Source organism: Aegilops tauschii, chromosome 2 (genome assembly GCF_002575655.3).
Source record: "Aegilops tauschii subsp. strangulata cultivar AL8/78 chromosome 2, Aet v6.0, whole genome shotgun sequence".
Lineage (NCBI taxonomy): Eukaryota > Viridiplantae > Streptophyta > Magnoliopsida > Poales > Poaceae > Aegilops > Aegilops tauschii.
The window spans coordinates 85,343,076-85,415,164 of NC_053036.3; the positions used below are offsets into that span (position 1 = coordinate 85,343,076).

Genomic DNA, 72,089 nt, shown 5'->3' on the forward strand with positions numbered 1-72,089 from the left:
AGTCTTTTTCCCGATCCTTTGATCCGGGTCTCTCTCTCTCTCTCGTCGGTCGTTTTGATCGGCGTTTACTTTTTGGTTTTCCGCTTTAAGATCGGTTTGCATTGCCTGCCACCGTCGTCGACATCCGTGCGCCTCTACTTCGACACCGGTGCGACCACTCGGCCTCCTCATCAACCTGGCGGCCCGTCCCGGCCGTTGTTCACGTGTCTGCCCTCCCGTCGCTCTGCGCAGACCATCATCATCGTCATCTTATCAGGATTCTGCATCACCTCACCTCCACCTCTCTCAGCTACATCTGTCCGTCGGCCCTAGCGACGTGCCGCACATGATGCGTGGACCGCCTGCGTTGTGATGTGCAGCTTGCGCCCCTCTCAGGCGTGGGCCACGTGCACGCGCCGACTATTCGCGCGTCCCTTGCGCGTGGCCTCGGCGGCTCGGGCACCTCATCACCGATAGGCGACCCAACCTTGCGAGCGGCCAGATTGATCACATGGTCGCCTCTCCGCTCCATCAGCGTGGCACAACCGACCTAGCTAGTCTCTTGTGCACGCTTCCGCTGGTCCTGTGAAGATCATCCACGAGTTCAGCGCGCCCCCTCCACCGATCGAGCAACGGGTTGCCGCTGCGTCGCCCCGTCGGGATGTAGTGCCACCGCCCCGTGGTTTTCTCCGCGGCTGCACCGACTCACGCATCGCCGCAACATCGTCCCTTCTGGTCGTAGTGTCGCGACACGCAGTCCATGCCGCCGCCCCGAGGCCGTCCCTGTGGTTGCACCAACCCACGTTCCACCGCTACGCTGCCCCTTTGGGTCGTAGCGCCGCGTGCCGCCGTCCCCGCCGTCGCCCCGACCCGCCTGTTGCCGCCGCGTCGCCCCTTCGGGTCATAGCATCGCAGCCCGCGGTCCACTCTGTCGTCCCCGCGCGTCGACTTCCCGTGTTATGCGTCACGCCACCTTCCTTGGCACGGGAACGCCACCGTCCGGGTCGGTCTTTGTCACGTTGTTGGGTTCCTCGCTTACTTTAAGCACCACCGCCACGCTCCTAACCTAGCCGCCGCTGCCATCAGGCTTCCGCGGCCGCTCTTCTTTGGCCACTGCCGCTGCTACCCTCGTAGCCACCGCCTGATACGTCTCCAACATATCTATAATTTTTTATTGTTCCATCCTATTATATTATCTATTTTGGATGTTTTATATGAATTTACATGCTATTTTATATTATTTTTGGGACTAACCTATTAACCTAGAGCCCAATGTCAGTTTCTGTTTTTTTTCCTTGTTTTTGAGTTTCGCAGAAAAGGAATATCAAACGGAGTCCAAATGAGCTGAAAATTTACGGAGATTTTTTATGGACCAGAAGAAGCCCACGAAGCATCGGAGTTGGACCAGAAGGTTCACGAGGAAGCGGCAAGGGTGGAGGGTGCGCCCACCCCCCTAGGGCGCGCCCCCTGCCTTGCAGCTGCCTCGTGGACCCCCCTGACGTGAAACTGACGCCAAAAATTCCTATAAATCCAAAAACCCCCAGAAAAAAACCTAGATCGGGAGTTCCGCCGCCGCAAGCCTCTGTAGCCACGAAAAACCAATTGTGAGCCCGTTCCGGCACCCTGACACAGGGGGAAACCATCACCGGTGGACATCTTCATCATCCCGACGGTCTCCATGACGAGGAGGGAGTAGTTTACCCTCGGGGCTGAGGGTATGTACCAATAGCTATGTGTTTGATCTCTCTCTCTCTCGTGTTCTTGATTTGGTACGATCTTGATGTACCATGAGCTTTGTTATTATAGTTGGTGAAGGAAATATGCCCTAGAGGCAATAATAAAGTTATTATTTATATTTCCTTATATCATGATAAATGGTTATTATTCATGCTAGAATTGTATTAACCGAAAACTTAGTACATGTGTGAATACATAGACAAACAAAGTGTCCCTAGTATGCCTCTACTTGACTAGCTCGTTAATCAAAGATGGTTAAGTTTTCTAACCATAGACATGTTTTGTCATTTGATGAATGGTGATGGACAAGACCCATCCGTTAGCTTAGCATAATGATCGTTTAGTTTTATTGCTATTGCTTTCTTCATGACTTATACATGTTCCTCTGACTATGAGATTATGCAACTCCCAAATACCGGAGGAACACCTTGTGTGCTATCAAACATCACAATGTAACTGGGTGATTATAAAGATGCTCTACAGGTGTCTCCGAAGGTGTTTGTTGAGTTGGCATAGATCGAGATTAGGATTTGTCACTCCGAGTATCGGAGAGGTATCTCTGGGCCCTCTCGATAATGCACAACAATATAAGCCTTGCAAGCAATGTGAATAATGAGTTAGTTGCGGGATGGTGCATTACGAAACGAGTAAAGAGACTTTCCGGTAACGAGATTGAACTAGGTATGATGATACCGACGATTGAATCTCGGGCAAGTAACATACCGATGACAAAGGGAACAACGTATGTTGTTTCGCGGTTTGACCGATAAAAATCTTCGTAGAATATGTAGGAGCCAATATGAGCATCCAGGTTCCGCTATTGGTTATTGACCGGAGATGTGTCTCGGTCATGTCTACATAGTTCTCGAACCCGTAGGGTCCGCATGCTTAACGTTCGATGATGATTTGTATTATGAGTTATGTGATTTGATGACCGAAGATTGTTCGGAGTCCCGGATGAGATCACAGACATGAGGAGGAGTCTCGAAATGGTTGAGAGGTAAAGATTCATATATTGGAAGGTTATATTCGGACACCGTAATGGTTTCGGGAAGTATCGGATAAATTTCGGAGTACCGGGAGGTTACCGGAACCCCCCGGGGAAGTATTGGGCCTTAATGGGCTTTAGTGGAAAGGAGAGAAGGCCACAAGGGGAGGTAGCACCCCCCATGGCAAGTCCGAATTGGACTAAGGAGGGGGCGGCGCCCCCCTCTTTCCTTCTCCCTCTCTTCCTCCTTCCCTCTCTCCCTCTCTTTGAAAGGAAGGGGACTCCAACTAGGATTGGGAATCCTAGTTGGACTCCCCTATGGTGCGCGCCCCCTTGGTCCGGCCACCTCTCCTCCCCCTTTGCTACCTCTTGAGCACTGCGTTGGTTTTCCCTTGAAGAGGAAAGGGTGATGCAGCAAAGTAGCGTAAGTATTTCCCACAGTTTTTGAGAACCAAGGTATCAATCCAATAGGAGGCTACGCGCGAGTCCCTCGCACCTGTACAATACAAATAAATCCTCGCAACCAATGCGATAAGGGGTTGTCAATCCCTTCACGGTCACTTACAAGAGTTAGATCTGATAGATATGATAGGATAATATTTTTGGTATTTTTGTGATAAAGATGCAAAGTAAAATAAAAGCAAAGGCAATAAAAAAGTGTTGGAAGATTAATATGGTGAAGATAGACCCGGGGGCCATAGGTTTCACTAGTGGCTTCTCTCAAGAGCATAAGTATTTTACGGTGGGTGAACGAATTACTGTTGAGCAATTGACAGAATTGAGCATAGTTATGAGAATATCTAGGTATGATCATGTATATAGGCATGACGTCCGAGACAAGTAGACCGACTCCTGCCTGCATCTACTATTATTACTCCACTCATCGACCGCTATCCAGCATGCATCTAGAGTACTAAGTTCATGAAAACAGAGTAACGCCTTAAGCAAGATGACATGATGTAGAGGGATAAATTCATGCAATATGATAAAAACCCCATCTTGTTATCCTCGATGGCAACAATACAATACGTGCCTTGCTGCCCCTACTATCCCTGGGAAAGGACACCGCAAGATTGAACCCAAAGCTAAGCACTTCTCCCATTGCAAGAAAGATCGATCTAGTAGGCCAAACCAAAGTGATAATTCGAAGAGACTTGCAAAGATAACCAATCATACATAAAAGAATTCAGAGAAGATTCAAATATTGTTCATAGATAATCTTGATCATAAACCCACAATTCACCGGTCTCAACAAACACACCGCAAAAAGAAGTTTACATCGAATAGATCTCCACGAGAGAGGGGGAGAACATTGTATTGAGATCCAAAAAGAGAGAAGAAGCCATCTAGCTAATAACTATGGACTCGAAGGTCTGAGGTAAACTACTCACACTTCATCGGAGAGGCTATGGTGTTGATGTAGAAGCCCTCCATGATGGATGCCCCCTCCGGCGGAGCTCCGGAACAGGCCCCAAGATGGGATCTCGTGGGTACAGAAGGTTGTGGTGGTGGAATTAGGTTTTTGGCTCCGTATCTGATCGTTTGGGGGTATGTAGGTATATATAGGAGGAAGAAGTACGTCGATGGAGCAACGTGGGGCCCACGAGGGTGGAGGGCGCGCCCTGGGGGGGTGGGCGCGCCCCCCTACCTCGTGGCCTCCTGGAAGCTTCTCTTACGTAGGGTCCAAGTCTCCTGGATCATGTTCGTTCCAAAAATCACGCTCCCGAAGGTTTCATTCCGTTTGGACTCCATTTGATATTATTTTTCTGCGAACGAAATAGGCAAAAACCAGCAATTCTGGGCTGGGCCTCCGGTTAATAGGTTAGTCCCAAAAATAATATAGAAGTGGATAATAAAGCCCAATATTGTCCAAAACAGTAGATAATATAGCATGGAGCAATCAAAAATTATAGATACGTTGGAGACGTATCACCCTTTATATACGTGGGAGGGGCACCCCAAAGACACACCAAGTCTTCTCTTAGTTGTGTGTCGTGCCCCCCTCCACAGTTACACACCTCGGTCATATCATTGTAGTGTTTAGGCGAAGCCCTGCGTCGGTAACTTCATCATCACCGTCGCCACGCCGTCGTGCTGACGGAACTCTCCCTCGTCCTCAACTGGATCAAGAGTTCGAGGGACGTCATCGAGCTGAACGTGTGCTGAACACAGAAGTGTCGTACGTTCGGTACTTGGATCGGTTGGATCGTGAAGATGTTCGACTACATCAACCGCGTTACTAAACGCTTCCGCTTTCGGTCTACGAGGGTACGTGGACACACTCTCCCCGCTCGTTGATATGCTTCTCCTAGATAGATCTTGCGTGATCGTAGGATTTTTTTTTTGAAATACTACATTCCCCAACAGTGGCATCCGAGCCAGGTCTATGCGTAGATGTTATATGCACGAGTAGAACACAAAGAGTTGTGGGCGATAATAGTCATACTGCTTACCACCAACGTCTTCCTTTGTTTCGGCGGTATTGTTGGATGAAGCGGCCCGGACCGACATTACATGACCGCGTTCATGAGACTGGTTCTACCGACGTGCTTCGCACACAGGTGGCTAGCGGGTGTCAGTTTCTCCAACTTTAGTTGAATCAAGTTTGACTACGGCCTGTCCTTGTTGAAGGTTAAAACATCACACTTGACGAAAAATCGTTGTGGTTTTGATGCGTAGGTAAGAACGGTTCTTGCTAGAAGCCCGTAGCAGCCACGTAAAACTTGCAACAACAAAGTAGAGAACGTCTAACTTGTTTTTGCAGGGCATGTTGTGATGTGATATGGTCAAGATGTGATGAGATATAAATTGTTGTATGAGATGATCATGTTTTGTAACTGTTATCGGCAACTGGCAGGAGCCTTATGGTTGTCACTTTATTGTATGAAATGCAATCACCATGTAATTGCTTTACTTTATCACTAAGCGGTAGCGATAGTCGTAGAAGCAATAGTTGGCGAGACGACAACGATGCTACGATGGAGATCAAGGTGTCAAGCCGGTGACGATGGAGATCATGACGGTGCTTTGGAGATGGAGATCAAAGGCACAAGATGATGATGGCCATATCATGTCACATATTTTGATTGCATGTGATGTTTATCCTTTATGCATCTTATTTTGCTTAGTTCGGTGGTAGCATTATAAGATGATCCCACACTAAATTTCCAGGTATAAGTGTTCTCCCCGAGTATGCACCGTTGCTAGAATTCGTCGTGCCGAGACACCATGTGATGATCGGGTGTGATAAGCTCTACGTTCACATACAACGGGTGAAAGCCGGTTTTGCACACGCAAAATACTCGGGTTAAACTTGATGAGCCTAGCATATGCAGATATGGCCTCGGAACACTGAGATCGAAAGATCGAATGTGAATCATATAGTAGATATGATCAACATAGTGATGTTCACCATTGAAAACTACCCCATCTCACGTGATGATCGGACATGGTTTAGTTGATACGGATCACGTGATCATTTAGATGACAAGAGGGATGTCTATCTAAGTGGGAGTTCTTAAGTAATATGATTAATTGAACTTTAATTTATCATGAACTTAGTACCTGAAAGTTTTTGCATGTCTATGTTGTTGTAGATCAATGGCCCATGCTACCGTTCCTTTGAATTTTAATGTGTTCCTAGAGAAAGCTAAGTTGAAAGATGATGGTAGCAACTACACGAACTGGGTCCATAACTTGAGGATTATCCTCATTGCTGCACAGAAGAATTACGTCCTGGAAGCACCGCTAGGTGCAAGACCCGCTGCAGGAGCAACACCGGACGTTATGAACGTCTGGCAGAGCAAAGCTGCTGACTACTCGATAGTTCAGTGTGCCATGCTTTACGGCTTAGAATCGGGACATCAACGACATTTTGAACGTCATGGAGCATATGAGATGTTCCAGGAGTTGAATTTAATATTTCAAGCAAATGCCCGAACTGAGAGATATGAAGTCTCCAATAAGTTCTACGCTGCAAGATCGAGGAGAATAGTTCTGTCAGTGAACATATACTCAGAATGTCTGGGTACCACAACCACTTGACTCAACTGGGAGTTAATCTTCCTGATGATAGTGTCATTGACAGAGTTCTTCAATCACTGCCACCAAGCTACAAAAACTTCGTGATGAACTATAATATGCAAGGGATGGATAAGACATTCCCGAGCTCTTCGTGATGCTAAAGGCTGCGGAGGTAGAAATCAAGAAGAAGCATCAAGTGTTGATGGTTAACAAGACCACTAGTTTCAAGAAAAAGGGCAAAGGGAAGAAGGGGAACTTCAAGAATAATGGCAAGCAAGTTGCTGCTCAAGTGAAGAAGCCCAAGTCTGGACCTAAGCCTGAGACTGAGTGCTTCTACTGCAAAGGGACTTGTCACTGGAAGCGGAACTGTCCCAAGTATTTGGCGGATAAGAAGGATGGCAAAGTGAAAGGTATATTTGATATACATGTTATTGATGTGTACCTTACTAATGCTCGTAGTAGCGCCTGGGTATTTGATACTGGTTTTGTTGCTCATATTTGCAACTCAAAATAGGGGCTACGGATTAAATGAAGATTGGCTAAGGACGAGGTGACGATGCGCGTGGGAAATGGTTCCAAAGTCGATGTGATCGCCGTCAGCACGCTACCTCTACATCTACCTTCGGGATTAGTTTTAAACTTGAATAATTGTTATTTGGTGCCAGCGTTAAGCATGAACATTATATCTGGATCTTGTTTGATGTGAGACGGCTATTCATTTAAATCAGATAATAATGGTTGTCCTATTTATATGAGTAATATCTTTTATGGTCATGCACCCTTGATGAGTGGTCTATTTTTGTTGAATATCGATTGTAGTGATACACATATTCATAATATTGAAGCCAAAAGATGCAAGGTTAATAATGATAGTGCAACTTATTTGTGGCACTGCCGTTTAGGTCATATTGGTGTAAAGCGCATGAAGAAACTCCATGCCGATGGACTTTTGGAATCACTTGATTATGAATCACTTGATGCTTGCAAACCATGCCTCATGGGCAAGATGACTAAGACTCCATTCTCTGGAGCAATGGAGCGAGCAACAGACTTGTTGGAAATAATACATACTGATGTATGCGGTCCAATGAGTGTTGAAGCTCGCGGCAGGTATCGTTATTTTCTGACCTTCACAAATGATTTGAGCAGATATGGGTATATCTACTTGATGAAACATAAGTCTGAAACATTTGAAAATTTCAAAGAATTTTAGAGTGAAGTGGAAAATCATCGTAACAAGAAAATAAAGTTTCTATGATCTGATCGTGGAGGTGAATATTTGAGTTATGAGTTTGGTCTTCATTTGAAACAATGTGGAATAGTTTCGCAACTCACGCCACCTTGAACACCACAGCGTAATGGTGTGTCCGAAAGTCACAACCGTACTTTATTAGATATGGTGCCATCTGTGATGTCTCTTACCGATTTACCACTATCGTTTTGGGGTTATGCTTTGGAGACGGCTGCATTCACGTTAAATAGGGCACCATCTAAATCCATTGAGACGACACCATATGAACTGTGGTTTGGTAAGAAACCTAAGCTGTCGTTTCTTAAAGTTTGGGGCTGCGATGCTTATGTGAAAAAGCTTCAACCTGATAAGCTCGAACCCAAACCGGAGAAATATGTCTTCATAGGATACCCAAAGGAGACTGTTGGGTACACCTTCTCTCACAGATCCGAAGGCAAGATATTCGTTGCTAAGAATGGATCCTTTCTAGAGAAGGAGTTTCTCTCGAAAGAAGTGAGTGGGAGGAAAGTAGAACTTGATGAGGTAATTGTACCTTCTCCCGAATTGAAAAGTAGTACATCGCAGAAATCAGTTCCAGTGATTCCTACACCAATCAGTGAGGAAGCTAATGATGATGATCATGAAACTTCAGATCACGTTACTACCGAACCTCGTAGGTCAACCAGAGTAAGGTCCGCACCAGAGTGGTACAGTAATCCTGTTCTGGAGGTCAAGTTACTTGACCATGACGAACCTATGAACTACGAGGAAGCGATGATGTCCCCAGATTCCGCAAAATGGCTTGAGGCCATGAAATCTGAGATGTGATCCTTGTATGAGAACAAAGTGTGGACTTTGGTTGACTTGCTCGATGATCGGCAAGCAATAGAGAATAAATGGATCTTCAAGAAGAAGACTGACGCCGACGGTAATGTTACTGTCTACAAAGCTTGACTTTTTGCGAAAGGTTTTCGACAAGTTCAAGGAGTTGACTATGATGAGACCTTCTCACCCGTTGCAATGCTTAAGTTTGTCCGAATCATGTTAGCAATTGCCGCATTTTGTGCTTATGAAATTTGGCAAATGGATGTCAAAACTGCATTCCTTAATGGATATCTTAAAGAAGAGTTGCATATGATGCAACCAGAAGGTTTTGTCGATCCAAAAGGTGCTAACAAAGTGTGCAAGCTCCAGCGATCCATTTATGGACTGGTGCAAGCCTCTCGGAGTTGGAATATATGCTTTGATAGTGTGATCAAAGCGTATGGTTTTATACAGACTTTTGGAGAAGCCTGTATTTACAAGAAAGTGAGTGGGAGCTCTCTAGCATTTCTGATATTATATGTGGATGACATATTGTTGATCGAAAATGATACGGAATTTCTGAATAGCATAAAAGGATACTTGAATAAGAATTTTTCAATGAAAGACCTCGATGAAGCTGCTTATATGTTGGGCATCAAGATCTATAGAGATAGATCAAGACGCTTAATTGGACTTTCACAAAGCACATACCTTGATAAAGTTTTGAAGAAGCTCAAAATGGATCAGTCAAAGAAAGGGTTCTTGCCTGTGTTACAAGGTGTGAAGTTGAGTCAGACTCAATGCCCGACCACTGCAGAAGATAGAGAGAAAATGAAAGTCATTCCCTATGCCTCAACCATAGGTTCTATCATGTATGCAATGTTGTGTACCAGACCTGATGTGTGCCTTGCTATTAGTTTAGCAGGGAGGTACCAAAGTAATCCAGGAGTGGATCATTGGACAGCGGTCAAGAACATCCTGAAATACCTGAAAAGGACTAAGGACATGTTTCTTGTTTATGGAGGTGACAAAGAGCTCGTCGTAAATGGTTACGTCGATGCAAGCTTTGACACTAATCCGAATGACTCTAAGTCAAAACCGGATACATATTTATATTGAATGGTGGAGCTGTCAGTTGGTGCAGTTCCAAGCAAAGCGTCGTGGCGGGATCTACGTGTGAAGCGGAGTACATAGCTGCTTCGGAAGCAGAAAATGAAGGAGTCTGGATGAAGGAGTTCATATCCGATCTAGGTGTCATACCTAGTGTATCGGGTCCAATGAAAATCTTTTGTGACAATAATGGAGCAATAGCCTTGCCGAAGGAATCCAGATTTCACAAGAGAACCAAACACATCAAGAGACACTTCAATTCCATTCGCGATCAAGTCAAGGAGGGAGACATAGAGATTTGCAAAATACATACGGATCTGAATGTTGCAGACCCGTTGACTAAGCCTCTCTCATGAGCAAAACATGATTAGCACCAAGACTCCATGTGTGTTAGAATCATTACTATGTATTCTAGATTATTGACTCTAGTGCAAGCTGGAGACTGAAGGAATATGCCCTAGAGGCAATAATAAAGTTGTTATTTATATTTACTTATATCATGATAAATGTTTATTATTCATGCTAGAATTGTATTAACCGGAAACTTAGTACATGTGTGAATACATAGACAAACAAAGTGTCCCTGGTATGCCTCTACTTGACTAGCTCGTTAATCAAAGATGGTTAAGTTTCCTAACCATAGACATGTGTTGTCATTTGATGAACGGGATCACATCATTAGAGAATGATGTGATGGACAAGACCCATCCGTTAGCTTAGAATAATGATCGTTTAGTTTTATTGCTATTGCTTTCTTCATGACTTATACATATTCCTCTGACTATGAGATTATGCAACTCCCGAATATCGGAGGAACACCTTGTGTGCTATCAAACGTCACAACGTAACTGGGTGATTATAAAGATGCTCTACAGGTGTCTCCGAAGGTGTTTGTTGAGTTTGCATAGATCGAGATTAGGATTTGTCACTCCGAGTATCGGAGAGGTATCTCTGGGCCCTCTCGGTAATGCACATCACTATAAGCCTTGCAAGCAATGTGACTAATGAGTTAGTTGCAGGATGGTGCATTACGAACGAGTAAAGAGACTTGCCAGTAACGAGATTGAACTAGGTATGATGATACCGATGATCGAATCTCGTGCAAGTAACATACCGATGACAAAGGGAACAACGTATGTTGTTATGCGGTTTGACCGATAAAGATATTCGTAGAATATGTAGGAGCCAATATGAGTATCCAGGTTCCGCTATTGGTTATTGACCGGAGATGTGTCTTGGTCATGTCTACATAGTTCTCAAACCCGTAGGGTCCGCATGCTTAATGTTCGATGACGATTTGTATTATGAGTTATGTGATTTGATGACCGGAGATTGTTCGGAGTCCCGGATGAGATCATGGACATGACGAGGAGTCTCGAAATGGTCGAGAGGTAAAGATTCATATATTGGAAGGTTATATTCGGACACCGGAATGGTTTCGGGAAGTATCGAATAAATTTCGGAGTACCGGGAGGTTACCGGAACCCCCCGGGGAAGTATTGGGCCTTAATGGGCTTTAGTGGAAAGGAGAGAAGGGCCACAAGGGGAGGCAGCGCCCCCCCCCCATGGCAAGTCCGAATTGGACTAGGGAGGGGGCGGCGCCCCCCTCTTTCCTTCTCCCTCTCTTCCTCCTTCCCTCTCTCCCTCTCTTGGAAAGGAAGGGGACTCCAACTAGGATTGGGAATCCTAGTTGGACTCCCCTATGGCGCGCGCCCCCCTTGGGCCGGCCACCTCTCCTCCCCCCCCCCTTATATACGTGGGAGGGGAGCACCCCAAAGACACACCAAGTCTTCTCTTAGCCGTGTGCGGTGCCCCCCTCCACAGTTACACACCTCAGTCATATCGTCGTAGTGCTTAGGCGAAGCCCTGCGCCGGTAACTTCATCATCACCATCGCCACACCTTCGTGCTGACGGAACTCTCCCTCGTCCTCAACTGGATCAAGAGTTCGAGGGACGTCATCGAGCTGAATGTGTGCTGAACACGGAGGTGTCGTACGTTCGGTACTTGGATCGGTTGGATCGTGAAGACGTTCGACTACATCAACCGCGTTACTAAATGCTTCCGCTTTCGGTCTAGGATGGTACGTGGACACACTCTCCCCGCTAGTTGCTATGCTTCTCCTAGATAGATCTTGCGTGATCATAGGATTTTTTTTTTTTTTGAAATACTACGTTCCCCAACAGTTGGATCATATGGTGTTTCTCCCCCTCTACCTTCTTGTGATGAATTGAGTCTTGCTCTTTGAGGTTTCGTTATGTTGGATTGAGTATTGGATCTGAGAACACTTGATGTATGTCTTGCGATGGGATATCCGTGCTGACAATGGGTTGTTCTATTGATTCACTTGATGTATGTTTTGGCACTCAACTCGCGGATTCCTGAGGTGGCATTGGGATAATCTATGCATAGGTGTTGATGCACGTTTTCATCCCACGTTCTCTGATAGAAACTTTGGAGTGATTCTTTGTTGCACATTGAGGGATTGTTATATGATCTAATTATGTTATCATTGTTGAGACTTTGCACTAGTGAAAGTATGAACCCTAGGCCTTGTTTCCAAGCATTGCAATACTGTTTTTGCTCACTTTTGCTATTAGTTACCTTGCTGTTTTTATATTTTCAGATTACAAAAACCTATTTCTACCATCCATATTACACTTGTATCACCATCTCTTCGCCGAACTAGTGCACCTATACAATTTACCATTGTATTGGGTGTGTTGGGGACACAAAAGACTCTTTTTTATTTTGGTTGCAGGGTTGTTTGAGAGAGACCGTCTTCATCTTACGCCTCCCACGGATTGATAAACCTTAGGTCATCCACTTGAGGGAACGCTACTATCCTATAAAACTCTGCACTTGGAGACCCAACAACGTCTACAAGAAGAAAGGTTGCGTAGTAGAAATCAAGCTCTTTTATGGCGCCGTTGCCAGAGAGGTGAGTGCTTGAAGGTATATCTTTAGATCTTGCAATCAAATCTTTTAGTTTCTTGTTTATCACAAGTTTAGTCTATAAAATAAAACTACAAACAAAAATGGAATTGAGGTTGCCTCATATGCTTCATCTTTTTAATATCTTTCATGAAAATGATGGAAAGGAAAATTGTGCTCAAGTGTTAGAGGAAGAAGTCAATAAAATGTTTGGCACTAAATCTTTGAATGATGAGCATGATTGCAATGTTGTTAGTGAATATCCATGATGCTAATGATATGCGAAACCACAAGTTTGGGGATGCTATGTTTGATGAAGATGATATTTTTAATCCCCCAAGTTTTGATGAGAATACTTATTATGATGATGGTATGCCTCCTATTTATGATGATTATGTTGATGAAAGTGGGTTTGAAAGAGTGTCAACTCTAGGTAATGATCCCACTATTTTGGAGGGTGTTGAATCTTTTCACAATATTGATACAAGTGGATTTGGAGAGATCATGACTTTATTTAATGATTATTCCACTATTTCGGAAGAGGTTTGAATTGATTATGAGAACAAAGTTGCTACCTATGATGATTATTGTGATGACATGTATGCTATGAAGAGTAATGATTACAGGGATAACCTCCTCTTAGGACCAAGAATGTCCTTTTCCTGTAAATGTGGACATCTCCTATCACGCGCCTTCAGCGTCGACAAGGTAGGATGGCGCTCACCCGCGCCCCAGGCAGGCTGCAGCCCAACAAAGACAGCTCGCCCGACAGCTCCCCCCCCCCCCCCCGCGCGCACCCCACTCACTCGCCTGTTTGATCGGTTGATCGGTTTTCGAAAAAAATGGTTTAACTGCTGGACCGTTGACTTTCGCCCAATTTTTTTCCCAAAAGAGTTCACAAAAAATAAAAATAAAAGATAATTTGAAAATACTTCATGAAATTCAGAATTTATTAAAAAGGTTTGCGAAATAATAATTGTGGATTTGAACAAAATAGTAAAGTTGGGAAAAATCAAAAATTATCATTGACCATTGACTTATTGTTGACCTGTTTTAAAAAGTTCATGAGTTTGAAAAAGGTCACAAATTTGGTAAAAAAAATCGTACATTTGAGAAAAAGTTCCGAATTTGAAGAAAAGTTCACAATTTTGAGGGGAAAAGTTCACTTGGAAAAAAATCACGAATTTGAAAATTTTCATGTATTTGATGGAGAAGAAGTTCACAAATTTAAGGAAATTTTTTCCCAAAACACAATAAAAATTCATGAATTTGAGGAAAAAGTTCGTGAAAATATTGTAAAATTTGAAGAAAGATTTGAATTTGAACTTTTTCCACACATTTAAAACAAGAAAAAAGAAAAGAAAACAGAGAAGAAAAAAGCTGAATAAAAAATGTCCGGAAAACCAAAAAAGAAAAAGCTGTTGGATAGGATGGTGGACGGGCCCATTCAAAATGTATTAAGGGAGTGTGTGTGTGTGCGCGCGCGCCTCTTTTACTGAAAGTACTGTAACCGGTACAGCGGGCGCCAAATAGGAGTTAGGGTAAATGTGAGTCTAATGGCCAGGAAGTGCTTTTCCTGGATGGGTTATTTTTTCCATTGAAAATTTAAAAGTATACACATAACATATGTGTAGATTATATGCACGAAATTTCAGTAACATATATGATTATATGTGGTGTACAGAAATAAGAAAAATATGTATATTATGTTTTTCTTTAGTTATATTTGGGCAGATTTTTGTCTTTTTGTGTAGTATGCAAATTATCGTATTATTTAATGAAAAAATGCAGATACTTAGAGAACATGCATATGTATTTCTAGAATCGTCTGATATTTTTAAAATTTTAAATAGTATTTCCTTTATCTTAAATGACATGCTCCCTGTATTTATCTCTGGAAACAAGAATTTTATTGATATCCAAGACTTTGCATGAGATAATGCATTAATGCAAAAAGCTCAACATAGTCCAATTATTGCAGCAAAGAAGAAAAATATGGAGGAGAAACAAACAGGCAAATCATGTCACAGAAAGACTACCATCATGTAATCGCCTAATTGACACATCAAAAGAAGATTCCCTATCCCTATCATATCATGTTTGCCTATTTGTTGAATCTTGTAGTCATGGGTTTATGCTATGTTGCACTACTTATTACTATTCCTATGGACACCGCCCGTCGCTTGCCCGAGGAGGTAGGCAAATGGGATGATTTCATGGTTTGTTATTTTTTTCTGATGGATTTTAGTTGAAAGTCACGGTGTAGTTAGGTTGGAAGAAAGTACCAACAGTTTGGTCGAGAGCTTATGGATTTGTAGTTAATGCTTTCACCAAGACTTTCTTGAAGTTTCATCCTCTTATTTTCGAAAGTTCACATGATTTTTTTTTTAACTCCTCTCTAGTTTGTGGAGGTCTCTTTCTCTCTCTAAAGTCCGACATATCTTCCTCTGATTTTAAAACACACAAAAAAGGTTAAATGCTTTTTTAAGTCCATTTTGCACGTTCTTTTCCCGCTATGCAACGTGAGTCTAATATGTAGAGCTAACATTGAGCTAATGGTACCTTTAGAAGAAGATTGACGCAACATGCCCAATCCTGTCACAGTCTAACTATCATTTCCTAGACCTAGAGTAGAGTAGTCCATAGCTCATTCGGCACACCTTATAGCCACAGGCCCTATGCTCACTGTGCTGTCTGTCACGGCCGAACGTGCAATAATCGCCTTTTGGGCTAGCCCGGTCAGCGGATGCACACCATTAACCCTCGGGGCCAATTGGTGCGCGGTGACGTGCGACCGGCGCCGCCTCCGTGTCCACGCAGCAATCATATACGGCGTGTTGACGCCGACGGCGACGATGACCGGATCGGGACGTCGCGTCAGGGTCGAGGCCGCACCGCCCGGCACTGGTGACGACGACGGACGACCCCGGGACCGCCCGGCACTAGCAACGACGACGGGCGGACGACCCCGGGTCACCGGTCACGCCGAGCACTTGCTCGCGCGTCTGAACTGGGCGGCAGTAGGCCGGCTAGCTCCCCTTCAGTGCGAACCCTGTGTATGATCACATGGGAGATGGGATGACGCCGCTGCACCGTTGCCCGACCGAGCGCTCTGTGCACCACGTACGGGATGACGGCGGAATCAGCGTCATGGCGAGGCGGTCTCGGGGTCGGGCCACAGGGGTGGGCGCGAGCAAGCGCGACCCGGAGTGGTTCCTTCTCGCAGGCGACAGCCGTGCCGACGAGCAGGGTGCACGCACCGTGCGTCTCGCACCGGTGCTACATAACAGGGTTTGAATGGCCGTTCCGTAACAAATTCGACGTTTAGTTTTGGTTTCCGCGGTATAATGCTCATGCTAAAGCAACTGTGGCAGAATCACCGTATCAGTCGCCATATAACATGCTTCATACTCCCTCCGTTTCTTAATATAAGTTTTCTTAGACATTTTAATAAGGACTACATATGGATGTCGTGGACGTATTTTGAAGTATAGATTCATTAATTTTGCTTCATATGTGGCATATGTAGTTCATTAGATTTACAAACGGAGGTATTATCTGCTATGCTACGGGTTGTGCACAAATACAGAGTTACCATATGTGCCCTTCATATTATTATTTTTCTTTTTCCATTTTGCAACAACTCAAACATCTACATACTCAATTTGAGGGATAAAACACTAATTTGGGATAAACATTCCATTGCAAAGTGGTTACATAGGGAAAGGAAAGTCGATTAGCGACATTTTTTTAGTAAACTGACGACTTTTTATGCTTTGGGAGAAGCACTAGTTGCCCCCCACCATCTGTGGTGACTGCAGTGCATGGGGCACATGACTATGTCTTCGTCCCAATACTGCTCGTCGTCACCGAGGTCGCACATGACTATGTCTTCGTCCCAATACTGCTCGTCGTCACCGAGGTCGGGGACGGCATTTTCAAGGGGCAAGGCCCAACATGATGCGATTCGTCTCGATGAATGTCACCATTTCCATGGTGAATGTCACCATCTCCAGGTGTTGTCTCTTCACCGCCAAATCCGCTAGTTTCTCCTTGTAACAGAACCACACTACACAGACCCTCTCGGACTTTACCCCCTGCCTGGCAGTGGTGTGCTTGAAGATTTCACCGGGGTGGATGGCTGAGGTGTAGACGGGGTACTGCTCCTCCCATGCATCCTTAACATTGAGGTGTCACATCCCAAAAATTTGCCAATTCTGGAATGTAAATAATTAAATTAGGGTTAATTAAAAATTGCTTGCAGTTGCTTGATCATAGCTAAATTTGACTTCGAGTTCACTGATTTGATTCCGAATTATGACTCAAAACATTTTATAATTATTGAGAATCCTAAAATAATTTTCAAGGAATATCTATATGCCAAAATTGAGCTTAAAAATATGTGCGACATTTATATAATATTACGAGTTGCAAAATAATTTCCCTTAATCCCAAATATGATTTGAAACCCTAAGTTTAATATTAGAATTTATTCGAACAATAAATAATTCTGGAGAATTAATCTAGATCCCAAAATAGGGTGGCAAAATTTGTATTTGGTCTGAAATATAAAATTCCTAGCCCTCAAATATTTATTGACCCTCTTTAGAATTTTTCCCGAAAGATTTGGATCGATTTTGATCATCGGGTCAAATTCAAATTCAAAAGGATAAACGTAGAAAGTTAAAAAGAAAAATAAAGAAAAAGAGAAACCTAATCTAGCCGAAAACCTAAAACTACGCTCGCTGATCAAACAATGGCTCTGAGGGGACCTGCACCTTAGATTGATAAGGGTGGCAATGGAAAAAAATAGAACGTAATTTGGATTGATGATTTCTCTCGTTTCACTAGGGTCTACTTACCTATGATAATAAATCCAAAGAAAATGTCGACAAATTGACAACACCGTCCAATTTAAAGAAAATCAAATGCAAATCTTCACATCACGTCATTATCTTCAACCTCCATTTGGGAATCTCGCACCCACGATCTCGTGCATGACCACACCCATGTCGCACGATCCCCACGCCCCAAGTGCACGCCCGAGCTCCCCCACGTTGCCCTATAAATAGCTCCTGGCCGCCCCCGTCATTTTGCTCATGCTCACGCTCGCTATCACCATCATGACGTTGCTAATTTAACCCATCGCCACCGCTAGTGCCGTCATCAACGGCGATGAATTCAGGTGAGCACAAACCTCCCTCGCCTCGCCGACAACACCACTGTCACCACTGAGCTACAAATGCATCACCCGGATATTGTCCACGACCCCTAGATCGCCCTCAGAGTTAAAAAAAACCGCTAGATCAACTTGCATCCAATAGGAGCGGGACGCAGAGCGGAAGCCCCGACTGGGTTGGCCCATTTTTTGCACGCACTCTAGCATCACACCGTTACTGTAGCGCAAGATCTATATCACATGGTTAAAAACATGATTGTATTTTTGAAAAAAGTGAACATTTTTAAAACGTGATTTTTTGAAGAAAAAAAATAGTGCACATATTCTTATGAGAACAAATTTCCGAATTTTTGAGTATATTTTTTTTTAAAATGATCTTTATATGCTAAACAATTTTTTGAAAACTAGAAATGTTTTCTAAATTTCTAAAAAATTTAGAAACATTAAAAAAATTAAATTGGGAAATTTCCTAGACCGCAAACTAGTTTTGAAAATACTGGACAATATTTAAAAAAATGCGAACACATTTTGAACAATTCCTGTACACATTTTGAATTTTTAACGCATTTTTAAAATGGAATATTTTTTGAAATTCCAAACTATATTTGAAAACATGAATATTTTACAAAAAAATCCAAACATTATTTTGAATTCGCGAACAAAATTTGAAAATTTTGAACGTTCTTTAAAATTTCCAATAATATTTGAAAATGCTGAAAACAAATTAAAATTTCTTAACTAAAGAAAGCAAAAAAGAATAAGAAACAAAAAAGAAACCGAAAAGATCACAAACAACCGGTTCAGGAACCTTCTAGAAGGTTCCCAAAACTAGTAAAAACCCGGGTTGGAACCTTCTCAAAACTGAAGCTAGAATCGCTTTGCATACAGCTAAAATCGGTCGGCACACTTACTTGTTGATCGATCATGCATGTGCATTTTGGTGACTGTTTGTCGCAGTATGCGAGAAATAGGAAAACCTGGGTGTTCGCGCGGCAATATGAAGGCTATTGGGCTTGGGCCTATTTGCTACTTCTCTTCATTGTTGCCTTTCTAAAAAAACTACTTGCTCGAACTTTGTTTGACCGGTTGCATTGGAATTTGTTGACTTCTGTTGACAGCCTAGGACTTGCTGACTGGCTTAGACTTCTGTTGACCAGCCATATAAGACCTCTTCCAATGCAAAGGTGCTTAGATGAGGTGCTAAGTGCATTAAATACCTTAGCAACTCATCTCCCCAATGCATAGGTGCTTACCTTGTTAGTGCTAAGCACACTTTATTTAATGAGTTAGCACCTAAAATCTTTCATGCATTGGTCAAGTTGTTTCATTTAAGTGGTTTGTCTAGGTTCTCGCGCTTGGCATTGGTTTTTTCTGTAGTCACCAAAGTGCTCTCTCCCCTCATTAAATGTTGTGCCATGTCATTTTTTGCTTATGTGGCATGCTTAGCACCTGTCCACCGTTGAGCATTGGGAAGGGCCTAAGAATAATGGGACCCCTAAGCGGGATTATTTACTTTACTTCAACAAAAATAATTTATATTTTTTGCGTGTAACACAAATTATATTATTGAATTTATATTTGAAAGAGCTTTTAATAGTATAATATTTTATGTATAGATAATGTTATTAGTTAAATTTATTGTCAAAGTTTGAGAAAAAAATATGAGGAAAAGTGTAAACGCAAAGGGAAGAAGCAAAGAAGAGTGTCCAAACCCAGTCAGGGCATGGTGCCATTATGAACTCTAGGAGCCAGTTGTTATGAGTATCAACGGTTCGCACCTAATCCCCTGCGTCGCCTGCATCGGGTGACTCGGGGATATGGTGTTGCCGCCTCCTACCCTATCATCCTTGCTTCAGTCTCACTGCCACAAGAGGTGAACCACTGGTGAAGCTTGCGCGGGCGCCTAGGAATGTGGCAGTGGGACACTCCGCTCCCCTGACAACGGCGATTGCTTCACGCCCGACACCCCCTCTCTCTATCGTGTAACACATTATATTGGTCGGCGGCTTTCCCGATGACATCTCCGGCTGGGAGTATCCTCTCTCTGACAACCTTGGCATCAGTGGCGGAGCTAGACAGAATCGGATTGGGGGGGGGGGGGGGGGTGAAAGGTCAAATATGTGTCTTTGGGGGGGGGGGGGGGGCAAAAGCTAAGACGGCTCATACTGGCGATGTTGCGAGATGCAACCGAAAGCTCCATGGCGGATTTTGGCGGGTCTCACTCCGACCAGCTTGCCTTCGGTGATGAGATGGAATCTACAGCAACATCTTGACGCAAAGGGTATGGTTGTGCAGCGATGGCGGTCGGACTTCTAGCCAAACGCATGCAATTGCAGGAATTGTGAAAAAGTTGCGGCGACAACATATCATTGCCCTTGATTTTGGTGTGCTTTTCGAGTACCCGGTCTCAAGCTCTAGGGTGGAAATTGAGGGCTAACCCAAGTTGATTATACCTGGCAATGGTGATGTTTTTGTGCTGTTACCTTGTTGAAGGCATTGCTCCGATATGCTCGAACTTGTTCTTCAGTGTAAAAATCTTGATTCTGGTCTTTGGTGATTGGATTCGGTGACAGTGGCACTTAAGCGCTAGTCCCATGTTGGAGGCATTGTTGTTGAAGAATCTCGTTGTCCTTGTGATGTCAATGGATGATTGGTGTGGATATGATCATTGTAGTAGTTTGTCAATCGCTTTATTTATTTTCTCGCTTAGACATAGCTTTGATCTTATATAGTATGTTTGTTTGTTTTATGTGTGCTGGTGTAGGTTATGTGCATTCTAACTATGAAAAGGACAGATGTGTGTTTATCGTGTTTGTAACCGTTTGATGCTTCATTTCAAGTAATAAAATTTATCCTTCGACAAAGGAGAAAAAAAAAGAAGCCATTTGCCGCGCGGTGACGTGCGACCGGCGCCGCCTCCATATCCACGCAGCAATCATACACAGGTGCGCTGAGACCGACGGCGACGGCGACCGGATTTGGACGCCAGCCGTCAGGGTTGAGGCCACACTGTCGACCGGCACTAGTGATCAGCGACGACCTGTCAGTTTAGCAGTCCGCCTGGCCAAATGCTGACCAAGCTTGTGTCCAAATCATCCATCGTGGTGGCAATCGATCGCCTAATTGCGAGCTTGCTCAACCAAAACCAATGATATTAGCTGGAGCAGCCGCAGCCGCAGCCACCGCAGATTCGCAGTACGTGAGCGGAAAGCTATTCCCACCCACACTACTATACATCGCAAGGGCCAAAATGCACGAGGTGCACATACGCAGCTACGTACATGCGTTGCAGCTAGAGACACCGGTCACACCACCGTCCGGTAATTGGTCCCCTTGTCATTATTATTTTTAGGGCTAATGGCAGGTGCTCTGCCTTTTCATTATAGTTCAGGAATTTACAAAGGAAAAGTCTGAAGCCCTAAGGCAGACAAAAGGATAGAAATACAGCAGATTTACAAAGCTAAGGCCTCACATTGGCCATGTCCAAGTATGCTAAGTCAGACCTGACTAAGCAAGCCACCATATCAGCAGTTGAAGACAGGTTTTGGTATATTCTTCGGTTTCGCTCATTCCAAATATTCCAGGCAAAGTATAGCGCAGCTGCTGCCTTTTTCTGCTGCCCATAGGCAAAACTTCTCCACCAGGTTGCGATGGAGGTGAACGGCAAGGTTGCTTGAAGTTGAATGTTAGGCAGCATGGTGTTGATCTTCTGCCACACTTCCTTTGCAAAAGGGCAGCCACAGATCAGATGAGCGGCAGTCTCAATCGTTTGGTCGCAGAGGGAGCAGGTGTCGTTGTGTTCACATCCTCTCGCGCGAAGACGATCAGCAGTTGGCAGTCTATTTTGAGACAGAAGCCAACCAAAGAATTTGATCTTTCCCTCCACCTTTGCTTTCCAAAGGGCATTCAGCTCAGGCTTCGCAATGGTTCCGATGAATTGGGCATCATAAGCAGTGGCAGCAGTGTATGATTTGCTGTCGTTCCATTTCCACTCAATGTCATCTGGTTGATCCGAGAGGTTAACCCCTTGTATCCGGTGCCAAAGGTCAATGAAACTGATCAGATCCTCAGTGGTGCTAAGTTGCTCGATTCCTTTCATCCAGCGGCCTCGATGGAGAGCAGCCGCCACCGAGGCATTTTCCCGCCTTGCAAGCTTATGTAGGTTTGGGGCGATGTCCTTAGGTGCAGAACCATTTAGCCATGAGCTACTCCAGAATTTAGCACTTTGACCGTCACCAAGCTTGACAGTTGTGGAGGCGTTGAACAGTTGCATGTCAGTGCTAGTGCATGGAATTTGCAATCCAACCCAAGGCCTGTTGGGGTATTTCCAGGAGTACCAAGCCCACCTTAATCTCAAAGATCTGTTGTAGAACGCTAGGTTTTTTATTCCAAGGCCCCCAAGCTTTTTGGGGGAGCATACTTGTTGCCAATTGACTGCATAGTGGCCTCCTTTGGCCTCTTCTTCTCCTTTCCAAAGAAAACTTCTTCGGAGCTTGTCAATCCTCTTTACAACCCACTTGGTTGGAGCAAAAATTGTCAGATAGTACGTGGTCAAGGAGGTTAACACCGAGTTGATGAGAGCCAGCCGTCCCATCCTGTTAAGTAATTTTCCCTTCCAGCCCGCAAGCTTTGCTGCGATTTTATCAATGAGCACTTGAAAATCCACCCTCCGAAGCTTGCGAATGCTCAGAGGCATCCCAAGGTACTTGCACGGGAGGGAGCTTATTTCGCCCTCAAACTCAGCTAGAACCTCCTCAATCACATGGTCCTCACATGCAATTGGGTATGCTGCTGATTTGCTGAAATTTGTGCAGAGGCCGGAGATCTTGCCAAAGGCTGCAAGGATGGATTGAAGAGCAGCCACTTCAGCTCGGACAGGATTCATGAATAGGGCAGCATCGTCTGCGTAAAGACTGACTCTGACTGAGGCACTGTGATGATTGATTGGACTAAGAATATGTTTCCCCTTGTCATTATTATTTGGCTGAATGGGTGAACACCTCTGGTCTTCTAGATGGTTATGACTGATCACGACGCCGCTGAGGCTGACCGATTAAGACTCATCCATATCATCCGTGTGTGATTATATCAAGACAAGACACGGCAGGCTCGTTCTTTCATTAAGCAGAGGCAACCGTGCGTGAGAAGATCTTTCTTCTGGCGATGAGATGGGTCTTCTCAACTTTCAATAGTGGATCGGTCAAATCGACGTCGTCTGCGCACAATCCACGATTTGTACCGACAAGACCACCTAAGATTCCTTCCTAACCCAACGAACGAGTGCTTATTAGTTTCTTGACAGCGGCGTCTGCGATGAAATTAAGTGCACGATTGGTTTAACTAAATCGATGGGTTCCGATGAAGAAACCATCAACCTCAACCTTTATCTCATCGACGACATGCAAAGTGGTCTTTGACAAAACACTATAATTGGCCGTGCGCTGCGACAAGGCACACATGTTTTTTGATCGATTTATCAAAGAAAAGATGGTTCTTAAGGAAAACCGGTGGGGGGGGGGGGGGGGGGGGGGGGGGGGGGGGGGGGGACGATAAAATCGAAAACGTAGGTGGTGTGGAAGGAAAAAGAACCGCATAACCTTGCGTGTGTTTTCAAGTACGAGAGACTTGCAAGTTGCAACTTCACTGTTCCCTTCTCTCTCGAGGACCAGACTAACAGCAAGTGGCCGGGGATCAACGGAGGAAATTCATTAGCATGAAAGCATGTGCCTAGTGGACGCATGGACGGATCCAATGGATGATCTATCTTGTATCGGATGAGAACCGTGTGCCACCGGCGGGCTCCTACCTGTCACCATTTATCCCACGTCCAAATTCAATTGGTAGCCTCCGGGTTCCCGCCCTATAAATACCAGGCCAGATCGACGCAGACGTCCGCCGTCCTCAGTGCAGTCCAGCGTGCTCTAGCTCGCTCCGACGACCGTCCGATCGTACAGTGCTGGCGCGCGCCATGAAGAGCACAGTGGTGGCACTCTTGCTGCTGGTGGCGGTGCAATGCCTCGCGCTGGGCCCCGGCACGACGGCGGCGGCGAAGCCGCGGCGCACGCGGCAGGGCGACTACCTGAACCGGCTGCGCGGGTCGCCGTCTTCCCGCGTGTCCTGGGAGTCGCTGGCGGCCGTGGAGGAGGAGGAGACGACGACGAAAGCGACGGGTAGACCCGCGCCGGCGGCGGCTGCGGCGGAGGCCGGGCGCAAGGAGGCCGACCGCGTGGAGGCGCTGCCCGGGCAGCCGAGCGGCGTGGACTTCTCACAGTACGCCGGGTACGTGACGGTGGACCCGGCGGCCGGGCGCGCGCTGTTCTACTACCTCGCCGAGGCCGTCGGCGGCAACGGTGACGGGTCGTCGTCCAAGGGCAAGCCGCTCCTGCTCTGGCTCAACGGCGGCCCGGGGTGCTCGTCGCTGGGGTACGGCGCCATGGAGGAGCTCGGCCCGTTTCGCGTCATGAGCGACGGCAAGACGCTCTACCGCAACCCCTACTCCTGGAACCACGGTACGCAGTCACCACGCTCTCGAGTTCTCCGGCCTGAAAGCCATTGAGGAGCTGACAAGTGATCGACCGGGCAATTAATATATGGTGCAGCGGCGAACGTGCTGTTCCTGGAGAGCCCGGCGGGGGTGGGGTACTCGTACTCGAACACGACGGCGGACTACGGCCGGAGCGGGGACAACCGGACGGCGGAGGACGCGTACCTGTTCCTGGCTAACTGGATGGAGCGGTTCCCGGAGTACAAGGGCCGCGAGTTCTACATCACCGGCGAGAGCTACGCCGGCCACTACGTGCCGCAGCTGGCCCACGCCATCCTCCGCCACGCCTCCCCGGCCATCAACCTCAAAGGCATCATGGTAAGAGAGTAGTTAATTAATGGCATAATCCGGCCGGCCACACACCTCAGTCCTGTCACTCCTGACGACGGCCGGTTTGGGTGGGACGTGTGGTGTGAAACAGATTGGGAACGCGGTGATCAACGACTGGACGGACAGCAAGGGCATGTACGACTTTTTCTGGACGCACGCGCTCATCTCCGACGAGACGGCCGCCGGCATCAACAAGAACTGCAACTTCACGGCCGCCGGCGCCGGCGCGGCGCCCAGCGCGCTCTGCTACGACGCGTCGGACGAGGCCAGCGAGAGCCTCCGGGACATCGACATCTACAACATCTACGCGCCCAACTGCCAGTCGGAGAAGCTCGTCACACCGCCCATCGCCCCCTCGGTACGTACGTACGTGACACCACAGCCGGTACAGTGGCAGCACCGTACTGCCAGTGCTAAGTGCTGAATGATCGATGAGGCTAGTTCGTTAGATCATCATAGGGATGTTGATTGGTTTTAGTAATGAAGTTTGCTTGGGTTCTACGTGTGGCCAGATCGACAACTTTGACCCGTGCACGGACTACTACGTGGAAGCGTACCTCAACCGCCCGGACGTGCAGAAGGCGATGCACGCCAACGTCACCCGCCTCGACCACCCCTGGTCAGCCTGCAGGTATGTATGCCACCTACATACACTACACCCATCCTACTCGCCCCACCATGCATCTCACACAGTACAATTCAGAGACCTGGAGACTCCTCTCTGATTTATTTACGTAAACTCGGGGGCGATCCGATCTTTCGCCGCCCGCCTCCGCTCACCCCCCTTCCGTCCCTCGCCGCCGCCGGAGACGGCCGCCGGCAAAGCCCGCGCGGACGCCGGGGAAGGTGGCGGCGGGGATCTCGGCGCCCGGATCGATCCCGTCGGCCTGCGGGCCGGAGTATCGCATCGGCGGCCTGCGGATCCTTGGGTGGCGACCCTATCAGCGAGGCGGCGTCGTCCATCGGCTGGAGACGTCTGCAGGCGACGCTGGCCAGCGTACTCGGCCGTGCGGGTGGCGGGTCGTTGGTGGAGTCCGGCCATGGCGCGGTTCTCCGTTGCGTCAGATCTGGAGGTTCCCCTTTCTCCTGCTGCCTCTATCGTCGTCCCGGTGGTTTGCGGCTGCAGGCTCCGGTGGTGGTGAGCCTTGGTGGTGTACTTTGGGTCCAGGGGAAACCTTGGCCAGTCTAGCTGGCCCGGCGGCGGCGACGCCCATGGGCGCCGCTTTCCTTCATGAAGGCGCAGCTGAGGGCCCAATCTACCTACCCCGATCCCCGGCCGGGTGAAAACCTTCAATCCTTTTCGGATCTGGCGGCAGCGGCGCTTTTTGCGTCGTGACCTTCCTGGAGGTGTCGTCAGGGGCACTGAGGCTCGGTTGGGAGTGCAGAGGATCTACAGGTGGAGGGGATAGGACCAGTGGTAGCAGGTGGTGTTCGCGAAGGAGGAGCGGCGTTGCATCTGACACGTCGACAATGGGGGGTCTCAGCGGCATGGAGCAGCGGGGTCTTGCTGCTGGGCATGTGTTGATGGACGAGCGCAGGATGGTGGCGTTGTCTGGCGTCGTGGTGGCGTGGACGACAGCTAGACCGGGCAAGGTAGATGCAGCAGTACAACTCTGAAGATGGATTGATGGCAGGTGGCTGCGGCGGCCTCATACCCGGCAGGCGTCCTGGTTGAGGAGTGCGCCGGCGGCCGTCGCTTGCATCATCCCTTAGGCAACGGCGGCACAAGTGTGTGTTAGTGATGATCTGAGAGCACAGTGCGGCGCACAATCAAGCTGAGACCGGCCGATGGAGGAAACCCAATCAGGGGTCGACATGGCACTCCATTATTGGGGTTTCTTTTGTGCGACATGCCTCAACTACTAAGTACTAACCGGGTCGTTTGCTTTAGCGTGCTGCACAACCTGGAGGAGGAGGCAATCATATATCGATTGATTCCAATGAACCCTTGCTCACGCTAGACACACACCACACTAATCAATACCCTCGCACGAAAAGCGTTCATCTGCCAGACCAGTTTAGAGTTTAGACCAACACTTTGTCCTACCAATATCCTACGCTACGCTACAAAATCTAGATGATCCAGTAACTATATATTGTGTGTATGCCCCCCCGGCGTGCATGGACGGTGTAGTAGGTAGGTAGGTGCATCACAAGAAAGTAGATGCAAACTTGTAAGCAATGTGGTAATTTAATACCAGCATGCAGCAAAGGCTGGTTGGTTGCTCAAACTTGCCGCACATGATCTAGATGTAGATCAGCGAGTTTGCGTCCAAATTCCTGGAGATTAGTGCTTTCGCCGTGAGGCAATTCTCTTCGAGTTGTAATAATAAACAAGTGAGAAGATAGGGCATGCGTGGTACGAGCTCCATCTGAGTATTCTAGTTAATATTGCGTGTTCTCGAGGAAAGATACGCTCATACCAACATCTGACGGTGTTATCACCTGCATCGTCTGATCATTTAGTTTTCTTCCTATATTCATGGCGTGATCCCAGTGCACATGGCGAACTGCAACTACCACCATATGTTCTTGCTTTCTTTAAGTCTGTGCACATGCTTTTGCGCAACATGCGGTTGAATTATTAGGGATTCTGTTTTCATCTTGCTAGTTGCCCATGCGGATGACTGGGTGTCCCATGTGCAATCACATCCTTTCAATCTATATCACATTTTTTTTTTCTTCTTCTTCGGACCATGGCGTAATTCGCAAAATACTCCATCCTATTTTGTTTTCAGTGACGTCTTGACACGCTGGGTCGACAGCGCCAAAACAGTCCTGCCTATTATCCGGGAGCTGATGAAGAACAACATCAGAGTCTGGGTTTACAGGTGTGCATCACGAGCATTTTCAGATTACTAGTTATCTAAATGATCTTATATTTCTTTACAGAGGGAGTACTACTTAATTAGAGTCTGTGATGCGACATTCCAGAATAGAAGTGAAATGCTGAAAATAATGGCCACTGACCTTTTGTTTGCAGTGGAGACACTGACGGGAGAGTGCCCGTCACTTCCAGTAGACTCTCTGTCAACCAGCTCCAGCTCCCAGTGGCGGCAAAATGGAGGCCATGGTTCAGCAGCACCAAGGTGCTCACTTGCACTCTCCTCTTCCCTTCCCAAGTCTGTTCACTGCAACAAGCTAACAAACAAGTTGCGGTGAACTTTCATAACTCAGTTGCTAAAGAAGTGCACGGAAATGGTTCGAAACCGATGATAAACTCGGGAGAATCTTAAAACTTGAAGCTGTCACATCATGATTATTACCTGCTTTTGCTCGGACTCGGTAAATATAATGATCTGTTCGATCTTATGAATGCAGGGTGCCGGAGAGGTGGGTGGATACATTGTGCAGTACAAGGGTGATCTCAGCTTGGTAACTGTCAGAGGAGCAGGCCATGAGGTCCCCAGCTACCAGCCGCGGCAAGCCCTTGTGCTTGTCCAGAATTTCCTCACAGGCAAAGCTCTCCCTGACTGCAAAGAATGCGAACAAGATTAGCAAAAGAAAAGAAGTTTTTACACTAAAAATAGCACACCAGCAGCTTCGCAGGTTGTATCATTTGATTCAGTACAAGAAACAAACAAAATCAAGTAAAGTTAGACACAGAAAGCCATCAACCCTTGCGCTCCGCAGACCCTGTAACTGAAGGTCAGCAAATGCTTCCATATAGATAGGAAACTGTATGGTGTAATCCGTTAAGTCTGAAGATCTATGCCAAAATGGCATGTTGCAATACTGGTGCCACCAAAGGATGCTGCACCTCCTTGTGTTACAGTGACTTACCAGGAGAATGAAATTTATATGTTGGTCCCAAACCAGGGGATACTGTAAACTCTGTAATCACAAGCTGCATGGTTTCAGTTGCTGTATCAATTTCATTCAGTACAAGAAATAAGAAAAATCAAGTGAAGTAAGATATAGAAAGCCATCAAAGTATCAAACCACATGTTTCGCAGATCATGCAACTGCAGGCCTGCAAAATGGTTTCACATAGATATAAAGTATGTATGATGTAATTTATCGCCTGAACAGTGATTGCCAAACTCGCATGCCGAAAAGCTGGGGCCTCCATGTGTTACAATGACTAACCAGGAGAATGAAACTTACATCTTGGTAACAAAGAATCGACACTACAAAGTCTGAATATTTGCCTTACATGTGCTAAGAAGCATAACAAAAGCACAGCAACTTGCAATCTGACTACGCCTCACATATCTCAAGGCATGAGCAACAAGATTTTTTTGCAGAAACAGTAGATACCTAGAAACCCAGAACATACCACATGAATATACTCCTTCAACAAACTGATAGTGTTTTTACTTCCACGCAAACAAAAATACAATCAACAAATAATGGCAATTTCTTTCCTATTCCACAGAGAATGAAACTGGGACAAATTCTGTTCCTCAAATGTGCCAAACAATCATATCCTCCTTCCAGCACCGCATTACAACCAGTGGTAACACAATATAATAACTTGATGATTCTTACAAGATCACTGAAAAAAATTATACTCGTGCAAAGGCACACTTTCTATTTTTGGATGGCCATAATGGTGGCAGCATCACGCTGTTTGATCTTGTAAGGATCACAACAATGCACAAATATTGTGAGATGAATTATCCTACAGCTCACTCGGAATCTTGCAACTTCAAGTGGCTTAACGTTGGAGAATCTATCCCTGTTAATTCTTGGCCCTTTTTGCAGACATAAATATAATGAGAGTCAGGATCCTCCAGAACAAAGCCCTCAGGCAATCTACCACTCTCAGTAAGTGGAACAGGGTCGAAGACAGATCTTCTTATGTTTCCCTTGAATCCAGGTCTTGCTGCAATGCATTAAAAAATGATCATGCTAAAGTTCTGTTCTAATCTTATAAGTAAAGTTCTTACTAACTACACTACTGAGAAATTCAGTGGTGTTGACTACACAAGTTAAAGCTCGAATGTACACAAAACGTGGGGCAAACCCTATTCATGAGCAAGCAAACAGATATTCTATTTTTATTAAGCAGGGAAAGTTTCAACATTGCGGACCAAAATTGAACGTATATGCGAATTGACATAATACTAATACGTACGCAGAATGTACAGTACAATTTTCCAACTGCATACTGGTTGGTTCAGGTGAGGAATTCGCGCTGATGGATCACCATAAGTTATCTAGCAGTTCAGAAACAAAAATTGATCGTTATAATCAGTGGCAGGAAATGACATATTAAATCTGCACTATGAAGAAACTTATTCAAACTCGTACCAACATAAAGACTCCCCCTGGTTTAAGTAGCCTACAATCAGAAGATACACTGATAAGAATGCAGGAATGCTGAACTTAACAATATAGAGGTGTAAATGAGGCTGTATGTGATGCTTCAATGGGGGTCAAAGTATTAAGAACCTGTCCACTTCCAGGACCATCTGAGCTGCGCTGAGAGGAGCCTCCACACCACACTGGAAGCAGAAAGACCGCGATGTTGAAGTAGTACCAAATTAAGGAAAAGAAACAATGACAGAATGCTACCTACTTACCATCAAAGAGTCCAAAGTACCTTTAAGAAATGCACAAAAAGAACAAAAGACATTAAGCAAAGTGTTGTCAATAGACTCAATACTTTTTAGAAAGCCACTGTAGCATGAAGAAACTCACACCTTTATCAATGGCACAATCAAATGATTCGTCAGAGAATTTACTCATATCTCTAACATCCATTTGCATGTCTACAGCTCATAAGGAAATCAACAGACACTAGATTGCACTTCCCGGACAAAGAGGGAATGTAAAATATTTAAGGATACATTGTAGCTGTGGAAGATCGAAGTACTTCTTCCTCATCATCTCAATTAAAACCGAAGAAATGTCAATGTTTATTATCTCCATGTAGCCATCAGCGGCCATATCCTCTGACATAACTACGAACAGCAGAGCACGGGGAGAAAATTTAAAATTAGCACAGGGAGTGTAATCATCGAGCCTAGATTCAGAAGCGCATCCTAAACTCTATCAAGATCAGCCCATCGAGGGTGCAAAACCCAACCCCTAGTGTGTATGCATAAGCATTGAAATATCTGTAACGAAACTATGACTAATGTGACACAATAGGACACAACGTTCATACAAGTAGTGAAAATCAAATGTGGAACCAAGTGCATAAGCATTTAACGCGTCGATGCAGCACAGATGGTTTGCACCATAATACTAAAATCCCAGAGCAACTTTGAGTTACTGGGCAACAAGTGGAACCAAGGTTGGTTCCGGTTTGGATTATCATACAGAGGTGTGCTGGTTCCAGAATTCAGATGTTTGGTTGCAAGTCCCTCTGAAAAATTAACTTACACACTGTGCATGCCCCACTGATTTTGTGTGGCATCAACATCACAACCCTATCAATTCACAGATTGCCTAACTGTAGACCATAGCACATTATCCCATCCAGAGTATAATTATCAGATTATTACTGGAAGTGATACATGTCAGCCTGTGGACTGATAGAACGACATTATCTGATTGCCATGTTGTTATATACTAATAGATGCAGCTAGCCGAGGAGCTATCCAGAGACTATTGCCGTGACAGCAATTTCGATCCCAACAGACGCTGACAGTGCTCTGTGCAAGCAGCTAATCCAAAAGATCGCTCGCTCACTCGCTGGTCTGTGCCAATCACCCCCATTCACAAATCACAATCAAGCACCTATTTGAACAGAGCCTGAAAAGGCGGAGAGGAAAAGGAAAGGAAATTTCTACTTCTGGAAACGAGAGACGAATGCGCGAGTACCGCCACGACGAGCGCAACCAACACGCCGGCTACTCCAGTTCGAACACTAGGCGAGCGCAGTCTCGTCTCAACGGAGCAATCAAGGCAACCGGCAGGAGGAGAGCGGAAGAGGGAGGGGGGAGGACGTACGCGCGGAGCCGCAGCCGATCATGAGGAGGCGCGAGTCCGGCGGCACGGAGCGGCGGACGAAGGGGCGCAGCGCGGCGTAGCGCTGGTACCAGTCGTAGGGCGCGCCGCCCTCCTCCACGTAGCGCGCGTCCCAGTACCCCGCCTCCCCGTAGCTGAACACCGTGCCGCCGCCAACGCCGCCGCCGCTCCTGGCGCCCCCCTCCTCCTCCTCCTCCGCCCCGCGAGGCGACAGCGGCGGCGACGACGACGACATCGCCCGGGGACGGAGCGAGGCGCGGGCGAGCGAGCGAGCGGGTCGAGGGAGGTGGGGGTGGATAGAGGGAGAGGAGAGCGTATTAGGTGAGCTGGGCTGGGGGGAGTGGGAGGAGCATCGGCATCGGTACCGGTGTGCCCGAGCTTGGGACCAGCCGCCACCACTCCACACGTCGCCGTCGTCGCCAGCCGATGCGCATTTTATTTTCCCAATTGCGTCTCGAAATCTCTCCGTTTCCTTCTCATTTGCTGACTTTTCCGATGGTCTCGTTTTCGGTGGCTGTTACCGCGATTTTGTGGCTCGAATTTTCTCCCACATTTTCGGTGACTGACTTTAAATCGGTGATGTCCGGCCGTGTTAATGTCTACTCGGCAGCGACTGCACCTTGTTTTTCTTCCATTAAAAAAAGATGCGGCTAGGTCTTAGTCAAGACATACTCCCTTTGTAAAGTAGTGATCTAAACGTTTTTATATTAGTTTACGGAGGGAGTAGTATATAAGAAAGAGAGAAAAATTAAGAATAAAATTTTGCACTGATCTTCATGCAAGATCAAAGGCATGCAACATCAATTGAGACTTAGCAAAACTGTTAAAAAATATATAATTGTTGTTTTTACACGTAGGAAGTATTTATACCACTCAAATTCAAGATTTGAATAATAATGGTGAGACTTGGAGTAAGCATTAGTGAACACGATGCAATTGAGAGACATGACGTGAGCGGCGGTGGCGAGGCTCAGGGAAATCGACACTCTCGTTGTCGTTGGGCGTGCGGATGATGTCCAGGAGATGCGTAGGTCGTCGTGGAATGCAATCGTGGTGGCGGCTGGTCGAATGGGTCGATGAGCTCGTCGAAAATGTGTAGGCGATCTAACGACAGTGGCGGAGTTGGACGTGGTGCGGCCTGGTGGCACTCCCGTGGTATTGAGTGGGGGTTTCGAGAGAGGGCGCCGGAGTATTTAAAGGACAGGGCCGGAGGGCTTGGGTGTGGCCGAGTCGTGCGATACGTGCGACGTGGGCGGAAGCGGCCGGGTGGGTCCAGCGTGTCGGTGAGAGAGAGAAGCGTCCGGGGCTAGATGGGTTGCGGGCGAGCGTAGGTTTAGTTGGGCTGGCCTCGCAGGTTTTCTTTTCTTTTCTGGTTTTCTCTGTAAATTCAATTTTATTTTGATTTTTCTTCAAATAGCAAACTTGTTCAAAATTATTTTTGGAATATTTGTGACCGGGTGAACATTGGGGGGGGGGGGGGGGGGGTTCTGACAACTATTTTCTGCCACTTCTTTATGGGCTTTTTAATAGTTCATATTTGATTATTTTTTCTTCTGTTTTCCTATTTCTCCTTTTCACCCAGGAATTACTTATAGTTTGAATTGCCCAATTCAACTACTTCAAACCTTTGATCACTCAAGAGAAATAGGGCAAATATTAATCTTAGGAAATTACTTTCTTGCCCCTTTATGCAATTTTGGAAAACTTTATGCGGGGGGAATCATTATGGCCACTAATTAAACCCCAGCTTGACTAAGGGTTTAAGAAATGGTCAAGTTTGATTCTCAAATTCCAAATATGCAGTGAAATTATGAATACAATTCTTCTAATTGCACATAGTAAAATTAGGGAAAAAATTGGGATGTGACAGCACAAAGCGAAGGTAAACAGTATGAAAATCACTTTTTTCTTGTTATTATAATCCAAACCTTTCTAATTTGTTGAAAAGGAGAGCAGACTCAATGTATAGTTCAAAATGTGCTAAAAAATAACTTTACAGGTATATGGAGAGAGGCGTTTTGGAGGCTGAGCTCCATGGAGGCCTTTATTTTTGAAAAATTCTAATTCAAACTTGTATAGTTCAAAAAATTCTGAACAAAAAATATGCGTGTATGTAAGGATGAAATACCTTGAGTTGCGACCTGTACAAAAAAGACAAATTCATGGCCTAGGAGGATGAATAGTATCATGTGTTAAGCAGTCCCAGATTTGTCTTTTTTGCACAGCCCTCATTTCAATGTATTTTGAGATGAAAATTTACACACATGTGTGTTATGCCTTCATTTCTATCTGTATTTGTTTCCAGAATTTTTTGAAATGTAAAAATACGAATTCTGATGAAATTTCAAATTTGAATTTGGAGGCCTCACTGGAGCCCGAGCTCCAAAAGGGATTTCCGCAGGTGTATGACATTATAAAATCACATGAGTGGTTGTTTATTCAACATAATATTGGTAGTTTCACCCTTTTTCTTGTAGCCAGTTGTCTCTAGTAAGAGTTTTACTGTTAGAGAAATGCCTGGGACAAACCTGAAAACTTGGAGCCATAGACCTACTAGCTGACCAGCAGGACAACGATGAACATCATTATTAGAAAGTACTTCGCTTGAAAAACATTCTTATATTATGAGACGGAGGGAATATTTCTAGCTGAAATAGCGGTTTCTCTCGTAGATTCACAAGTATCAGCTACGTTAGGACAATAGGACGGGTACAGGAGCATGTGGACAGTAGCCCAAATTTCTATCTTACTTTTTTTTCTTCTCATGAGCGTTAAAATCAGCCAAACCATCTTCGCCCAATGTGCTTGCTGCTACTGCCAGAAGATAGGGAGACATACTGATAGAAATAGGCGTTTCTACTCATCTTCCCGATCTCATGTGCAAAGAAGGGTTATCTAGTGAAAATTAATATATGGTTTTCCTCAAAAAATTCTGCCAAACCAAAATAGAAGGTGTTTATCTTTTCCTTTTTCACTATTTAACGCCCAAATTTTCTTGGAGTGGCTAATTTGTGTAGGCAGATAATAGGTATGATAGCAGTATGCAAGTGATATAAAAAGTGGCAATTTTAATGTCGCAGTAACCGAACAACTGCACTGACCAAAAACAATACAAAAGGCACTTCACAAAATTTGTTTTACTTGTATGTTGAGATCTTTTTTTTATAATGTAGATTTTCTTTAAATTAATGAAACTCGCTTGTCTCTCTGGAAAATGCAATGGTGTACATCTCTAGTCTAGTGGAGACAGCACTACTTGAACCAAAAACTAACTATTCATGTTCCTATGCAACATTATATTGTCGCACTGGGTAGTGCACATGGGGTTTTAACCTTGGAAGTCCGGTGCACAGTCTAGAGAATTGGAGCAGATGCTGCCCATAGCAGAGGAGCATTTTCCTTTCTCAGCAGAGACCTCTTTTTTTTCACTCTGAAATCCTCCAACCATCACACACTAGGTCCAAATCCTTTTTTACACAGGGAGAAAATAAAAGGCCTTGGTATGCAAAAGGTAATTATTCATTCATGTTTGTGTGCTAGAGAACTCAAAAGTTCAGATTTGTGATTTCAGATGCAAGCAGCTCGCCAATCAAAGAAAAATGAGTGAAATTGGTTTTTGAAAAATATGAAAACAGTTTCTTGGAAATGAGAAACTTTTATTTTAAATTAATGGAATGATTATTTTTTCAAATTCAAATACGTTTTTAACAGATTTCAAATCAGTTTAAAGTGAGAGAGCTTGATCCGTTGAAGAAAAACATGAACTGACATGTTTCTTTTTTTTTTCAGGACGTGAAGTGAGAGAGATTGCTGGTCATACTCCAAGAAAATAATAATTCATTGTTCAACCCAATAGTCCAATTTCTTACAGATAATAGGGAATGGACAGGGATGCAACAGTAATGGAGATCGAATCCAGGCAAGAATATTCAGAGCACCCAGTTGACAGTGATGTCATTCTTGAACACGTAACGAGTGCGCTTGTGCTGGACCATCCGGAGGCTGTGGCCGTCTTGGCCACGCTCGATCTCTACGCCGGCAAGCACGGCAAACTGCCTGCCCATTTCATCATCAGCGATGAGCTTGGCCACGCAAAACCTGTTGTCACCCATGTTGATGATGAGCCTGAAAAGCAGAGGATACCAATTCTTCTCGCCAGGCAGGGTGGCATTGTCCCAGACGTACTGCCATGTGGGTGCAGCTTGGCCATCCATGGCGGAGAGGTCCACGGCGCATAGGTGGTGGCGTTTTCCGCCGGCCGTGAAGCCCAGCCACTCAAGAACCTCGAAGCAGGAGCGGGGGCACTCGCCGGGGTCGGGCGAGAACCGAGCCTGGGCGACAGATTGGTCAGGGTGCCTCTGCATGACGTAGAGGCTGTCCTGGTCGCTGCCCGGGTGGGCGACGGAGAAGCTCGCGGGGCTCGTGCCTTTGGCCTGGGAGAGGCCGGGCAGCGTGAGGTAGAGGGACTTGTCGGCGTCCAACATGGCGGTGTTGCCGGCCTTGTTGGAGTGGACAATCCGACCCTCGCCGGCGCCGCTGCGGTGCGTGAAGAGCTCGAACCATTCCAGGCCAGGGGACAGGACGCCGGTGGGGGACGGGTCGTAGCTCGCGATCGGGTCAGGCAGCCGCCGCAAGGTCTTGTGTTTCTTCTTCTTCTTCTTCTCGTCGTTCGCTGCCGACTCTTCAGCTTCTTCCATTGACGGGTAGAAAAGATGATTGGCCGCGTCGATGCGGCGCAGCGAGTAGACGCCGTCGGCTGACTTCTGCACCAGCAGATTCACGAAACGCCGGAAGTGCAGCGCACACGGACCACCATAGGCGCTCCCCGCTGACTGCTCCTTGTGTTGGAAATATGAGCAAATGATTTAATCCGAATACACAGAAGATAAATCATGACAGCAATAGCAGAGATTAAACTAATCATGCGAACTAGCATAGTAGATGAACAGATCATGTCTAGGGCACATACTAGAAACATGAGTTCTACTACGATCTCGAACATGAAGGATAGAATCACATACGGTGCAGCGGGAGCAGCACCGCCGGCGTTGACGTTGTCGCCCATGTCGTCGAGGATGAGGTTGCCGAGGTCGAGGAAGAAGTCATCGTTGGCGAAGTCGTCGCTGCCGGCAGTCGCGCGAGTGCGCTCCCCAAAAACCTGATTGCCCCTCTCCCGTACAGGATCACGAGAGGCGAGGTTCCGGAGGCCTGCTGTCCCTTCTCCCGGTGCACGCCGAAAGGAGGGATGGAAAAGACTTTGGCGGCGCAATGATCTGGAACGGTTGTGCGAAACCATACGAAGCCGCGGCGGCTAGGGTAGACGTCTGCCTGACTATATAGTGCGGGCCGGGTAGGTCGTGGGAGTAAACCCCACGTCCGAGTCGTCACGAACGTGCATAGTCATCGACTCGGCTCAATCCCGCAACCCGCGGCGTGTCGTGACGAGGCGAGGCGTGGCGTGGCGTGACGAGGCGAGCGATGAGGAGGAGCGTACGTGTAGGTCTCCTCTTCTCGATGCTCATACAAGTGGTAGAAGAGTTCACCTTATAAAGAGGTGCAAGTCTCTCTCAACTTCCTTGGTGGGACTAAATTCTAGTCTCACTCACTCCACTCACATGTGTGCATGAATGTGCCAAGAGAATTTCAGAATTTTAGTTGGGCTTTGGGCCAAAGGCCTACTAACAAAATTCCAACAATCCCCCACAAAGTCTCATTGGCACATCTCATCATTTAGTTCCAAAACATTGTTTATATACCGGTGCTTAGTGGAGACTGTGAAGTTGAACTTTCACTTAGAGTTTTATGCTACACTAGATCACAACTTGAATAGTGGACTATGCCTTGAACTACAAGTTTTCTGCGAGACTAGTTTCACACAAATTCTTGACCGATACTGGGCTGCCGCAAGGCTTTCCCGCGGGTGGAGCGTATACGTCATACTACAGGGCCTTTCATGAATTTATTAGATAACACCCAATTCTCACAGACTGCGACGTTAATAGTCAAATTCATATAGGTGTATTCCTCGGGAGATGTTCTGCAGGAAAACATCTCTGCTTACTCAAATAAGCCACTTGGAACACATTAAGATAAATATCAACCTGCCATGCAGATCAGGAGAGTATTGCATCTTCACGGAGTGGGATAATTAAAATAGGGATACTCTCCTCTCAGCTGACCAACAGCTTGTCTCCGATCACATAGAGTGGGTTACCACTATGGACAACTCATGCGGTGGGTCTCAAACCCATCTCCATCGATGCATTATCTATCACATTACGTGATAGACCCTTTGTGAAGGGATTTGCCAAGTTTTTCGACGTTTGGATATAATCCAACGTAATAACTCCGGAGTTCCTCAATTTTCTGACAGATTTTAGTCTCCTCTTCACATGCCTTGAGGACTTCATATTGTCCTTAGAACTGTTTATCTTGACGATCACAGTTTGATTATCACAGTTCATCAGGATAGGGGGTATTAGTTTTTCAACCATAGGTAAGTCCATCAAGAGCTCACGAAGCCACTCTGCTTCAACAGTGGCAGTGTCTAATGTTGTGAGTTCTGCTTCCATAGTTGACTTCGTTAACATGGTCTGCTTGCAAGACTTCCAGGAAACAGCGCCACCACCAGGTGTAAAAACATAACCAGTTGTGGCCTTAATCTCATCAGCATCAGATATCCAGTTTGAGTGTGTAGTGAATCCCATAGCTCGCAGTGCCTTTCAAATAGCGCATAACTCTCTCAAGCGCATGCCAATGATCATCTCCCGGTTTTGACACAAACCGACTCAGCTTGCTCACAACAAAAGAGATGTCGGGCCTCGTGGCACTCGCCAAATACATAAGCGAGCCAATAATCTGAGAATACCTCAGTTGATCTCTGGCAATCCGTCGATTCTTTTGAAGCAACACACTAGCTCATATGGAGTTGGAGAAGGCGTGCAGTCGCTATATCCAAAACGACTCAAGATCTTTTCCACATAGTGAGACTGAAGCAGTGTGATCCCACCATTCTCATCTCTCAATAGCTTGATGTTTAAGATAACATCAGCTACTCCTAGATCCTTCATCTCAAAACAGCGAGATAAGAAATCCTTAACCTCCTTGATTAAATCAAGTTTGGTTCCAAAGATCAGTATGTCATCGACATACAAACAAAGAATAACTCCTTCACCCCCACCATGGCGATAGTACACGCACTTGTCACCATCGTTTACTACAAAGCCGGCAACAGTTAATGTTCTTTCGAACTTCTCATGCCACTCCTTAGGAGCTTGTTTAAGGCTATATAAAGACTTTAATAACTTCCACACCTTTCCTTCCTGACCAGGTACTACAAAACCATCTGGTTGATCCATGTAAATTTCCTCCTTCAACTCTCCATTGAGGAAAGCCGTCTTAACGTCCATTTGATGAACGAGAAGACCATGTGAGGCAGCCAGTGATAGTAGCATCCGAATTATGGTCAGTCTAGCCACGGGTGAGTAAGTATCAAAGAAGTCTTCACCTTCTTTCTGGGTATAACCCTTAGCCACAAGCCGTGCCTTGTACTTTTCAATCGTACCATCAGGTCTAAGCTTCTTCTTGAACACCCACTTACATCCTACATGTTTGCACCCATAAGGACGGTCAGTGATCTCCCAGGTTCCGTTAGCTAAGATGGAATCCATCTCGTTACGAACAGCTTCCTTCCAGTAGTCAGCATCAGGAGATGCATATGCTTCTGAAATAGTCCTGGGTGTGTCATCCACAAGGTACACAATGAAATCATCATCAAAGGACTTTGCAGTCCTCTGTCTCTTACTCCTCACAGGATTTCCATTGTTACCATCAACAGGATTCTCAACGTGTTCCATCGCAATGGTGGGTTCAAGAATTACAACGAATTCCTCACTAGATGGAGTAGGTATCTCTTGATTTGATGAACTCGACATATCCTTCATAGGAAATATGTCCTCAAAGAAAGTTGCATCATTCGACTCCATAATCGTACCAACATGCATGTCGGATACCTCAGATTTTATTATCAAAAATCTATAGCCAATGCTATGAAAAGCATAGCCCAGAAGAACACAATCCACGGTTTTTGGTCCAAGCTTGCACTTCTTGGGAATCGGTATATTGACTTTCGCCAAACAACCCCAAGTACGTAGGTAAGAGAGTTTCAATCTTTTCCTTTCCCATTCCTCAAATGGAGTCATGGTCTTATGCTTTGTGGGAACTCGGTTTAGGACATGACATGCAGTCATTAGTGCCTCCCCCACCATTCCTTGGAGAGACCCGATGTGTCTAACATGGTGTTAACCATATCAGTTAGAGTTCGGTTCTTTATTTCGGCTACCCCATTTGACTGAGGTGAGTAGGGAGGCATCCTCTCATGGATTATACCATGTTCCGCACAAAACAGATCAAATTCATTGGAAAAATACTCTCCACCGTGATCGGACCTAAGCCGTTTAATTTTTTGATCAAGTTGGTTCTTTGCCTCAGCTTTATAGTTTTTGAAGAAAGTTAAAGCCTCATCTTTTGATTTCAGAAGATACACATAACAATATCTAGTGGAGTCATCAATCAACGTCATGAAGTATCTCTTTCCACCTTTTGTCAACACGCCATTCATCTCACAAAGATCAGAATGTATAAGCTCTAGTGGCGCCAAGTCTCTTGCCTCTGCAGTCTTATGGGACTTGCGAGGTTGCTTAGCTTGCACACATACTTGGCACTTGGAGCCTTTGACAGTAGAGATTTTCGGAATTAAATTCATATTGGCTAGCCGCGTCATGCAACCAAAGTTAATGTGACAAAGTCGTGAATGCCAAATATCAGACTCATTATTGTGGCAAAAATTATTAATAACTTTAGTGCAAATATCTGACAAAGACATGCGGAACAAGCCTCCGCTCTCTTAGCCTTTTCCAACAAATTGTCCATACTTAGAAATTACAACTTTATTGGACTCGAAAACCAACTTAAGACCATCTCGACATAAACGGGAACCGCTAACGAGATTTTTATTGATGGACGGCACAAGATGAACGTTCTTCAGACGCACGGTCTTCCCCGAAGTAAACTTCAGATCGACTGTACCGACACCTCCAGTGATGGCATGTGACCCGTTCCCCATCAGCACGGGAGAAGTCCCTGTGACCTGGTAAGAAGAAAACATAGAGGCGTCAGCACAAACATGTACATTGGCACCGGTGTCAATTAACCAATCAGGAGATTGAAATACTGAAAGGATGGTAGGAAGAATACCGTACCCAGATTCCTTCATATTAGTATCACCGATGACAACATTAGCGGACTTGCCGCTCTTCTCATGTTCACGCTCCTCAAAGCGGTTAGGACACTTCGAAGCCCAGTGATTAGGATCACCGCAGACATGGCAAAGTCCCTTCCCCTTCTTGTGAGAATTCTTCTTGAAGTTGGTAGAATGTGACGGCTTGTTCTTTGTATCAAACTTGCCTTTGCCCTGAGTTTTGTTCTTGTTGTTTTTGAACTTGTTGGGCTAGAAGTTCTTCTTATGTACCATGTGGGCACCAGAACCTCCCTCAGCAACTCAAGCACGTGTGTCCTTTGCTCTCGCTGCTACCTCTTGAGCACTGCGTGGTTTTCCCTTGAAGAGGAAAGGGTGATGCAGTAAAGTAGCCTAAGTATTTCCCTCAGTTTTTGAGAACCAAGGTATCAATCCAGTAGGAGGCCACGCTGAAGTCCCACGCACCTACACAAACAAATAAGAACCTTGCAACCAACGCGATAAAGGGGTTGTCAATCCCTTCACGGCCACTTGCAAAAGTGAGATCTGATAGAGATGATAAGATAATATTTTTGGTATTTTTATGATAAAGACTAAAAGTAAAGAAAGCAAAGTAAACGACAAAAGAAATAGCTTGTTGACGGGATATTAATATGATAGAAAATAGACCCGGGGGCCATAGGTTTCACTAGTGGCTTCTCTCAAGATAGCATAAGTATTACGGTGGGTAAACGAATTACTGTCGAGCAATTGATAGAATTGAGCATAGTTATGAGAATATCTAGGTATGGTCATGTATATAGGCATCACGTCCGTGACAAGTAGACCGGCTCCTGCCTGCATCTACTACTATTACTCCACACATCAACTGCTATCCAACATGCATCTAGAGTATTAAGTTTATAGGAACAGAGTAATGCTTTAAGCAAGATGACATGATGTAGAGGGATAAACTCATGAAATATGATAAAAACCCCATCTTTTTTATCCTCGATGGCAACAATACAATACGTGTCGTTTCCCCTACTGTTATTGGGATCGAGCACCGCAAGATTGAACCCAAAGCTAAGCACTTCTCCCATTGCAAGAAAGATCAATCTAGTAGGCCAAACCAAACTGGTAATTCAAAGAGACTTGCAAAGATAACCAATCATACATAAAAGAATTCAGAGGAGATTCAAATATTGTTCATAGATAATCTTGATCATAAACCCACAATTCATCGGATCTCGACAAACACACCGCAAAAGAAGAGTTACATCAAATAGATCTCCAAGAGAATCGAGGAGAACTTTGTATTGAGATCCAAAGAGAGAGAAGAAGCCATCTAGTTAATAACTATGGACCCGAAGGTCTGAGGTAAACTACTCACACATCATCGGAGAGGCTATGGTGTTGATGTAGAAGCCCTCCGTGATCAATGCCCCTTCCGGCGGAGCGCCGGAAAAGGCCCCAAGATGGGACCTCACGGGTACAGAAGGTTGCGGCGGTGGAAATAGGGTTTTGGCTCTGTCTCTGATGGTTTGGGGGTACGTAGGTATATATAGGAGGAAGAAGTAGGTCGGTGGAGCCACGAGGGGCCCACAAGGGTGGAGGGCGCGCCCCCTAACTCGTGGCTTCCTCGTTGGTTGCTTGACGTCCACTCCAAGTCCTCTGGATCACGTTTGTTCCGAAAATCACGTTCTCGAATGTTTCATTCCGTTTGGACTCCGTTTGATATCCTTTTCCTTCGAAACACTGAAATAGGAAAACAAACAGCAATTCGGGCTGGGCCTCCGGTTAATAGGTTAGTCTCAAAAATAATATAAAAGTGTATAATAAAGCCCATTAAACATCCAAAACAGAATATAATATAGCATGGAACAATAAAAAATTATAGATACGTTGGAGATGTATCAAGCATCCCCAAGCTTAATTCCTGCTCGTCCTCGAGTAGGTAAATGATAAAAACAGAATTTTTGATGTGGCATGCTACTTAGCATAATTTTCAATGTAATTCTCTTATTTGTGGTATGAATATCCAGATCCGAAAGATTCAAGATAAAAGTTTAATATTGGCATAAAAATATTAATACTTCAAGCATACTAACTAAGCAATTATGTCTTCTCAAAATAACATGGCCAAAGAAAGTTCATCCCTACAAAATCATATAGTTTGGTCATGCTCCATTTTCGTCACACAAGAATGCTCTCATCATGCACAACCTCGATGAAAAGCCAAGCAATAGTTTCATACTTTAGTAATCTCAAACTTTTTTCAACTTTCATGCAATATATGAGCGTGAGCCATGGACATAGCACTATGGGTGGAATAGAATATAATGATGGAGGTTGTGAGGAGAAGACAAAAAAGGAGAAAGTCTCATATTGACGAGGATAATCAACGGGCTATGGAGATGCCCATCAATTGACAGTGATGATCAGAACTCAGGGGTGACGATGGAATGCATGACCGGCAGCGACAACGGCGCAACTGGAAGATCGCAGCAGGGATTGCAAAAAGTCTCTCTTCATGAAATCCTCACAGGACACGCCTGAAGATGCCACCTCAACACAGGCTCAACTAGCCGGGGGTCGTACAGTACTTAGCCCGGGAACACTAGGGTAAGGGTTAAGGAAGGGTCTGGAAGGTGTGCCCAAGAAAAAGGAGAGGAAGAGATCAGGGAAGATAGCTGCCTCCAAACAAGCCAGAGCACATAGCAGCCAGACGATGGATTCTGAAGAGCGTGTACCCATGAAAGGTGCGGCCATGTTCCATCTCACGGGCGAGCTGATGCTACCGCCGAAACCGCTGGAGGCACCATCAGGGGATCTCAGGAGACTGCACGACCATGTGCTGTCGACTGAGAAAAGCCTACTAGCCTCGAAGGATCCAGGATATCCAACATACGCGGCTCGTGTGCCTGAGGGGAAGTGCTACGTCGACACACGGCCCGCGGAGGTGTTCTTCCTGCGGTTGGACCATATCTTTGAGATGTTTCTGACAAGGCGGCTAGATTTTACAATCGTCTGCCTTTTTGCGCTACATATGAGCTCCGTCATGAAGAGAGAAGAAGTCTCGCAAATCTATGTGGCGGATCCGTACTACATGCACGAGTCTTTCTTGAGTCTCGGCGACTTTGAGCGTGAAACTGCTAGGGACTACCTCCAAAACTTCATGGTACAGAATAAGGACCAGGAAATTGTCCTCCTGCCTTATCATCCAAAGTAAGTCAGTTCTGGACAACCCTTTCGTACATTTCAATCATTCCTTCTCGCTCATATGGAGAATAATTTGAGGTGTCTTTTCCCCGCAGCAACAGGCGTGCCGTCCTTATCGTTCTTTACCCGCGAGTCTCCCACGCCGTGTATTTTGACCCTTCCAGAGACTACGAGAAAAAGGACTACACCCACATAATGAATATTCTAGATGATGCTCTCCAAGGCTTCAGCATTAGAGGTGGCCACATGCAGACCAGGAAACAAAGGAACAAGAAGATGGGTTTCGCGCATAAAACTAACTTCTGCTGCATCCATGTCCCAAAACCAAGCAAGAAGGATGGATTCTACATCGTCCATCTCATGATTGAGTTCAGCACAGATCACCAAAAGCTTCGCATGACAAGCAGAAATGATGATCATATCCACAAGTGGCTAGAATCTCATGGAGAAGCGGATTATAAACTTAGAGATGACTTCTTTCGCATCCAAAGGGACATTGCGACGATCATCATGAAAGAAGTCGTCGATGAGAAGGGATGTTCCACCACGGCCCTATATCGCGAGCTGACGTCCGAACTCGCATAGGCATGCAACGTCTAGACCTCACGCCGTTCAAGAAGCTAGGGTCCATCCTCGATGATACGGAAGGATGGAACTTCTAGTGATTTACGATGCCGATGATGATGATATGTGTCGGTTGAACTTGTATACTTTCTGTAGCGATGAAACTTTGTGATGTCCACGGTCCCTGCCGAACTTGCGTAACGCTACTTTGTTAGTTTGCGTACGATGACCTGCGTACCTCTAGTTAATTAGTTTGCGTACTGTATGTTGCATCTAGTTGCTAACCCTTTCTTTTTTGTGTTGCTCTAGTATATTTTGTTGCATATGATTGTACATCCTCTTGATGAAGATGCATCTCTAACAGGTACCTAGTTTCTTGATGGCGAAGTGCTATGTCGTGTACGAAGGGAAGGTTCCGGGAGTGTATGACGAGTGGCATGAGTGTCAGGCGCAAGTGCAGGGGGTCTCGGGCGCCAGCCATAAAGGCTTCAAAAAGCAGACAAGAAGCACAAGCTAGTTACTTGAGGTTCAGGCGAGCGCGAGAGAGGACTCATGACCGCCGCCTCATGTACTGCATAGTTCCACTATCACTCATAGTGATAGCACTTCTCGCGCATATCATTGTTTAGATGGATGACGTTGTAGTTGCAAGTATTCGAGACCTGCATGTATCGCTATTTTCGAGATGATGACGAGATACCACTTTGTGTTGGATGATGATTATGATGAGACTATTTGTATGTATATGCTATGATTACATTTGTGGTCTCGCAGCCATTTGTATGTGTATGATGATGACATTTGTATGTGCTAAAGATTCTTGTATAAAGCCTGTTCAAATACAAAACAAATATGCAGGAAAAAAATCAAAAACTACTAAAATTAGCAGTAGCGAGTGGAGGAAAGTTTGCAGCAGCGTGACAATAGCAGTAGCGTGTACGGTCAAAGCGCGCTAGAGCTATTAGCAGTAGCGAGCTTCCGCGCAGCATGTTGCTGCTACACTTGTATAGCAGTAGCGCGGGCGCGCACGCGCTGCTGCTATGGGTTAGCTGTAGCGCCTTATTAGTAGCGCCGGTCCCCGCGCTACTGATATACCTAGAACCCGCGCTGCTGCTAGGCTTTTCCCTAGTAGTGTAATGTCACCTAGATACTCCAATGTCACCTCAAGTATCCGTGGGTATGATTATACGATATGCATCACACAATCTCAGATTCATCTATTCAAACCAACACAAAGTACTTCAAAGAGTGCCCCAAAGTTTCTACCGGAGAGTCAAGACGAAAACGTGTGCCAACCCCTATGCATAAGTTCACGAGGTCACGGAATCCGCAAGTTGATCACCAAAACATCCATCAAGTAGATCACGTGATATCCCATTGTCACCACAGATAAGCACATGCAAGACATACATCAAGTGTTCTCAAATCCTTAAAGACTCAATCCGATAAGATAACTTCAAAGGGAAAACTCAATCCATTACAAGAGAGTAGAGGGGGATGAACATCATAAGATCCAACTATAATAGCAAAGCTCGCGATACATCAAGATCGTACCACCTCAAGAACACGAGAGAGAGAGATCAAACACATAGCTACTGGTACATACGCTCAGCCTCGAGGGTGAACTACTCCCTCCTCGTCATGGAGAGCGCCGGGATGATGAAGATGGCTACCGGAGAGGGATTGCCCCCTCCGGCAGGGTGCCGGAACGGGTCTAGATTGGTTTCCGGTGGCTATAGAGGCTTGCGGCGGCGGAGCTCCCGATCTAGGTTATGTTCTGGAGGTTTCTGTATATATAAGAGGTTTTGGCGTCGAGAACAAGTCAGGGGGATCTCCGGGCTGTCCACGAGGTAGGGAGGCGCGCCCAGGGGGGTGGGCGCACCCCCCACCCTCGTGGGCAGCCCGGGACTCTTCTGTCCCATCTCTTTTGCTCCATGGCCTTCTTCCGGTCCAAAAATAAGTTCCGTGAAGTTTCAGGTCAATTGGACTCCGTTTGGTTTTCCTTTTCTGCGATACTCAAAAACAAGGAAAAAACAGAAACTGGCACTGGGCTCTAGGTTAATAGGTTAGTCCCAAAAATCATATAAAATAGCATCTAAATACATATAAAACATCCTAGATGGATAATATAATAGCATGGAACAATAAAAAATTATAGATACGTTGGAGACGTATCAAGCATCCCCAAGCTTAATTCATGCTCGTCCTCGAGTAGGTAAATGATAAAAACAGAATTTTTGATGTGGAATGCTACCTAACATATTTATCAATGTAATCTTCTTTATTGTGGCAAGAATATTCAGATCCATAAGATTCAAGACAAAAGTTTAATATTGACATAAAAATAATAATACTTCAAGCATACTAACCAAGCAATTATGTCTTCTCAAAATAACATAGCCAAAGAAAGCTCATCCCTACAAAATCATATAGTTTGGCCATGCTTCATTTTCGTCACACAAAATGCTCCCATTATGCACAACCCCGATGACAAGCCAAGCAATTGTTTCATACTTTAGTATTCTCAAACTTTTTTCAACTTTCACGCAATACAGAGCGTGAGCCATGGACATAGCACTATGGGTGGAATAGAATATAATGATGGGGGTTATGTGGAGAAGACAAAAAAGGAGAAAGTCTCACATTGACGCGGCTAATCAACGAGCTAGGGAGATGCCCATCGATTGATGTTAATGCAAGGAGTAGGGATTGCCATGCAACGGATGCACTAGAGCTATAAATGCATGAAAGCTCAACAAAAGAAACTAAGTCAGTGTGCATCCAACTTGCTTGCTCACGAAGACCTAGGGCATTTGAGGAAGCCCATTGTTGGAATATACAAGCCAAGTTCTATAATGAAAAATTCCCACTGGTATATAAAAGTAACAAAACAAGAGACTCTCTATCATAAAGATCATGGTGCTACTTTGAAGCACAAGTGTGGAAAAAAAAGATAGTAGCATTGCCCCTTCTTTATTTTCTTTTCTCTTTTTTTGGGCCTTTCCTTTTTTATTTGGCCTTTCTCTTTTTTTTTATTTGGGACAATGCTCTATGAATGATGATCATCACACTTCTATTTATTTACAACTCAATGATTACAACTCGATACTAGAACAAAGTATGACTCTATATGAATGCCTCCGGCGGTGTACCGGGATGGGCAATGAATCAAGAGTGACATGTATGAAATAATATGCATGGTGGCTTTGCCACAAATACGATGTCAACTACATGATCATGCAAGGCAATATGACAATGATGAAACGTGTCATGATAAACGGAACGATGGAAAGTTGCATGGCAATATATCTTGGAATGGCTATGGAAATGCCTTAATAGGTAGGTATGGTGGCTGTTTTGAGGAAGATATAAGGAGGTTTATGTGTGATAGAGCGTATCGTATTACGGGGTGTGGATGCACCGGCGAAGTTTGCACCAACTCTCAAGGTGAGAAAGGGCAATGCACGGTACCGAAGAGGCTAGCAATGATGGAAGGGTGAAAGTGCGTATAATCCATGGCCTCAACATTAGTCATAAAGAACTCACATACTTATTGCAAAAATCTACAAGTCATCAAAAATCAAGCACTATGCGCATGCTCCTAGGGGGATAGATTGGTAGGAAAAGACCATCGCTCGTCCCCGACCGCCACTCATAAGGAGGACAATCAAAGAACACCTCATGTTTTAAATTTGTTACACAACGTTTACCATACGTGCATGCTATGGGACTTGCAAACTTCAACACAAGTATTTCTCAAATTCACAACTACTCAACTAGCACAACTTTAATATTTATACCTCCATATCTCAAAACAATCATCAAGTATCAAACTTTTCTTAGTATTCAACGCACTTATAAGAAAGTTTTTACTAATCTTGGATGCCTATCATATTAGGACTAATTTCACAATTTAAGCAAATTACCATGCTGTTTTGTAGGACTCTCAAAAATGATATAAGTGAAGCATGAGAGAACAATAGTTTCTATAAAACAAAACCACCACCGTGCTCTAAAAGATATAAGTGAAGCACTAGACCAAAAACTATATAGCTCAAAAGATATAAGTGAAGCACATAGAGTATTCTAATAAATTCCGAATCATGTGTGTCTCTCTCAAAAGTGTATTCAGCGAGGAAGATTGTGGTAAACTAAAAACAAAGACTCAAATCATACAAGACGCTCCAAGCAAAACACATATCATGTGGTGAATAAAAATATAGCTCCAAGTAAAGTTACCGATGGACGAAGACGAAGGAGGGGATGCCTTTCGGGGCATCCCCAAGCTTTGGCTTTTTGGTGTCCTTAGATTTACCTTGGGGTGCCTTGGTCATCCCCAAGCTTAGGCTCTTGCCACTCCTTGTTCCATAATCCATCAAATCCTTATCCAAAACTTGAAAACTTCACAACACAAAACTAAAATCTCGTGAGCTCCGTTAGCGAAAGAAAACAAAACACCACTTCAAGGTACTGTATTGAACTCATTCTTTATTTATATTGGTGTTAAACCTACTGTATTCCAACCTCTCTATGGTTTATAAACTATTTTACTAACCATAGACTCATCAAAATAAGCAAACAACACACGAAAAACAGAATCTGTCAAAAACAGAACAGTCTGTAGTAATCTGTAACTAACGTAAACTTCTGGAACTTAGAAAAATCTACCAAAATAGGAAGACCTAGATAATTTGTTTATTGATCTTCTTCAATTGGAATCAGTATTTTATCACGTTCTGGTGATTTTTAACAATTGTTTTGGTGAATAGAAAGTTTCTGGAATTTTCAGCAAGATCAAATAACTATCATCCAAGAAGATCCTATAGGTTTCACTTGGCACAAACACTAATTAAAACACAAAAACAAATCTAACCATTGGCTAGATCAAAGATTTATTCGTAAACAGGAGCAAAAAGCAAAAAAACTAAAATAAAATTGGGTTGCCTTCCAACAAGCGCTATCGTTTAACGCCCCTAGCTAGGCATAAAAGCGAGGATAGATCTAAGTGTTGCCATCTTTGGTAGGCAATCCATAAGTGGCTCTCATAATAGATTCATAAGGTAATTTTATTTTATTTCTAGGAAAGTGTTCCATACCTTTCCTTAACGGAAATTGGAATCTAATATTTCCTTCCTTCATATCAATAATTGCACCAATCGTTCTAAGGAAAGGTCTACCAAGAATAATAGGACATGAAGAATTGCAATCTATATCAAGAACAATGAAATCTACGGGCACATAGTTCCTATTTGCAACAATAAGAACATCATTAATTCTTCCCATAGGTTTCTTAATAGTGGAATCCGCAATATGCAAGTTTAAAGAGCAATCATCAATTTCACGGAAACCTAACAAATCACACAAAGTTTTTGGGATCGTGGAAACACTAGCACCCAAATCACACAAAGCATAGCATTCATGATCTTTAATTTTAATTTTAATTGTAGGTTCCCATTCATCATAAAGTTTTCTAGGGATAGAAACTTCCAACTCAAGTTTTTCTTCATAAGATTGCATCAAAGCATCAACGATATGTTTAGTAAAAGCTTTATTTTGACTATAAGCATGAGGAGAATTTAGCATGGATTGCAACAAGGAAATACAATCTATTAAAGAGCAATTATCATAACTAAATTCCTTGAAATCAAAGATAGTGGGTTCATTGATATCTAAAGTTTTGACCTCTTCAATCCCACTTTTACCAATTTTTGCATCAAGATCTAAAAACTCCGAATTTTTGGGACACCTTCTAACTAAAGTTGACTCATCTCCAGTCCCATCATTATCAAGATTCATATTGCAAAACAAAGATTCAATAGGGGGCACATCAATAACTTTTAGATCTTCATCTTTATTCTCATAAAAATTAGAAGAACACGCTTTTACAAAGCAATCTTTCTTAGCACGCATCCTAGCGGTTCTTTCTTTGCACTCATCAATGGAAATTATCATGGCTTTGAGAGACTCATTGATATCATGCTTAGGTGGAATATATCTAAGTTTCAAAGAATCAACATTAAGAGAAATTCTATCCATGTTCCTAGCCAATTCATCAATCTTAGGCAATTTTTCTTCAAGCAAAGCATTGAAATTCTTTTGTGAAATCATAAATTCTTTAACACTAGTCTCAAAATCAGAGGGCATCTTATTAAAATTTCCATAAGAATTGTTGTAGGAATTACCATAATTATTAGAGGAATTACTAGGATACGGCCTAGGATTAAAGTTTCCTCTATAAGCATCGTTACCAAAATTGTTCCTACCAACAAAGTTCACATCCATAGATTCATTATTATTCTCAATCAAAGTAGACAAAGGCATATCATTAGGATCGGAAGAAACATTCTTATTAGCAAACAATTTCATAAGTTCATCCATCTTTCCACTCAAAACATTGATTTCTTCAATTGCATGAACCTTTTTACTAGTAGATCTTTCGGTATGCCATTGAGAATAATTAACCATAATATTATCTGGGAGTTTAGTAGCTTCCCCTAAAGTGATTTCCATAAAAGTGCCTCCCGCGGCCGAATCTAAAAGATTTCTAGAAGCAAAATTCAATCCGGCATAATTTTTTTGTATAATCATCCACAAATTCAAACCATGAGTAGGGCAATTACGTATCATTAATTTCATCCTCTCCCAAGCTTGTGCAACATGTTCATGATCAAGTTGCTTAAAATTCATAATATCGTTTCTAAGGGAGATGATTTTAGCGGGAGGAAAATACTTAGAGAAAAAAGCATCTTTGCACTTATTCCAAGAATCAATACTATTTTTAGGCAAAGATGAAAACCAAGTTTTAGCATGATCTCTAAGCGAAAAAGGAAATAGCTTCAATTTAACAATATCATTGTCCACATCTTTCTTCTTTTGCATATCACACAAATCAACAAAGCTATTTAGATGGGTAGCGGCATCTTCGCTAGGAAGGCCGGCGAATTGATCTTTCATGACCAGATTCAACAAAGCAGCATTAATTTCACAAGATTCAGCATCGGTAAGAGGAGCAATCGGAGTGCTAAGAAAATCATTGTTGTTGGTATTGGTAAAGTCACACAATTTAGTATTGTCTTGAGCCATCATGACAAACAAGCAATCCAACACACAAGCAAACAAGAGGCAAGCGAAAAAGAGGCGAACGGAAAAAGAGGGCGAATAAAACGACAAGGGTGAAGTGGGGGAGAGGAAAACGAGAGGCAAATGGCAAATAATGTAATGCGAGGGATAAGAGTTTGTGATGGGTACTTGGTATGTCTTGACTTGTGCGCAGACTCCCCGGCAACGGCGACAGAAATCCTTCTTCCTACCTCTTGAGCACTACGTGGTTTTCCCTTGAAGAGGAAAGGGTGATGCAGTAAAGTAGCGTAAGTATTTTGCTCAGTTTTTGAGAACCAAGGTATCAATCCAGTAGGAGGCCACGCTCAAGTCCCATGCACCTACACAAACAAATAAGAACCTTGCAACCAACGCGATAAAGGGGTTGTCAATCCCTTCACGGCCACTTGCAAAAGTGAGATCTGATAGAGATGATAAGATAATATTTTTGGTATTTTTTTGATAAAGACTAAAAGTAAAGAAAGCAAAGTAAACAGCAAAAGAAATAGCTTGTTGACGGGACATTAATATGATGGAAAATAGATCCGGGGGCCATAGGTTTCACTAGTGGCTTCTCTCAAGATAGCATAAGTATTACGGTGGGTAAACGAATTACTATCGAGCAATTGATAGAATTGAGCATAGTTATGAGAATATCTAGGTATGATCATGTATATAGGCATCACGTCCGTGACAAGTAGACCGACTCCTGCCTGCATCTACTACTATTACTCCACACATCGACCGCTATCCAGCATGCATCTAGAGTATTAAGTTCATATGAACAGAGTAAACCTTTAAGCAAGATGAAATGATGTAGAGGGATAAACTCATGCAATATGATATAAACCCCATCTTTTTATCCTCGATGGCAACAATACAATACGTGTCGTTTCCCCTACTGTCACTGGGATCGAGCACCGCAAGATTGAACCCAAAGCTAAGGACTTCTCCCATTGCAAGAAAGATCAATCTAGTAGGCCAAACCAAACTGATAATTCGAAGAGACTTGCAAAGATAACCAATCATACATAAAAGAATTCAGAGGAGATTCAAATATTGTTCATATATAATCTTGATCATAAACCCACAATTCATCGGATCTCGACAAACACACCGCAAAAGAAGAGTTACATCAAATAGATCTCCAAGAGAATCGAGGAGAACTTTGTATTGAGATCCAAAGAGAGAGAAGAAGCCATCTAGCTAATAACTATGGACCCGAAGGTCTGAGGTAAACTACTCACACATCATTGGAGAGGCTATGGTGTTGATGTAGAAGCCCTCCGTGATCAACGCCCCTTCCGGCGGAGCACCAGAAAAGGCCCCAAGATGGGATCTCACGGGTATAGAAGGTTGCGGCGGTGGAAATAGGGTTTTGGCTCTATCTCTGATGGTTTGGGGTACGTACGTATATATAGGAGGAAGAAGTAGGTCGGTGGAGCCACGAGGGGCCCACGAGGGTGGAGGGCGCGCCTAGGGGGTGGGCGCGCCCCCTGTCTCGTGGCTTCCTTGTTGGTTGCTTGACGTCCGCTCCAAATCCTCTGGATCACGTTTGATCCGAAAATCACGTTCCCGAAGGTTTCATTCCGTCTGGACTCCGTTTGATATCCTTTTCCTTCGAAACACTGAAATAGGCAAAAAACAGCAATTCGGGCTGGGCCTCCGGTTAATAGGTTAGTCCCAAAAATAATATAAAAGTGTATAATAAAGCCCATTAAACATCCAAAACAGAATATAATATAGCATGGAACAATAAAAAATTATAGATACGTTGGAGACGTATCACTCGCCTTCTCTTCAACATCAAGAGTACCAATGAGATCCGCAATGGAAAACTCCTGTCTCTTGTGTTTCAGGGAAGTAGCAAAATTGTTCCACGCAGGTGGAAGCTTGGCAATGATGCCCCCGGCAACAAATTTGTCCGGCAACACACACTTGAAGTACTCAAGTTCTTTTGCGAGCGACTGTATCTCATGAGCCTGCTGTACAACAGAACGCTCATCAGACATCTTGTAGTCATAGAATTGCTATATGACGTACAACTCGCTGCCGGCGTCCGAGGCACCAAACTTGGCCTCGAGCGCGGCCCACATGTCCTTGACGTTGTCAAACGACATATACGAATCCATAATGGAATCATCAAGAACACTCAGAAGAGCGCCTTTTAAAGAGAGTATCGATCTTCTCAAAAGCTTCCAGCTGTGCTGGATTAAGATCGCCCGCAGGCTTTCCCTTAGTGGCGTCATAGCAACACATGGTCTGAAACCAGTAGACTGCTCTCATGCGCCACCTCTTATATTGCACCCCCTTAAAGACAAGCGGCTTCAGATGCGCAGCAAAACCACTCGGAGTAAATTGCCTATAATCAGATTTTTGGATTGTTGGAAATATGAGCAAATTACTACGAGATTTAATCGGAATAAACAGAAGGTAAATCATGACAGCAATAACAGAGATTAAACTAATCATGCGAACTAGCATAGTAGATGAACAGATCACATCTAGGGCACATACTAGAAACATGAGTTCTACTACGATCTCGAACAGGAAGGATAGAATCACATACGGTGCAGCGGGAGCAGCACCGCCGGCGTTGACGTTGTCGCGCATGTCGTCAAGGATGAGGTTGCCGAGGTCGGGGAATAAGTCGTCGTTGGCGAAGTCATCGCTGCCAGCAGTCGCGCGAGTGAGCTCCCCAAAAACCTGATCGCCCCTCTCCACGAGAGGCGGAGTTCCGGAGGCCTGTTGCCCCTTCTCTCGGTGCACGCTGAAAGGAGGGGTGGAGAAGACTTGCTTGGCGGCGCAATAATCTGGAACGATGGTGCGAAACCATACGAAGCGGCGGCGGCTAGGGTAGACGTCTGCCTGACTATATAGTGCGGGCCGGGTAGGTCGTGGGAGTAAACCCCACGTCCGAGTCGTCACGATCCAAAAGAATCGGAAACGGTTCAGTAATTAACACATCCGTTAATTATTAATTAATGACTCAATAATTTTTCCTGAGCAGCAAAATATAGACAACGTGCATAGCTCTATCCTCGGCTCGGCTCAATACCACAACCCGCGGCGCGTCGTGATGAGGCGAGGCGTGGCGTGGCGAGGCGAGCGAGGAGGAGGAGCGCACGTGTAGGTCTCCTCTTCTCATGCTCATACAAGTGTTAGAAGAGCTCACCTTATAAAGAGGTGCAAGTCTCTCTCAACTTCCGTGGTGGGACTAAACTCTAGTCTCACTCACTCCACTCACATGTGTGCATGAATGGGCCAAGAGAATTTCAGAATTTTAGTTGGGCTTTGGGCCAAAGGCCTACTAGCAAAATTCCAACACCTTGCTCATGTCATACTCGTGTGCTGCCGCTGTCGATCCCATCTCATGCATATGGAGCGTACACCACTCCCCTGACCAGCTCGAGGGTCAATAGCTGCTGTGCGACATCTTTGAGGTGCAATGGAAGGAGTGCGACATAGTTGACGAAAATAGCTGTAGTACTATGTTTCAGAGGCCCAAATAGCCAAGGCCCACTCGGGCGATTAAACTGGTCGACAATGGTAGTGAGGTTATGTTTAAGACATGTGGGTCCCACTTGGTAGTGCATCTAGTTGCGGGCCCCACTTGGCAGTGCATCAGGTGAAACGTGTCCCCGTGCCTGTCTGAACGTGTACCCCTCCCACCCCTCCTCTTTTGTTCTCTGCGGTGAGCCGGCGCCGGCGCCGGAGATTTTGTTCTCCGTGATAGCAGCGCGGAGGAGCTTTCGTTCTTGGCGACGGTGGCGGCTGTGGTGAGTGAATCCGGAACCCTGTCCCGTTCCCCTCCGTGTCGAGCTAGATCTCACCGCATCACATCTGTTTCCCTCTATTTTTGGTATTTTTGGTCGATTTGATCAAGATTTGGGTGGGTGGGAGGGGGGCTGACCGCGATGGAGCCGCCAGAGACAACAACATTGACTAGGTAATCCCTTAATGTGCATCCTTTCCAAGCTATGCGATTTGTGCCTCGTCTGCTTCCGCTAGCTCACCTCACACTGCCCCGAAACAGGGGGGATGTTGCTCCGACGTTCGAATTCACTGTGGAATTCCTTCCTTCTAAGGTGAAGCTAGGTGATGGTAGCATGCGGGACATAGAGAGAGATACAATTGTGAAGTGGGAGATTGATTTTGCAGAGATTGATCCACAAGAACTACAGAGCATGGAAGAGAAGGCCGTGGAGAATGTGGTGGAAAAAATTGGGGAGAGCATTTTTTCTGGTCCAGAGCAAAAGGTAGCATTGTTACGGTTTGATAATTGGAAAGGAGAGTATGTGAGAATTGAGGATGGTGAAGACATGGTTGATGAAATCGATCGACAAGATGGCTGGACAACCAAACAAACTATGTTTCATGCAGAGCTTGTTGATCTGAAATCAGATTCTAAGGTTGGATATGTGCCGTCAAAGTTAGCTTCACAGATGGTAGATGATGATTGGGCTTCAGAGAGGCAGATAATGTTGGGGAACGTAGTATTTCAAAAAATTTACCTACGAACACGCAAGATCTATCTAGGAGAAGCATAGCAACGAGCGGGGAGAGTGTGTCCACGTACCCTCGTAGACCGAAAGCGGAAGCGTTTAGTAACGCGGTTGATGTAGTCGAACATCTTCGTGATCCAACCGATCCAAGTACCGAACGTATGGCACCTTCGCGATCAGCACACGTCCAGCTCGGTGACGTCCCTCGAACTTTTGATCCAGTTGAGGCCGAGGGAGAGTTTCGTCAGCACGACGGCGTGGTGGCGGTGATGATGAAGTTACCGGTGCAGGGCTTCGCCTAAGCACTACGATGATACGACCGAGGTGTGTAACTGTGGAGGGGGGCTCCGCACACGACTAAGAGAAACTTTGGTGTGCCTTTGGGGTGCCCCCTTCCCACGTATATAAAGGAGGGGGAGGAGGAGGCCGGCCGAGGTGTGGCGCGCCAAGGGGGGAGTCCTACTTGGACTCCCGGTCCAAGTAGGATTCACCCCCCCTTCCTATTCCCACAAGGAGAAGGGGGGGAAGAGGAGGAGGAGAGAAGGAAAGGGCGGCCGCCCCCCCAACCCTAGTACAATTCGGTTTGGGCTTGGGGGGGTGCACGCCTCCACCTGGCCTCTGCCTCCTCTCTTCCACTAGGGCCCATGAAGGCCCATTAACCCCCGGAGGGTTCCGGTAACCTCCCGGTACTCCGAAAAATACCCGAAACACTTCAGAACCATTCCGGTGTCCAAATATAATCTTCCAATATATCGATCTTTATGTATCGACCATTTTGAGACTCCTCGTCATGTCCGTGATCTCATCCGGGACTCCGAAAAAACTTAGGTACATCTAATCACATAACTCATAATACAAATCGTCATCGAACGTTAAGCGTGCGGACCCTACGGGTTCGAGAACTATGTAGACATGACCAAGACACATCTCCGGTCAATAACCAATAGCGGAACCTAGATGCTCATATTGGTTCCTACATATTATACGAAGATCTTTATCAGTCAAACCGCATAACAACATACATTGTTCCCTTTGTCATCAGCAAGTCTCTTTACTTGTTCCGTAATGCATCATCCCGCAACTAACTCATTAGTCACATTGCTTGCAAGGCTTATAGTGATGAGCATTACCGAGAGGGCCCAGAGATACCTCTCCGATACACGGAGTGACAAATCCTAATCTCGATCTATGCCAACTCAACAAACACCATCAGAGACACCTGTAGAGAATCTTAATAATCGCCCAGTTACGTTGTGACGTTTGATAGCACACAAGGTGTTCCTCCGGTATTCGGGAGTTGCATAATCACATAGTCAGAGGAACATGTATAAGTCATGATGAAAGCAATAGCAATAAAACTAAATGATCATTAATGCTAAGCTAATGGATGGGTCTTGTCCATCACATCATTCTCTAATGATGTAATCCCGTTCATCAAATGACAACACATGTCTATGGCCAGGAAACTTAACCATCTTTGATTAACGAGCTAGTCAAGTAGAGGCATACTAGGGACACTCTGTTTGTCTATGTATTCACACATGTACTAAGTTTCCGGTTAATACAATTCTAGCATGAATAATAAACATTTATCATGATATAAGGAAATATAAATAACAACTTTATTATTGCCTCTAGGGCATATTTCCTTCAGATAATGCCCATGTGTATAGGTGAAGTGACAGTATTACCAGAGGGGGGTGATGCAGAAGAGGGCTCTGATGGTGTTGGAACGGTTGTTTCTGTTGATTGGAATTCAGTAGAATTAAATGGCCCAACTGATTTAGTCATTGCACCAATGGATGACACTGAGATGGCCAAAAAAATTGGCATTCCAGTAGCTGATGAAGATAAGGAGGAGAAGGATGGTGAATCTAGTATGCCTACTGATACTGATGCTAACAGAGATAGAACTGAAGATGTGGATGGACAGCTGATGGAAGATGCTACAGATGATGTAGATGATGCACATGATGATGAGTTGGTAAATGTGTATGACAAGGAAAACCCTGTTATTGTAGTGGGGAAGTTGTTCCCAAACATGGATGAGTTTAGGATGTGTTTCAAGACTTATGCAGTCAAACATGAGTTTGATGCCAAGACTAAGTGGACTGATAGAAAGAAGTTTTATGCAAGATGTAGAGGTTTTGATGGAAGTGTCAAGCCTTGCAAGTGGTACATATCTGCTAGACGCCAACCTGATGGAAGTACCATTAGGGTGAATCAAATCCCTCACCAACACACTTGTATTACAAGTTCACAGAGAGTATCAACCATGACATCACAGCTTTGGATTGCAGAAAAGATCACTCCTATTCTAGCCAAGAAACCAAACACTACTACAAAGAAACTTAAAATAGACTTGGAAAAGCAATACCCATTAAGGTGAAGTATAACACGGTGTGGAAGGCAAAACAAAGGGCAACGAAACAATTATATGGTGACTGGGCAAATACTTTTAGGATGCTTTATAATTTCAAAGCAGAGGTGGAGAAGAGGTCACCTGGCAGTGTTGTGGAGACAGATACTGAGGTAACAGAGGATGGAAGAGTCCTTTTCTCTAAGTTTTTTATGGCTTTAAAGCCTTGCATTGATGGCTTCAAGGCAGGGTGTCGTCCATATTTGAGCATAGACTCATCATTTTTGACTGGCAAGTGGAATGGTCAATTGGCAGCTTGCAATGCTTTGGATGAACACAACTGGATGTTCCATGTTGCTATTGACTTATTTCAGTCAGAGACAGAGGTCTCGTGGACATGGTTCATGATGCATTTGAAAAGATGCATAGGGCCAGTGTCACCTTTGGCAGTCCACACAAATGCATGCAAAGGGCTAGAAAACGCAGTGGAGAATGTTTTCCCCCATTGCGAGCAGAGGGAGTGCTTCGGCCATATGTGGATGAATTTGATCAAAAAAATCAGAGGGGAAGAATTTGGTCGCATGTGGCCAGCAGCAAGATCTTACACTAAACAGACACATTCATATCATCTTGGTAAGATAATGACAGCATGCCCTGAGTTTGGTCCATGGGTGAACACCTACCATTCTCTATTATGGTATAGGTCAGGATTTAACACTGCCATCAAGTGTGATCATATCAACAACAACTTGGCAGAAAGTTTAAACAACAAGGTGAAGAGTTAAAAAATTTGCCTGTGCATGACATAGTTGACCAAATCAGGATCATGATCATGCACTTGTGGGAATTGAGAAGAAGGATTGGTGATTGTCTACAAGGGGATAAGCTTCCTGCAGTGGTACAACAGGTGGTCAACAGGAGCAGAAATCTTACACATTTATCTGTTGAAAAATCTTCTGTGTGGGGTGCTGAAGTTAGAGATACCAAAACTGGTAGAAGGCATGTTGTTAACACTGAAATGCATGATTGCACTTGTTTGGAGTGGCACCACACTGGGAAACCATGTGATCATGCCATACTTTTCTTGGCCTCCCGACGGAAGATAAACATGCACCCATATTTGCACGAATATTACTCAGTAGCAAGATTCAAGGCTGCATATGCCACTCCAATTCCAGCACTTACAGATCAATCTCAGTGGCCTGAAGTGGAAATTGAATTTTCCATGTGTCCTCCCCTAACAAAAAGAAAGGCTGGCAGGCCTAAAGAGAGTAGATTCAAGGCATGGTTTGAGAAAGGTGGGAGTAGTAAAAAGGGCAAGGGAAAGAAGGATGCAAAGCCAAAAAGGTAACAAAAATAGATGCAAGTTGTGCCAGGAACTTGGGCACCGAGTTGGATCTCCCAAATGTTGTTACACCCCTGAAAGGCCAAAGTATGTGGGCATATGTTTGCATTGTTTACTAGTTTGTTGCATTTTTCAATTACTAACCAGTTGACATGCTTTATCTTTTTAGGAGGAAGCGTGCAGGTGAGCCCCTTCTTGTTGAAGAGTGCTGGCCAAAGAAAACGGCAAGAGGCAATGGCTCTAGAAGAAAGAGAAGTTTTCGTGAAACAATACACATTCAACCAGACTTGGATGGTGTGGTGCAAAATGAGCAAGACTTGGATGTGCTGCTGCAAGATGAGCAAGATTTTGATGTTCTGGTGCCAACTGAAGATATGGGTACCTCTGAAGATATTCATGCTGATGTTGTGCAAGCTGAGCCTATGTTGGAAGTTGAGTTGCCAACTGAAGTTATTCCAGCTGATGTGGTGCCAACTGAGCCTATATTGGAAGTTGTGTTGCCAACTGGTGATATTGGGTCCGATGATACTGCAACTGTTGTGGTGCGAAAGGAAGCTTGTGTTCCAGGCAGTCCAGTGAAGAAAATCAAGAGCTTGAGTGAACTGGGTGTTGTACAACCAAAAACAAGCATTGGTAAAAAGAAGAAGAAGAAATCGAGTGGTAGGAAGAAGTAGAAGTGAAAATTTGTTGAAACCTGTGTATAGCTACTATGCTGTAGTAATAAAACCTTGCCTGAATTTGTGTAATGGTATTTTTACTTTGATATGATGTGTATTTGTGTAATACTATTAAAGTTTGAGACAAAATTCAAATTTGAGCCAAAATTCAAATTTGAAGTTATTTGGTCTGTGGTATTGGTGTTACAATGATTTCTGGACTATTATGCATGTTAGTTGATTAATCGAAGCACTTTTATTATGTGAAACTCTGGACATGAAAAATGTGCTCCACATGACCTCCAAAACCCCTCCAAAGCTAGGGAAAACAGACCAATTTGTAAGCAAGTTTTTTTCAACCTTCTCTAAATGAGCCCAAAAAGGAAACTTGACATCTAGTGTGTGTGTATAAGAGTCCTTCCTGATATTGGATCGTTTTGATCAAGTATGACATGTTTAACACTAAACCCTAGCTCACTTCTCTTCAAAACCCTACAACCTCGTTCTTGATAGCCATCTTTTGTGAAGGTTTTTTCATGAAAATATCCGTAGTACAAGTTTCTTATTTTTCCTAGATACGTAGTCACATAGAACGATGATCGGCACAAGTTTCATATTTTTTTGATTTTTTTGAATTAGTTATGCTCAACCCTAACCGTTGAAAACCTCTCAAAACCCCATCGAAACCCCGCACTCCTCTGGGCCATTGGATCGCTGTGAATGGACGGTCTGGATCAGGCACCAGGGCTACGTCAGCGATCCGCGGGCTGCACTCTGATTGGCTGATTCGAAGATGCTGAATATTATAACACGCAGCATTCTGGACCATTGGATGGATGTGAACATAAGCAATGGTCTGGATCAGGAGCCACGTCACAGATTCGCGTGCTGCGCTTTTATTGGCTGGTCGTTTTAGCCCATTTTTTTACATTGTAAGACTGAGCAGGCCTGCCATGTGTTGTTGGGCTTAATTAAAGCGGCCCACCCGTTGGACCGATGGACACGACGCTGCATTTGGCCTGAAAAGCATGCACGTGCGCGCAGCCCTGCTGCGGCCGCCCTCGCAGCGTTCGACGTTGCATGCATGGCATCGAGAGTGAGCACGCCCGCAGACACCCTCGTCGCATTATGGCTATTTACCCATTCTAGATGGGTCTAGATGCCCGACCATCGCTAGCCGCTGCATGCATGGCATCGAGCTCATCTCTCGACGCGTTCTTAATTGCTAGAGTGCTACGCGGGGCGTTGGCATTACTACCACAATGCATGCGCGTGTGCACGGGTTGGCTCGGGTGACTAGATGCCACATTGCTCGTTTCCCATGCCATTACGAGGGAGAGGAAAACAAAACGTTAAAATGGTGCACCTCGGCTATTTAAGCACACCCAAGCCTACATCTTCCTCTACACCCATCTTCCTCTCACTCTCCTTCATCTCCCATCTTCCCCACAAGCTGTCCCAAGATCCACTCGAAGCTAGCTAGATGCAGTTCACCGGGGCTACCTACCGTGTGCCGCTCACCTTCCCCGAGAGGCTCTACCCTGCCGGAGTTCGGGTGGAGAACACCCTACGGGTGTGGGCGATCTCGAGGTGGAGGGGGCCAAGGGGGCTGACCGAGTTCTTCCTCTCCGCCGGCTACCGCCACCTCCCGAGGGGCTCTCCGGCCATGTTCCGTGTCGAAGAGGTCAGTATCAATGGCCATCCTATCGGGCTCATCGTGAGGTTCACCAACCCCTTCGACGCCTACTACCTCCTCGGCCGTGTTTTTTGGTGTGGATGCGAGTTCATCGCATTCACCATGTACAACATCTTCACCGACTTCGATAGCGCCTTCCTCGCCGATGAGCGCATGCACACCCTCCCGTACCCCACCGACGACGACGAGTGAAGGAGTTGGCCATGGAGGAGAGGAGTTGGCCATGGAGGAGTTGGCCTTGGAGCAAGAAGCAAGCAAGCAAGCAGGTGGTGTTTTATCCGTTTTATCATTGTCGTGTTAGGTTGAACTATGAACTATATATCTATGTTGTAATGGTATTATATATGTCGTGCTACCCTTATCTATGCAATGCTACTACTTATGCTACTATGTTCTATCTGTTTTTTTTCTATCTAGTTGATATTGGTTAGTTGATATATATCGTGCTTGATGTTCTATGGGTACCCATGTTCTATCTAGCTGATCGGGTCCCTATTTCATATCTTGGTGTGATGCATATGTGCATGCATGTATCTAGGCCCTGGCTAGTAGGTGTACGGTGCAAATTTTTGTGCAACCATGGACATGCAACTAATTTAGTTCATGCAAATAGGGTCACCCTAGCTAGTAGGTGTACAGTGCAATTTTTTTTGCAACCATGGACATGCAACTAATTTAGTTCATGCAAAAAATTATTAGATTAACTCAAATGCACAAAAGAAATTTTTCTGTGCTCCTAAAAATATTGGTTTGAATTTTACCTCTGGCCAATATTTTGTGCAGCCGTGGACAAGCAACAAATATGTAAAGAAGTATATGTTTGTTAAAGGTTTATTTTCCTAAGCAACATTTTATTTCGAGTTTTTAGTCGAACATTTTTTTTCTAAACATGGGTGCCTCTATGCTATAAAACTGGGCTGGTGCACCTACGCGGGTGGGTTTGTCTCTATTTGGGCCTCGTTATTTTTCCGCGGCCCAACATCTATTCGGCAGCAAGATTTTTTTACTAGAAACTAAATTTGGGGGTGTGCACTCTGTTAACTGAAGAACAAGAACAGAGCATGAACACTGAATATTTCTGCTTCGATTCAGTTACATGAACTTGGCATGGCGCAGAAATCGCATCCTCTGCCCTAACAGACCTAAATGGCCCCTCTAATGACGGATGAACAACAAGTAAAACAAAAATAGAGCAATGACACAACAATAGAACCCCCTGCCATGATATTTGCTTGCTTCTGCAAATCGATCATCAACATTTGACTTTCCTTGATCTTCTTCAGTTCCTCGGTTAGTTCAGACTCCAAGTGTAGTTCAGCATTGCGCGCATACCTCGCCATCGGCACGACTCTGCCCGCCCCTCTGTCCGAGCTCGACCCCAAATTCTCCATCTGCGGCACCCCACCCCCCAAATTGTGCTCCCAGGTTGCGGGCCCGCTCGAATAAATGTAGCCCTCGAACTAAATCCTCTCAACATAATCATCCATCCACTCAAAATGTGTGCATTTCTTCAGGATTTGAAAACAACAACATGAACCCTAAATTCCAAATTTGAGGAAAAAAACAAATTATGGAGAAATCAGAGCAAACAGCAGTGAAAGAACGGGCTAAGAACTGAGATCTAACCTTGCCATCCCTTCCTGCCATTGTTTTGCTCAAGCACTTCACAAATTCCCGCCCAAGATTTCCATTCTCATCAGTCCTACTGACCCATCGTTTCAGAGGCTCTGGGCGTGGGCAGTCAGGGCACCTTATGAGCGGCACTGGACCATACTGACGCCATTTTGAGTGTGTGGCGGAGGAGGTAGACATCTGCACTAGCTCGCCGAAGAAAAGGAAGAATGGGGAAAGGGGAAGCAATGGGCGGCGGCGGGCGGATGGGCATGGGGTGGGTCCCGCGCTTACTGGACAAGTGGTGGGTCCCGCGCTTACGTGGATAAGTTGTGGGTCAAGCCCATAACAGATAATGAAGGCATCAGTTCAGCTTAAGAGCCATGTCGTGTCTGGGCTATTTTCTCGCTCAAAAGTGTCGCCCCAAAGTCATTTTCGTCAACAACGTCACACTCCGTCCAATTCCCACGAAAGATGTCGCACAGGAGCTATTGACCCCGGCTAGAGCACGCCCACATCGACTGTTGGCCTCCTCTATGGAACCAGACGGCTAGCTCAACACATGGGGCTTGCCGATGGCAATTTCCTTGGAACGCATGAGGAGACGACAGGGAAATGCGCAACCCGCGGATGCGGATCCTACTCCTTTCCTCCCACTATCTCGAGCTACGACGCCCCTTCGCCATTACTCCCTGGCGGCAATTTGGAGTCTCCTAAGACATTGAATGGAAGTAGAGCCCATCGAAATGGTGGATCTAGAAGACTAGAAGGAGCGGAGATGACGATATATCGTCACGGCTCCAAAGCCAAGTTCGCGCGGAATCGGAAAAGGAGCGAACAATCATTGTGCGTGAGTGGAGATTCGTGCAAAATTCCGACGGTTGCGCCGCGTCGCCGGGTGAGAAAAACGGAAAGTGCGCCACTGGCGACTAAGAAGGCGCCTATAATCCAGCGGCGACCGCAGTTTGAGCGATCATTGGTAGAAACAGTGTAACTGCAGAAGATTCGCTACCATCTATCGCGCGCTGTTGGCGCACCCAAATCAAACACTACGGCTCAATATATACTGGATCTCAGTCCCGCATTACCGCATCAGGCTAGGGTCCGGCGACACGGCCGGACATGGCATCCGCACCGTCAAGCACCCCGGCGGAGGTGCCGAAAAGCCATCTCCGGTGCCGAGCGAAGCGCGCCCGCGTCGGTGATGGATCATCCTCCGCGGCAGAGTCGACGATGCACGCCCCCGACGGCGATTGGTATGATCTGCATTTGCCTTTCAGTTTCATTCTTGATCCCCAAAGCCTATCGTCTGTCGCGCCGGCCTGACTCGCTGCTTCGTCCATTTTCTGGCCGCGCGCAGGCGGGACTGGGCGAGCCTGGGGTCGGGGCCGGCGTGGCTGATCGCGGACCGCGTGCTCGCCCGCGACGTCGCCGACTACGTCCGCTTCCGCGCGTCGTGCCGCGCTTGGCGGCGGTGCACGGCGGACCCGCATGCCGACGCCCTGGACCCGCGGTTCCACCCGCGGCCCTGGAGCATGCTCCCGGACGTCGTCACCCGCGGCTACAGCCCTCGCTACCGCTACAGCCGCTTCAAGAACAACTCCATCGGCGAGCACATCCGGATGACGATCCGGGGGCTGAACGGCCGGGACGGCCGCACGCACCTCGCGCGCACGACCCAGGGCCTCCTCGTCCTGCTCAACAAGAAGACCGACGCCGTGTTCGTGGTGAACCCAGTCACCGGCACCCGCACCGACCTCCCGCCGGTGACCACGCTGCTGGCCGGCTACCGCAGGAGCGATGTCTTCCCTAGATGGCCCAGAGAGCTCCACTTCGGCGCGCAGCTGACCGACGATTCGGCGGTCGTGATCAACTTCGGCGGGCACCGCCTGCTGGGCGTCGCGAGGCCCGGCGACGAGCAGTGGACCAAGGTGGAGTGCGGGCACCGGACCCGCGGACCAGTCTCGTCGTTCACAGGCCGCGTGTACTGCGTTGTGCGGAAAACTGCCATGGTGGTGGAGACCTCGCCGGACCACCCGCCGAGGCTGGCCAAGGCTCCTCATAATCCTTTCGGTTCAATGCCGTGACCGAGGCCTAGCCTAACTAGTTGCACACTTGCACGTAGTAGCACAAACTTTATGTTTCGACAGTACGCCATTGTCGTACAAGTATCAGCAGTTCAGCACAAACTTTTTTTTTTTGACGCGAGTTCAGCACAAACTTGAAACTAAAGAGATTTCGTGTTTTTTTTAAGCAACGAGACTCCGATTTCATTATAGAAACATCCCTATCATTTCTTTTATTTATTTTTACCTTACCGCCCCTTCCCCCTAATCTATTTTTACCTTAGCACCCCTTCCCCCCTAATCTATTTTTACCTTTGCCCCCCCCCCCCTCCCCCCCCCCCCCCCCCCCCCCAAAATTTGGACAACAGTTTTCACACAGATGATCCCTAGTGAGGAAATAATCCATCTCAAGTTCAGCATCTGAGTGGTCATCATCAGTACATAGATCTTTAAGTTCTGCATCACCAATATCAATGGGGTCATTTTTTTCATTCTCCTCATTTGTATTTTTCTTCGAAATATGTTGGTAAAAAAATATTTTCTACATTGTTCTATCTTAGCAATGATATCTAAATTTTGACATATCATACTAACAGAGCATCCCAGATCTATACCAATTTTATCAGCCATAAAAAACAATGAAGAATTATGACAATAAAGTTCAGTATCCATACCATAATTGTCTTTAGCAGCAGCTCTTTCTTGCTAGATCTTCAATCCTTGCATCCTGCTTGTCCATCAACCTATTACACATCCTCAAGTTTTCATCCAAGCCGTTTTCTTTCTCTTTTTCTCCTCCATTATCACTGGTTTTTACCCCCACATTGGTTCCAAATGACACCGACTCCAGGCTAGCATTATAGTCCACTGGTTCCACATATGTATTGCGTTCTTCTATTTTTTTTAATCATATTCTAGCTCTTTCAAGACATTGTCAGTAAACTCTTCCTTCTCTCTATCTCTAGCTTCGCACATCTCAATCTTATCCACACACCTGTTGATCATAATTTGTTGTTTATTTACTAGTTCCAGTAGATGTTTTGTTTCTTTTTCCAGCTCTAATATCTTCATTTCTTCTTTGGCTTTGAGTGCCACTTGCCTGGCCTTTTCTTCTTCTTCCATATCCTGCATTTTTTAACTATCATATTAAGATCTGACTCCATTTTCTTTTTAGCTTCCACATCCTTGCTTTGTTCTTTCTGTGCAAGTATAATCTCCTCACTATTTTTCTTAAATTCTTCAAATTGAGCAAGACTCAAGCTTCCCAAGGTGATTACTTCTTTGCTCCCTCCCTCATAGTTGTCACTGCCTTTTTTTCATTTCCTCATTACTTCCCATTCCACCTCCCTCTATATGTTGGCTTTTGTGTTCACCATACCAGCCCATCTCAACAACACTCTCCATTTCTGGCAAGATTTTATATATCATCAACTCCTTATCAGTAATTTCAGTGTAAGATGGGATTTCTCATAATCTCTCACACAAACCTTAGCTCTAATCTTTTCCTGTCATGTTCATGTCAATCTCCAACACTGGTCCTAGAGTTGCAGCCACTTCACACATACCAAAAAAATGTCTAAAACATTCAGGTGCATTCCCAAACTTCACCCAAACAATATGAAGCTTTCCAGCAGCTTGAGAGTCAAAATTCCAACTCTTGACATTAATCACTGCCCCTGACCCCAGCAAGGTAAAATCATCACACTTTATCAGTTCAACCAATCTTCCTTTACTGGGAAACCTCGCCAAGAAAGCATTATCACCATGTTTCCTACATCTCAATTGTCAGTTCTAGTGAAACATATAATGCAATATGCCAATATGTTGAGTTTCATTTATTTCTGCAGATACCACAGTCACAATCACCATAGGGTTGGGGTTCTCCACCTCTAGCACATCCTTGGAATTCTAAACCAATAGTACCCCTAAACCTATAGCAGCATACCCCACAAATTTGTTGGGGAACACAGTATTTCAAAAAAATTCCTACGATCACGCAAGATCTATCTAGGAGATGCATAGCAATGAGAGGGGAGAGTGTGTCCACGTACCCTCATAGACTGAAAGCGGAAGCATTTAGTAATGCGATTGATGTAGTCGAACGTCTTCGCGATCCAACCGATCCAAGCACCGAACGTACGGCACCTCCGTGTTCAGCACACGTTCAGCACGATGACGTCCCTCGAGCTCTTGATCCAGTTGAGGCCGAGGGAGAGTTCCGTCAGCACGACGGCGTGGCGACGGTGATGATGAAGTTACCGGCGCAGGGCTTCGCCTAAGCACTACGACGATATGACCGAGGTGTGTAACTGTGGAGGGGGCACCGCACACGGCTATGAACAATTGATGTGTGTTCTAGGGGTGCCCTCCCCACGTATATAAAGGAGGGAGAGGGAGGGAGGCAGTCTAGGGCGCGCCCAAGTAGGAGGAATCCTACTTGGGCCCCTAGTCCAATTCGCCCCCCTACCATATTTGGACAAGGGGGAAAGGAAGGAGGGGGGAGGGGAAGGAAGTAGGAGTCCTACTTCATACTTTCCTTTTCCTCCTCTCCTTTCCCTTTCTCCCCACGTGGCTGGCCCTATGGGGGGCGCACCAGCCCCTTGTGGGCTGGTGTGTTCCCTTACTTGGTCCATTAAGCCCATATCTTTGCCGGGGGTTGCCCGGAACCACTTCCAGTGACTCGGTATCACCCGGAACACTTCCGGTGTCCAAATACCATCGTCATATATATGAATCTTTACCTCTCGACCATTTTGAGACTTCTCGTCATGTCCGTGATCTCATCCGGGACTCCAAACAAACTTAGGTCATCAAATCACATAACTCATAATACAAATCGTCATCGAACGTTAAGCGTGCTGACCCAACGGGTTCGAGAACTATACAGACATGACCGAGACACATCTCCGGTCAATAACCAATAGCGGAACCTGGATGCTCATATTGGCTCCTACATATTATACGAAGATATTTATCGGTCAAACCGCATAACAACATACGTTGTTCCCTTTGTCATCGGTATGCTACTTGGCCGAGATTCGATCGTCGGTATCCTCATACCTAGTTCAATCTCATTTCCGGCAAGTCTCTTTACTCATTCCGTAATGCATCATCCTGTAACTAACTCATTAGTCACATTGCTTGCAAGGCTTATAGTGATGTGCATTACCGAGAGGGCCCAGAGATACCTCTCCGATACTCGGAGTGACAAATCCTAATCTCGATCTATGTCAACTCAACAAAAACCATCGGAGACACCTGTAGAGCATCTTTATAGTCACCCAGTTACGTTGTGATGTTTGATAGCACACAAGGTGTTCCTCCGGTATTCGGGAGTTGCATAATCTCATAGTCAGAGGAACATGTATAAGTCATGAAGAAAGCAATAGCAATAAAAATAAACGATCATTATGCTAAGCTAACGGATGGGTCTTGTCCATCACATCATTCTCTAATGATGTGATCCCGTTCATCAAATGACAACACATGTCTATGGCTAGGAAACTTAACCATCTTTGATTAACGAGCTAGTCAAGTAGAGGCATACTAGGGACACTCTGTTTTGTTTTTGTATTCACACATGTATCAAGTTTCCGGTTAATACAATTCTAGCATGAATAATAAACATTTATCATGATATAAGGAAATATAAATAACAACTTTATTATTGCCTCTAGGGCATATTTCCTTCAAAATTTGGGAACATGCTTCATTTGTTTCAGCCAAGTACACTCATCAGTAATGTGGTTTTCTTCCCATATATTACACAGTGACCTGAAGTGCAGTCTTTTGTAGCATGTCTGGTGTCTTTGCATTTATTGCACATCATTTTGCCTGCACCACCAAAACCAACCTTTCCACCTTCTTGATCTGCTCTGAGACTTATATTCTCTCTATCATGGCTGCTCATTTGTATATGTTCTCCTCCACCGGGAGTAGGAAATTGATTTCCATTCCATTTCTTCAGCTGAGCATCTCCTCCTCTACCAGTTGTATCCTCATATCTAGAGCCACTAGCACTACCCAATTTATGTTGCATAACATTAGCCCCCATTTGCATTTTTCCTGCATCCCCAATCAGTGTGTTACCTTGTGTTAGCTGTGCCAACAGGGTACTCAGCCAGAGTTGTTGTTGAGCCAGATCTGGCCCTCCAGCCCCTTGGCTTGAACCACTTGCTGGATTGACAGCCTGACTTGAGGTGTTGTCTCCCTCCTTGGCATCTTTCCCTTTCTCCAGACTTGTCCCACCATCAGAATTTGCCCCTCGACGCCTGGATCTTGTTTTGGGCCTTGGCGGTCTTGGATCCTCGAACTCCCTTGTGACGCCCGGATAGTTAAGCTACAGTAATCCTCTGCTAATGGTGCCTTGTCATCACAATACTGTTGCCAATCCTCGCTTGATCCAAATCATAATTCAAATTCAAGTTCAAACTAAAGTCCAAAATTCAAATTTCTCAAACATGCAAACTAAAATGTTCAAAGTGTTGCCAATATTCCATAACAAATTATGGTGGTGACCCAACACTTTTGTGAAGTGTTTAAATCCCTTTTTTAATATAACAGTGGCTTAAACAATCATTTAAATGCCTTTCCATTTATGAAAAATTTCAAGAAACTTGAAAGCCTCCCAAACTTTTTGTGGCAGTGCTAGTAAATGCGAGGTATTTATCTGGCCTAGTCCCACTTTGGACAAAATACTTTTGCTAGCTAAAAGAAAAAGAAAAGAAGCAAAAGAAAAAGAAAACCCCCTTTGACTCCCACTAGGCCTAACCCAGCAGACCCGGCCCAGCCGCCCACCTTGCCCTCTCGGTCGCTCCCCCTTCCTTGCAGTTCCTCAGTCTCGGTCGCTACAGGGGCATGGATGCCCCCGACTACCTCGCCGGCGACAACCGGAGAGGATAAGGCCTCCACCGAGGCCTCCCCCCCAGATATTTCTCCCGCATCCGCCACATCCACTCGCCCACTTGCCCGCTCTCTCCCTCCTCTCGCTCGCTCCATCTTCCCCACAACGGCCGAGCGCCATCATCGCCGTCTCCGCGTCGATTCCGCGGCCACCGCCTCCCGTCCGCCTCGCCGACGTGCTCGAACGCCCCCCCTGATGTCAACTCCGTCGACTACGCCGAACGGAACAAGCCGGGAAGCCTCTACGCCGCCGAACGGAACAATTCCGGACGCTCCGCGCCTCCTCGAGCACACTGCCACCTCCCTACGGCTCCCGGTGAGCCACCGCGTCTTTCCCCTCCCTCTCTCATAAATTTTCGTCGCCGTAGGACGCCGTCACCACCGCGCCCCAGCTCACGGTCGCCGCGCCCGTGGTCATGCATCCCCGACCCCTGGTTGCGTCCGGGCCGCAGCCTGGCCGCGCGAGCCACTCGTGGCCGCGCCCAAGCGCGCCCCGCCTCCCCTCAGTCGTGCCCGCCCCCGCGTCGCTCGCCGCGTTGCTGCTGCTCGCCCCCTGAGCCTATCGCCGCTACTGCGCTGTTGGTGCTGCGCTGCCGCTGCTCCTTTGCTAATTGCTGCTGCTGCCCTATGCCGCAGCCGACGCTGCCCCTGCCCTGCAGCCCCGCTCGCCAGCCATCGCCGCCCCGCATGCGCCGGACGGTGCTTCCCGTGCCGCACCTCGCGCCCCGCTCGCGGTTGGCCTCGACCGCTGCCGCCACCATCGTCTCCCCACGGCTCTCCGACCTCCTGACCGCTCGGTCCGGTGGCCGCTCCGCTCGCCGGCGACATCCGCTGCCGGCGCCGCTCGCCGCCCCTCGCCGAGGCCGTCGCTGCCTTCGCCCCGCAACGCCCGATAGCCCACTACGCCCGCCCAGTTGGCCTCCTGGGCCACTTCCAGGCGGGGCCCAGCCCCTAGAAACAAAAATAAATATACTGGTACAAATAAAAATAATTTTAATTAATTATTAAGTTAATTAACTACTAATTAACTTTGTTTAATTAACCTAATTAG

The 72,089-nt window shown here is 45.5% G+C and overlaps 2 protein-coding genes across 2 annotated transcripts; one reads left to right on the top strand and one right to left on the bottom strand.

Moving 5' to 3' along the window:
* Positions 1–23,611: 23,611 nt before the first annotated feature.
* LOC109758058 (serine carboxypeptidase II-3) lies at positions 23,612–28,690 on the top strand. The gene is made up of 7 exons (XM_020316895.4): positions 23,612–24,493; positions 24,584–24,846; positions 24,950–25,216; positions 25,371–25,489; positions 27,597–27,689; positions 27,842–27,947; positions 28,180–28,690. Exons 1-7 carry the CDS (start codon positions 23,953–23,955, stop codon positions 28,354–28,356), a joined length of 1,566 nt encoding a protein of 521 aa, XP_020172484.1. The 5' UTR covers positions 23,612–23,952; the 3' UTR covers positions 28,357–28,690.
* A 518-nt stretch (positions 28,691–29,208) lies between these two features.
* Positions 29,209–32,128, bottom strand: LOC109758059 (uncharacterized). Its single transcript, XM_020316896.4, has 8 exons — positions 31,762–32,128; positions 30,654–30,767; positions 30,507–30,575; positions 30,387–30,406; positions 30,256–30,308; positions 30,115–30,145; positions 29,939–30,020; positions 29,209–29,686 (listed from the first exon to the last, which is right to left on the bottom strand). Exons 1-8 carry the CDS (start codon positions 32,012–32,014, stop codon positions 29,490–29,492), a joined length of 819 nt encoding a protein of 272 aa, XP_020172485.1. The 5' UTR covers positions 32,015–32,128; the 3' UTR covers positions 29,209–29,489.
* Between the last annotated feature and the right edge of the window lie 39,961 nt (positions 32,129–72,089).

Bases quoted from the DNA above. Each gene is read 5' to 3' on its own strand.
- LOC109758058 (XM_020316895.4), top strand. From the start codon at position 23,953: ATGAAGAGCACAGTGGTGGCACTCTTGCTGCTGGTGGCGGTGCAATGC. The intron at 24,494-24,583 runs GTACGCAGTCAC...TATATGGTGCAG, and splicing joins CCCCTACTCCTGGAACCACG to CGGCGAACGTGCTGTTCCTG. The intron at 27,690-27,841 runs GTGTGCATCACG...TTTTGTTTGCAG, and splicing joins ATCAGAGTCTGGGTTTACAG to TGGAGACACTGACGGGAGAG.
- LOC109758059 (XM_020316896.4), bottom strand. From the start codon at position 32,014: ATGTCGTCGTCGTCGCCGCCGCTGTCGCCTCGCGGGGCGGAGGAGGAG. The intron at 30,407-30,506 runs GTGTGAGTTTCT...CATTTCTTAAAG, and splicing joins TGATTGTGCCATTGATAAAG to GTACTTTGGACTCTTTGATG. The intron at 29,687-29,938 runs GTACGTATTAGT...AATGCATTGCAG, and splicing joins AATTGTACTGTACATTCTGC to CAAGACCTGGATTCAAGGGA.